The sequence below is a fragment of the Moschus berezovskii genome, chromosome 14 (genome assembly GCF_049115385.1).
Source record: "Moschus berezovskii isolate FMDL1 chromosome 14, NW_MosBer_1.0, whole genome shotgun sequence".
Taxonomy (NCBI): Eukaryota; Metazoa; Chordata; class Mammalia; order Artiodactyla; family Moschidae; genus Moschus; species Moschus berezovskii.
Window position 1 is genome coordinate 32,781,112 of NC_142473.1, and position 71,832 is coordinate 32,852,943.

At 47.2% G+C, this 71,832-nt stretch overlaps 2 protein-coding genes across 4 annotated transcripts in view; one reads left to right on the plus strand and one right to left on the minus strand.

Moving 5' to 3' along the window:
• Positions 1 to 413: 413 nt before the first annotated feature.
• TMPRSS4 (transmembrane serine protease 4) lies at positions 414 to 40,280 on the plus strand. Its single transcript, XM_055423107.2, has 13 exons — positions 414 to 633; positions 19,129 to 19,162; positions 21,727 to 21,840; positions 24,497 to 24,649; positions 26,139 to 26,268; positions 29,308 to 29,409; positions 30,682 to 30,722; positions 33,854 to 34,013; positions 35,278 to 35,444; positions 36,565 to 36,663; positions 36,828 to 36,970; positions 38,439 to 38,588; positions 39,725 to 40,280. The coding sequence occupies exons 1-13, from the start codon at positions 601 to 603 to the stop codon at positions 39,734 to 39,736; spliced, it is 1,338 nt and encodes a 445-aa protein (XP_055279082.2). The 5' UTR covers positions 414 to 600; the 3' UTR covers positions 39,737 to 40,280.
• Positions 40,281 to 68,547: 28,267 nt separating this feature from the next.
• SCN4B (sodium voltage-gated channel beta subunit 4) overlaps positions 68,548 to 71,832 on the minus strand; it is a 21,145-nt gene continuing 17,860 nt past the window's right edge. For all 3 annotated transcript variants that reach the window (XM_055423109.2, XM_055423108.2, XM_055423110.2), the window contains one exon: positions 68,548 to 71,832. This exon is cut by the window's right edge and continues 367 nt beyond it. The gene's annotated coding sequence lies outside the window, so the exon portion shown is untranslated.

Consider the following 71,832-nt stretch of genomic DNA (forward strand, 5'->3'; position numbering starts at 1 on the left):
GAGGAGGGAACCTCTTCTCCATGGACTTTCCAATCCTGTCACTCCACTCATGGCAACAGTCTGGTTCCACTGAGCAGTAAACTCTGTCATCCTAACTCCCCACAACCCCAAACACAGAACCCACACAGGGAGAAGTCACTCATCTAGAAGAGAGAGAGAGAGAGGGCCTTCTAACGTCACCCACAGCCAACACCCAGTTGGGTGGAAGCCATTCAGGCGGGAAGGCCTTTACAACATCTAGGTGTGTCACCTGTTCTGAGGCTGAAGGGCCCAGGAATGACTCCAGGTGTTGTTCCAGCCCCTAAGACAGGTGTCGGGTTACAAAACATAATCATTCCAGTTTGGCAACTTTACCTGTAGGATTGCTTTAATCGACCTGCCCCACACTTCCCAAGTCACTCCTGGAAGACGACAGTGGGAGGCACGCGCCTGCTACTCCAGGGGATAGAGATGCTGGATGCCGGGAACCACGGAGGCCTGCCCTGCACTTAGGGCTCCTCCAGCCAATGTTGCCTGGGGATCGCTGACCTGCTGGCCAGCCAAGGCCCGGTCCCAGGAGGCTGTCATCCTGACTTGGGTTGGCGACCTCAGCTCCAGGCCATGGAGAATTCAGAAGATGGAAGAGCCAGGGTGGTAAGTGTGGGGGCTCCAAGGACTGGGGGAGGGAGGGTCTCCCCTCTTCAGGCAACCTAAGAGGTCATCAGCTCACAACTTTGCAACACCTTCCAGGTGAAAAAAAGAGGTCCCACCTAAGTCACCCCTGTCCCCACCTGCCCTCTCCTCCCTCCAACAGCTAAGCCAGGGCTACCCTTTCAGCTCTACCCTCCTAAATCCTGCCTCTCTCTCACCCAAGGTCTCCTGGCTTGTTGGCTGGAGACTGGCACCACCTTTCCAACGGCGAGGGGCTGCTTTGACACAACGGTGGCCCTCTGCCCCATCTCTGGGGAAACGGACTCATTTCTTTTTAAAGAAAACAATAGAGTGGCTGCCTTAGAACAGTCTAGGTTGCCGTGGAGTTCTACTTGTATCTTTTTTTGGCTCTGCCTGCTCTCCTCTGAATACTGAGAGCTTCTCCACGGTCTTCGGGTGAAGAGAATCAATCCCATTTTTCAGGGAGGATAACTGAGGACAGGGAGGGGAGGAGGTGGAACCCAGGGAACCTTCCTTCTCCGATTGTTGGACAAGATGCTGCAGTTGCCAACAACCAGCGTGAAAACGAAGGGGAGGGGAGGGGGGAGAACTATGTCCAGGGAGAAAGGGGTGACCTGCTGGGGCCCCTCAGGTGCTGCTCTCCTGACTCTCGAGCACTTCCCGTGACACTCCTCTGGACTGTCTGGCAACACTCTGGCCCCAGGGCTGGGGTAGCTGGGGCCAGGAAGGGCTTGAAGCGGCTGGACGCTTTATTCTGTAATTCAGCCAGGATCGAAGCACACCCTCCCGTGTCCCATCCCTAGACACCCAGCCTGTGTGCCGAGAAGCTCCATCCTGCCGGGGCTCTCAGAATGGAGGAGGGAGCAGTACCAGCCTGCCTGAATGTCAGCAGCTTCTTGGTGTCACTTGGAGCCACATAGAAGGAGGCAGTTGTTTTATTTATGGCTTTATTTATTTACTTTGGCTGCACCAGGTCTTCACTGATGCTTGGGCTTTTTTCTACTTATGGTGAGCGGGAACTACTCTTCATTGCCGTGCACAGGTTTCTCAATGCATTGGCTTCTCTTGTGGATTATTGGCTCTAGGGCACATGGGCTCAGAAGTTGCAGTTCCTGGGCTCTAGAGCACAAGTTCAACAGTTGTGGCACACGGGCTTAGCCGCTCCACAGCATGTGGGGTCTTCCCAGACCAGGGATCAAACCTGCATTGGCAGGTGGATTCTTTACCACTGAGCCACCAAGAAAGCCCCAGGAGGCAGTTTTGATGGAAGATTGCTGGGGCACTGCCTGTAGAGTCAAAGGTCACATGGCCAGCTCCTTTGTGAGCTTATCAGTCTCAAGACTTTGAGACTCACTGTCTCCTTCTATAAAACAGAAATATTATCCACACCACCCCCTAGGCATACACACAGGGTTAGCCTAGTGATATATGAGAATGGCCTCTGTAAACCAGGGAACCCTGTGCAGAAGTCAGGGCTTTATGACTAAACAGAACTTGCTCCAGGGAATGACAGATTGGGGGGGATGGCCTACACTGACCCTCCGCTGCCCTGGGCAGGAGCTGGGTGCTCACTGCTATCTGAACAAGTTGTGAGGTGGGGCAGGTTAACACACTGGGGAGGAGGGGCCGAGCCTGGGGCCCCAAAGGCCAGGCAAAAGTGAGGCCATAAATCAGGATGGCACCCAGCAAGCTTCCAGTGCCTGAGCTAACCATTAAACCACTGTGCCTCAGAACCTGTTATTTCCTCTAATGAGGCCTAGACAACTATAGCTCCCAGCCCTGGGAGAGATGAGACAGCCTTCCCTCCTCCTCCCACACCCCAGGGCCACTCCCTGGAGCAGGTCCTGCACCGTGGCTTTGTCTTCATAATGGTTCACCCTCAAACCTATTCAACCAGGTACGCCAGTGGGACAGGAGCTAGGGAGGGAGAGGGCCTTGGGCAGAGGTTTGCGCCTCGGCCCTAAAGGGGAACATGTCCCTTTGTATCTGATACCTACAGCTGAGCCCCGGAGGGAAGCCTGGAATGGGAGGACTAGCCGTCCTGGTCTCAACTGGTTACTGCCCACGAGACCCCAATACACTATGAGCCGCCACAGGAGTAGAGGGCTCAACACTTGAGGTCAGTCCAACCCTCAGGCTACCTGGAGAAAGCAGATCCTCCTTGCCTCTCCTCCTTAACTTGCTACTTATACAGGCCCAGAGGTTGCTGGGCTTGGTGGGACTCAGGAAAGTGGCCGGTCAGCAGGCAGCCTGCTGGCAGCGGGGGTCAGGGAGCACGAGTGGGGTCCACTTCAAAGAGAGGCTGAGTCCAGAAGCCCACACAGTCCTCATGGTGCTTTCCTGGCTGGTGGACAGAAAAGTTGGGCCGTGCAAAGACCCAAGAGAGCAAGACAGGCAAAGAAGGGCTAGGCGTCCTCCTGTTCTCCAGGCCCCCCACCTGCTCTGACCCCCAAAGTAGCTGCACCCTTCCAACTGCCATTTAATCATCCCCTCCCACTGGCCAGCCTCCAAACGGCTGGAAGTGGAACAAGAGGGTACACACCTGGGTTCTGGCCTGGAAGTGCTCGAATCCAGAGGCAGGGCGGCTCCTTAAGCAAAGGATCCTAAGGCAGTGTGAGCAATCCAATTACTAGAGGAGGTGCGAGGTACCGGTAGAGCAGAGAAGGCAGCAGATTCTCTCTAGGGGTGGCCGGGGAGTCGTCCCAGAAGAGACAGTACTTGCACCTGACCTTGAAGCAGGCTCTCTCCCAGGCGGGAGGAAGTGCATGTGAATAGCAGAAAGCATGGCAGTGAGGCAGCAAGGGGGCGGGGGCAGTGGCTAGAGCAAAGGGTGCAGACACAGCGAGCACAGAGGGCGAAGCTGGGGTCTGGGCCCCTCGGGGTGTCATGCAGTCTCTCCATGGAGATCAGGTTCAGGGTGCCCACCCTACCCTGGAGCTCAGGCGGGGCTGGGCCAGGGTGAAGTCCCAGCAACTGCTGGGTGCTCATGCTTCAGGTTGAGCCACCCCCAGAACCTGGCACAGCCCCACCTCGTCCCAAGAAATGGGTGTTGTGCCTTCTCTGTGCCCACACTAGACTCGCTGGTGACAGAGCAGACGTGGGCCCTGCTCTCACAGAGCTCAGCGTCTAGAGCTTGTGGAGGGTAGGAAGGGGTTGATGGTTATCAACAATCTCACCAACTCCTGTTTCACTAACAACTGAGTATCACAGGCTGTGATGAGACACACGGGAGCCCTCAGAGCCAGACCAGGGCGTGGGCCTGGCTAGAGGTCAGCGGAGGCCAAGGGCTGCATAGGAGCTGGGATGCGGGGAGATGGGCCATGCCGGGTGGAAGGAACAGCGGGCCAGAGGTGGACATTCAGCCCCCAGGACCCCTTCTGTCTCCCAGGGCTCTTCCCTCCAGCCCTGGGGGTAGAGCTCTGTGCCTGGGTATGAGGACGTGGAGAAGTGGTTTAGAAGCCAGGCCTGGTCCTACCCCTGGCCTCTCCCTTACCCTCCCTGCCCCTGCTCTGTGCTACTGAGACCCCAGCAAACATCTGCAGCAAACACCCCTCACTTCCAGCCTGTGCCCTTGACAAAGACTGAGAAACTCTGAGGAGCTAAATGTGGGAAGTGAGGAGAGACTGGTTCAGGGCAGAGGGGCGGGGGAACATGGAAGAAACCAAAAACAGGGCTCAAGAACTCTGGACAAACTTTTCTGAAGCCCAGAACTAACCCAGGATAGCCGGAGACAGATGTTCTCAGGCCTGAAAATCTTGGCAGGCCTCTCAGATTTCCTCAGCTCACCTCCCCTCACCCTTCCTTCTTGCTCGGATAAAAACACCTACCTCTATAAAGTACCTCAAATGCCCAAGCAATGATCCATCCCAACAGTTATTCCCCAAAACCTGAAATGCATTCATCTGCCACATTATTTTACAAACATCAGAGTTACTACCAGACTGTGAGCTTTGAGAGGAGGGGCCGTGACTCTATTATGATTTTTACTTATTTGTTTATTTTTGGCTGTGCTGGGTCTTCAGTGCTGCACGGGCTTTCCTTTAGTTGCAGCGAGCAGGGGCTACCCTCTATTGTGGTGCGCAGGCTTCTCGTTGCTTCACTTATGCGGAGCACAGGCTCACAGGCTTCAGTAAGGCTCGTGGGCTTAGTAGTTGCGACTCCCCGGCTCCAGAGCACAGGCTCCATAGTTATCGTGCATGGGCTTAGTTGCTCCATGCATGTGGGGTCTTCCTGGACCAGGGATTAAGCCGGCCTTATCTCCTGCATTGGCAAGTGGATTCTTTACCACTGTGTAAAGAAGCCCGGGTCTGTGTCTTTTCCATCTTTTTAGCCCCAAACCTACCATAGGACCTAGCACAGAATAGGCACCTGATAAATGTTTGCTAACGAAGGACAAACAAATGACCAAAAACTGGAACCTCTGTAACTAGCAGTTTGATTTATCTGACACTGAAAACAAGATTAGCCAAGTCTGAATGGAAAAGATCCCAGATGCCACCAGAGGTGTTCACCAGCTGTTTTCATCCCAGATGGGGCTGGGGTGAGGCCTGAGCCCACCTGGAAACCCCAGTGATAAGAAAGAGAGAGTTTGAGCAGAGCCAATGAGGCAATCCCCCTGCGATGTGATTCACTCCACTTCACAGCCCTCAGCTCTGTCACGATCACAGCAGAGAAATTCGTAAACAAGATTTAAGACTCAAAACCGCAAGACCTCTCCTCTCTCCTCTCCTCCCTCCCAGAGCAGCTTCCAGCTTCCTAGCATAATCCACATGCAACTGGAAACTCTCATAGGGTAGCGGGAGAAAGAAACACTTGAGGAAGAGGGCAGGTGGTGCGTTGGCACCCATTCAGGGGTGGGCACATGTCCAGGGGTGTCAGCAGTGTCTTCCGTCACGAAATGTGCAGCACACCGGTCTGGCAGGGGCTCTGCCTGCTGGTGTGGCTGATGCTTTAGGCATTTCCTCAGTCAATTTCTCCCTGTATAACATGCATGCATGCATTCAGCACGTGCTTCCTTGAGCATACAGTATGTACTATGCACAGGCAAGACACGGTGGGAGATTCTGAGAAGAATACCCAAAATCTAAGCTCATATGCTCCATATGCTCTCTGTGGATGGAATGCTGCTGCCGCTAAGTCACTTCAGTCGTGTCCGACTCCGTGCAATCCCATAGACGGCAGCCCACCAGGCTTCTCTGTCCCTGGGATTCTCCAGGCAAGAATACTGGAGTGGGTTGCCATTTCCTTCTCCTAGAGGCAAGGAAAACTACTTCCCCCCACCTCAGGCAGAGCAGGGCATCTGTTCACCCACGGACATGAAACAGAAAGGGAACAACGTAGCTGAGGTCACCCCACCTCACCTTCATTCCATTCCCACCCTGACACTGGGGACTATATGCATGATCGTGCCTCTGATCCCCAGAGAAAAGGGTCCTGCCAGGGTGTCAGAGGACCTACCCTGGTGAGACAGACTCACTGATGCTCTAAAGAGAATAGTAACAAAAGCAGCTGCATCTTATCTCCACCTGAACACAGCAAGAGCAGCATTCTATGGCTTGATAAGCACATTCATGTCCAGAATCTCCCTGAATCCTTTCTTTAATATGTATTTATTTGGCTGCACCAGGGCTTAGTTGCAACATGTGAACTCTCAGTTGCAGCATGTGGGCTCTGGTTCCCCGACCAGGAATCGAAAAGGCCCCCTGCATTGGGAGCATGAAGTCTCAGCCACTGGATCACCAGGGAAGTCCCAAGAATCTCTCTACCTCTTACCCCAGTTCTCCAAGATGTAGTGATCCTCCTTGTACAGATGAGAAGACCGAGGCTCAAAGAGCTCAAGTGACTTGAGCAGGATCACTTAGCCAAGAGGAGTCAGGGCTGGGACCCTAAGCTCTGGGAGTTTGGGATCCAGTGCCCTGCTTTTCCTTCCTGCCATCCCATCTCCTCGAAGATGTGGACCCGTAAGACCTGAACTTTTGGAGAAGGAAATGGCAACCCACTCCAGTGTTCTTGCCTGGAGAATCCCAGGGACAGGAGAGCCTGTTGGGCTGCCGTCTATGGGGTTGCACAGAGTCAGACACGACTGAAGTGACTTAGCAGCAGCAGCAGCAGCAAGACCTGAACTTAAACTAGAAACTGTAAGACCAGAGAGCCCCACTTTCCTATCTAGAAGCTGATAAATTTTATAATAAAGTATGCATTTAGGGAAGACTGCATCTGCTGGCACAATCAAATGGAATAAAGACAATGTCATTTTTGCAAGGAGACTGCATTTCTTGCTAAGCTACTAAGGGTCACTAAGGAAGAAAGAAAACACACGGACACAAGAAACCAGTGGGCATAATTAACTCAGACTTTCAAGAAGGCCTGGAACAAGTTTCATGCCTGATGCTGCCTAGGAGGAAAGCAAGTTACTATGAGATCACTAAAGACAGAAAATTGATTTAAAGAGAGAATGTTATGAGTAAATCAGGACTAGGACTAGTCTTATCTGGCAAGGAGGTAATAGAAGTTCCTTATTAACAGCAAGCTTTTCAGAATCATAGGCCCCAAGGAAAGGACTTTAGAGGTCTTCCAGATAAGTGGTTTCTCCAAATTTGGTTCAGCCTCAGAGCCCTTGGCCCCTCTGAAATATAATATAGAACCCCACGTGGAAAACAGAAAAAAAAAAACAGAGATGCAGTATTTGAAACAACTGTGACGCCCATCCACTCCTCCCCTGCCTCTCTCCTGCTGTAGCAACTTCTGGGGGCTCCGCCAAACCCCCCCAGGATTCCCCAGAGCGCTTCACTGGCCTTGCCTTTGTCTCGAACGGAAATTTCCTTCATGATTCAGCTTCTACTCATAGTCCTTCTGTGGTTCATAACAATCTTCCCTTTGCCAAGAGAAAGCCATCTTTATGTAACATTCCCCATTTGTCCTCAGCATCATTTTTGCCTCCACCTTGAGAGGGTCCTACCTATTTTTAACCTTGTATTTGTCTTTTATTTTTGGCCGCACTGGGTCTTGATTGTGCAGGTTTTCTCTAGTTGTGGTGGGCAGGGGCTACTCTCTAGTTTGGTAGGTGAACTTCTCATGGCGGTGGCTTCTCTTGTTGCAGAGCATGGGCTCTAGGACGTATGGGCTTCAGTAGTTGCAGCTCTTGGGCTCTAGAGTACAGGTTCAATAGAGAAACACAGGCTTAGTTTCCCTATGGCGTGTGGAATCTTACCAGACCAAGGATCGAATTCGTGTCCCCTACATTGGCAGGAAGATTCTTAGCCACCGGGGAAGTCCAGCCGTACATATCTTAAAGGATCACATCTGCACTACCTGAAATCTTCATTTCTCTAGCTCCTGCATCCTCCAATCTTTGTTCATGGAAAGATCACATACATCCCATGACATCACTTCAGGTCCCCTAACTGCCCTGGTCATTCTCCCCACCCCCCGGGCACCCTCATCCTTCAATTCCTTTCCTGAAGTCAGAACCATTGACCTAATGAAACCATAAAATAGCTACCATTTGCTCTGCTCCTATCACACACATGCTAGACCCTCTACTAGGCTTTCTCATTAATAATTAATGATATTTTAGTATCTATTATGTCAAGCCCTTCCTAGGTTCTATATTAATATTGTGAATTATTAATTTAAGTAATACAATATATACTCCATGGGCACAAGGACTTTGCCTACTTGTTCATTGCTGTATCTCCAGTCCCAGAACAGTGTCTTACTGCATAGACAAGTATTTGTATTGTTGTTGTTGTTATTAATATTTATTGCATTCCTACTATGTAATAGGCAATGTGCTATATGCTATGCATATTTTGGTCTCATCAGGAGGAAGACACCGAATCTCTGTCCATGTCTCTGTCTCTCTCTCTCACACACACCCTTGAGGCCCCCAGGGGTTAAATGACTGAGGCCCGTGCTCCATCCATCCAGTACGAAACACAGTCTCCCCTAGAGAACGGCAGCCCAGAAAGGAGAACCTTCGCCAAGCGCTCCCAGTGTCATCTGAGTGGGCAGGAAAGCAGGGGGCTTCCGTGGTGGCTCAGTGGTAAAGAACCCGCCTGCTAATGCACAAGACTTGGATTCAATCTCTGAGTCAGGAAGGCCCCCTGGAGAAGGAAATGGCAACCCACTCCAGTATTCTTGCCTGGGAATCTCATGGACAGGGGAGCCTGGCAGGCTACAGTCCACGGGGTCACAAAGAGTCAGACACAACTGAGTGACTGAACAGTAACAATGGGAATACAGGAAAGGAGCTTCAGGTTGTACAGCTGCAAAGTAATAGGTGCGGAGCAGCCACGGAAGCCGTGCTGAAGCGCCGTTTTCAGGACCACGAGTTCAGGGTTCACAGGCAGAGATCCCAGAATCACCACAAACTTCAGCCAGGAGATGGCAGCTCTTTGCTGCAGCAGCCAAACCGGCCCACTTGAAACTGGTTCTCTGGCCTCATGCAGAAGAAGGGAGAATGCTCAGTCCTCCCTGTGCGGAGCCACCTCCAGACCCTCCTCCAATGCTGTGGGGAGTCCTGCTCCCCAAGCCTCCGGGGCATGTTGGAGGGGTGAATTTTCACATCAGGAAGATCCCCTGAAAAAGGGAAGGGCTACCTACTCCAGGATTCTTGCCTGAAGAATTCTGTGGACAGAGAAGCCTGGTGGGCTATAGTCCGTGGGGTCGCAAAGAATCAGACATGACTGATTGAACAACAGTTTCTCTGCACATCAAAGCACTGTGCGCATCATCCTCACCAACAACCCTGTGAAACAGATCGTATTCTCCCCATTTTACAGATGAGGAAACAGAAAAACTGAGTAACTTGCTCAGGATCTCATGGTCGATAAGGGGCAGAACTAGATTCAGGCCAGTGCTCCTGACTCAGAGTTCAGAGGGTACAAGAGCAGAGACACCCCTCCTCAGACGACAAGCACCACGTGAGGGGGACCGTGAGCAAGTCTGTTTGACCATGAGAAGAGCAGATGGGGGTCTGTGAGCTCGAAAATGTGCGTCAAAACTAGCAGGTAAAGTACCTGATGGAAACTTTCCCATTGTCAGGTGTTATCACAGTAAGTTTTATCACACCTGAGTTCCAAAGGAAGAAACTCGGTCCAGAAGATGTTAAATGATTTACCTAAGAAAAATAGTAAATAAAAAAGAGCTCCACAGGTAAATAGAAGAGTCCGATTTTGTAACACCCAAGTCCCTCTTCCCTCCCCACCATTTCTCTCCCTGTTAAAGTTTAAAGGACAATTCAGGACAAGCAAAGGGAGTATGATTTTTCAAAGGCAATATAAACTTTGTGGGGTTCTTTTATCAACCTCAGCCTGCATCACGGATGGCCGTTCTTTAGTTCAGGTAAATTACAAGGTTTAGAGAACCCTGCCAAGCTTTGAGATCCATCAGCTGTTTCCAAAGGCAAACCCCTAAGGGTCCCTGTCAGTCTGGGTGGCCTGCCTCCTGACGGCTCTCCTGTCCCTTCAGCCTCTGCGCAGGCATTGCTGTCAGGTGTGCAAAGCTGAGGATACCTTCCTTCCCTTCACACCATGCAGGCAAGGGAAAGTGGGCTGGATGGAGACACTATCAGAAAGCAAACTGAATAAAGTAGAATTGCTAAGAGAACTCAGAGATGCTGCAGAGAAGGGGCTACTCCTGAAGCTGAAGGATGGCCCTCAGGTGGGATTTGTAGGAGCGACAGGTAATAGCAACATCAATTGGAGGCAAGGGCTCCATTGGGGAACCCCAGCTTCCTTCAGTTTGACTCAACCAAACAGATGTACTAATTCCTCACGCCAGCCCTTCACAATGTCCAGCCATGTGACCTGGGGCGAGACAGCACAGTGCCTCTGTACCTCATTTTCCTCACTTGTAAGCCAGGAATTGTCACACCTTTGCCCTCTCCCCTGGCCCTACCCAGAGTTGAGAGCTGTGCCTGAACACAAAGTCTGATTCTTAATTGATGGCAGTGAACAGCAGGCTGGCCACAGGATAATGGCAGGTCACCCGACACCTCCCTTCCTCCCCAGGCCCTGCCCTGGAGCCATTATATGCTGGGATGGGGCCAAGGTGCTCAGCTCAAGTTGCCAACAGGTCGGCATCTATGTGGCTTAGAACAAGGCAAAATGGTTTTGAATGTAGCAACTGAGACTGAGGTTGGTCCAAAGGAAAGCGTACTGCCATAAGGACATCTCTGCCCAAGGCAGAGTGAGCAAGGGCATATCCAGAGGCCCCTCCTTGCCAGAGCAGGGATACCCATCTGTGCGTGGCCAGGGCTGGGGGGCTCTGCCTGGCCATGGGCTCAGTTCAGAAGATACTTGAAAGCCAGCGTGATCTGTCATCTCTGAGAACCTTCCATGTACTCAGGGCTGCTGCTTCCCAGCCAGGCTCGTCTCAGGATACTCACACCCTCCTCTCTTGACTTGTGATCCCTCAGCCCCACTCACGGCCACCTTCCTTACCTTACCTGTCATAGCTGAGGCACCCTAGACAGAGGGTACTTGCTTCAGCTTGCCAAAGGCATCCGACTGCAGATGGACAGTATGTAACTGCTTGCCGTCAGGTTGGGAGAGATGCAGGTTCATGGGTCAGAACTGTGTGAGGCCCCTCAGAGCAGCCCCTGAGCCAGCCGATGGCCAACCCCACTCTGCAGACTGACTGGGAGCAGCCTCTGGGTCCCCTGGCTCACCCAGAGAACTTTCCCCACCCCTTCCCCTGGGTTTCCCCCCTCCCTACTGTATCACCAGCCTTAGCAACCTAGCTGCCACCTGCCGGAGCCCCAGAGGACCTGTATATCCCATCACCTAGCAACAGCAGCATCCCTGCTCTAAGTTTTCCCAGGGAGACTATGGGAAGCCAGGGCTTCAGATCCCGTGGGAGCCTGAAGCTGCCACAGACCAGATCAGGGCCAGAAAGCCCCTTTCTGTAGACCCCTGCTTTTCTCCCTTCTTCTACACCCCAATCAGCCAGCTCTGCACCCCTACCAACTTCTTTCTGGAATATGGAATGGAGAGATAGCATTACAGAAAAGAAGAGAGAAATGAGGTCCAAGGGCAGGCTGCTTGGCAAAGAAAGCACACCAAGGAGCTGACCAGGCTTTCTGGCCTCTGTGAGCAGTTGCTTCTTCTTTGCCTCATTATTCGCCTGGTGGTGCCCATTTCATTATGCGGTTAGTTACCCTCTTCTCTGCTTCATCATCTCTGAAAGAGAGCTCCCCATTACTGAAGGGATCTTGAGGTTCAGAGAGGTTGAGGAGCATGCCCAAGTTCACCCAGCAAAAGTCAGAAGACAGGGCAGGATGAGAACTCATACTCCCCCAATTGGGTCTTTGTCTTTCCTATAGTACACTTAATCCTTGCCCCCATTTAAAAATAAGAGCTGCCTTATGTTTGATTCATCATCTCTATGCTGGAGGGGAAACAGCTGAGATAGTTATCTGGGATTTGGAGCTGAGCTAAATACAACCAGGAGTTTCTTGGGATCTAAAACAGCAGGGATTGAGGGGAAGGGATAGTTAGGGAGTTTGGGATGGACTTGCACACACTGCTGTATTTAAAACAGATAACCAACAAGGACCTACTGTCTGGCACAGGAAACTCTGCTCAATGTTATGTGGCAGCCTGGATGGGAGCAGAGTGTGGGAGAGGATGGATACATGTATATGAACGGCTGAGTCCCTTTGCTGTCCACCTGAAACTATCACAACATTGTTTATCGGCTGTACCCCAGTGGAAAACTAAAAGTTAAAAAAATAATAAAACAGCAGTGGCTGAGGTAAATAAAGGAAAGAAGGTAAATAAAGGAAGGAGAGCAGGTGATAAAGGTGCAAAGCTAAAAGAACAGAGGGAAAAGGGGGTAGTAAATCAACAAAGCTCCTGCCAGGTACCAAGCACTGTAGGAGGCCCTTTCCTTAACTCAGTCTGGGAGAAAGTTTTTCTCACCCCTGTTCATGGACAATTTAGCAGAGTCAAGAACCATGCAGAGGTGGGTTTGCCTCCAGACTGAAGAAGGGCTGGGGAGATGCTGGGAGTAACTTCTACATGTTGATTGCATGCTAATTATATGCAACTAGAAATGGCAAGCCACTCCAGTACTCTCGCCTGGAGAATCCCAGGGACAGGGGAGCCTGGTGGGCTTCCGTCTATGGGGTCACACAGAGTCGGACACGACTGAAGTGACTTAGCAGCAGCAGCAGACCTCATTGCAGGGGAGTAGAGAATCAGAAGGATCCAGTACCGGTTGACAACAACCAAACAGATTCCTGAAACAGTGGGGAAATGAAAACAACAGTCCACCAAGTCCAAGAGGCTGGCCTCAAGGGCTGGATCTGTTACTTGCTCTGGGGCCATAGCAACCACTCAATCTATAGGAGTCTGGGTTTTCTCTTGTATAAAGTGGGGATAATTTCTCAGGTTTGTTGTGAAAGTATTTAATCCTCATGGCATTTATGAAAGATATATTACAATACCCAACTGCAGAATAAGTTGTTCTGCCTCCATATTCAGGTCTTGGGTTAATGTCTTTCTGCCACCAATTGAGAAGCAAGGTAAGAAGATTTTCTGAGAGAATCAGGCAGTAGGCAGTAACATAATGTTTTCCAGTCAAATAACTTCCACCCACCTCCCACCTCCCTCCAGCTCTGGGGTCTCTGGGGCCCTAGGGATTCTCGCCCTTTTGTTTTACTCCAGACAGCAGGAGCCTTATTCCAGGATAAGCCCTGGGTCAGACACCAGTTCGGCTAGCTCTGTGAGTCAGGGCTCTACTGGCAGACTGAATCAATAAGGCAGGTGACTCCACCAGCAGCCCCAACCAAAAGAGGAGGGCCAACGCCTTTGCATGGGCAGGGCTGGGCCTGGGCTGAGGCAGTTGTGGCCAGAGGCTGAGTTCAAGCTGAGGATAAACAGAAACGCCTCCAGCAAAGTGGAAGGAGGCACAGCTGGTCTTTGGTGGCCTCCTAGCCCCCTTCCGTCTATCAACTCCAAGGCAAGACATCCCCCTGCCTGGAGGGTTTTCTCCAGGAAAACAAGGGAGTCACCTGAGATGGTGTCCAGAGACCCTTTCAGCCATGTACTCTGTGATTATGCGGGAATCCACCACAATTTGGAGGCAGGCCAGATCCCAGGATCTAATCTGGTCCCCACATCTCTCAGCTCCCCCCTCCCCGCTTCCCTCTGCTCAGGATTGATTTTGGACCAAAAGGCAACGCAGCTGCTGAGTTCCCATCTCTATCCTGCTGGGGAAAGTCGTTGGCATGGATTTTCCTCAGCTGTCATTCGTAGGCCTAAAACACATCTACCTTCCTACCCACTATCCCCAATGCCCTTGACCTTCAGCAGCTGCCCTTGCCAGAAGTTTAGTAACCCATCATCTCTGATCTCTGTGCTGGAGATGTTTGTCAGAGAGGCTTCAAGAAAAACCAAAGAATGAGCCACAACCTGAAGAACTCGGGCAGCATAAGTATAGCAGGGACTTCCCAGATGGTCCAGTGGTTAAGACTTCACCTTCCAATGCAGAGGGTGCAGGTTCGATCCCTGGTCAGGGAGTTAAGATCCCACATGCTTTGGGGCCAAAAAACCAAAACATAAAATAGATGCAATATTGTAACAAATTCAATAAAGACTTTAAAAACGATCCACATCAAAAACAAAAATCTTTTTTTTTTTTTTAAAAAAAAAAGGGAATCAGAGCAGAACATCAGGAGGATGGGAGTTTAACACCTTGAACCCCTCAGCAGAGCCAGGTGGCTGCATTTTTCTTTTCTCTTTGACCCTTGGCACACGGCCCTGGATAAATCATAATCCTTGATTCATGGCATTTTCCACTGTTGGCCCATGCAGGGCTCACTATACACAGCTCACCCCCTAGTTTCAGTAACATAATAAGTTTCCATAAACCTACCACCCAAAACAAAAGCTAGGATTTGGCAATAACCTACATCTAACCAGACGATCTCCTTGCTGAGGTAGGTGGGCAAGTCTCTTTTGTTTATTAATTCAACAAATCTTAGTTGTACATCTTTGATAGGCCACAAAGTGTGCTAGAATCAACCTGAATCCCATGTTCATAATTTCCTTGCTTTTTTTGGAAAAGATTCTGTGTTCTATGAAATCTCCTGGGAGTTAATTTTTTCTTTAATATGAAATTGCTCTAGCCATTCATATTACTTTGTGGCACTATAGTTTGTGTGTTTTGACTGCAGCATCATATTCTGTTGAGCAAATTAACAGCCAGCTTCTTCAAAGCTAGCTTGGGACTGAGCCCTAAAACTGTAATCTTTTCCTTAATTTTTTCATTCAGCAAAGATTTATTAAAATACCCATAATGTGTCAGGCATTGTAGGAGACACCAGGGGTGCAGTCATGACCAAAACAACCGCAGCCCCTATCGTTCTAGTTTGCAGGCTTTTCTCCCCATTTTTCTTTTGTTTTCTAAAAGGTATGGCTTTTCTGTATAAGGACCACTATTCAGTTGATAGTGACAGAAAGCATATTAGCCAGGGGTACTGAGGTCACTTCAGTTCAGAGATGAGGAATTCAAGGTCCCAGCAAGTACAGACTGAAAGCCTCTTTTGTTCCTTCTCTCTCAGCTTCTAGCACAATTCTGGACCCACCAAAGGAAAACAGTCAATATTTGTTGAAATAATAAACAAAAGAGACTCGACCTACCTACTTCAACCAATGCAGACATTTATGTGCAGGCAGACTCTGTGAAAAAGAAGGAATTGACAGGGGACTGGCCACTAACTGGATGTTCTTGATATCCCTCCAAACTGCCCCTCCCATAGCCTTCCACACCTCAGCATATACGCTCTTGCCTATTCACTAAAAACCCAAAAGCATTCAATCTATTAGTAAGGCCGATTGCCTTTAGGCCCTGGAGGAGGGCATGGCAATCCAGTCCATATTCTTGCCTGGAGAATCCCCATAGACAGAAGAGCCTGGTGGGATACAGGCCATGAGGTCTCAAAAAGTCAGACATGAGTGAGCAACTAAGCACACACCGCCTTCAGGGGCTTCCCAGGTGGCGCACTGGTAAAGAATCTGCCTGCCAACACAGGAGACACAAAAAATTGAGGTCAACTCGGTTTCAGTCCCTGGGTCAGGAAGATCCCCTGGAGGAGGAAATTGCAACCCACTCCAGTATTCTTGCCTGGAAAATTCCATAAACGGTGGAGCCTGACGAGCTACAGTCCAGGAGGTTGCAAAAAGTCAGACTTGACGGAGCGACTGAACACACACACACACATTGCCTTTAACTTCGACTCACAGTTGAATCTTTCACCAACTGTCTATTTATCCCTCCTTGCTGTAGCCACGTTGATATCCATTCTGTTCCTCCAGCACCAAGCTTATTCCTGCTTGCCTGGCAACTTCTGGTCATTCAAGCCTCAGACCAGAGGCCCTCCCTAAGCTGATCCCTTCCCTAGATCGCCCATTCTCAGCACACAGCCAGGCACTGTCTCCCATCACCCACATTACTCTCCACACAGCACCCAACTCTCTCTGGGTTTATCTGTTGATGGTCAGCTCTTCCCTCCCCTCCCCTACTCTCCCCCTGACTCCCCCACCCCCTCCTCACCCCAGGATACAAGCTTCTCAAAAGCAGGGTCCCACATATCTTGTTTGGCACTTCTGCCATCCTTGCTGTAATTATTTCTCATTTGTCCTTAAATCCGCAGCTCCCGAGCAGTGCCTGGTACAACACAGACCCTCAACAATTATTTGTTTAATACTGAGCTATTGAACCACTCTGGTTATCAGACAAGTGTTATTTCTTTTCACCTTTGTATTTGACTGAATTAGACAAAAGAGCTTTGTAGACTGTTACTTGCTGATTGTGTGTAGATTACTGTTGGTAACATCACCTGACTCTGTAGTTACCAAAACGGAGGGAGTCACCAGATTTGTTCTCATCTTGACCCTGGAAGAAGCTGCTGATGCAGGCCCCCCTGGTGATGGTGGAGGAGAGATGGCCCAGAAGGAGCTACAGTATAGAGCCCAGAAATCTAGCAGTCATTTACTGGGCCTCTACTAGGTACAAACCAGATGCAAAGCACTGAAGCCACAAAGGCAATAAGAAATAGAGATCACCTGACTGGAGAGTTCCCGGGGTAGAGTCCTGGGCCAACTGTCTAGGGGCACAGGGAGGAAGGGCCCGGAAGGAAGCTGTTCTGTGAACCAGGCACTTTCCACTAGATATCTTGTGGCAGTACTATGACACAAGTGTCATTTTCCCCACTCTACCGAGGGGACACCTGAAGCTCAGAGAGGTTAAGCATCTTGCCCAAAGGTTCACAGTTAATAAGAGGCAGAGCCCATGTTCCAACTTGGACCCTGCAGAGCCTCGGCCATCTCTGCTGCATCCCCAAGCTACCCGTGGCCTAGTGCCCCCATAGGGCAAAGCCAGGCACGTCCCCACAGCAGACCACAGAGTTGAGAAAGAAAGGAAGAAGCTCCTTCTCCCAATGACTGTGTCTGCCATGAGAGCAGGCAACTCCCAGGGACCCCACAATTTCTAATCTAGATCACCGCCCACCCTAGGCATTAGAAGAGTCCCTCTCAATCCCCAGTGGGACTCAGGAAATTCCAGCTGGAAATGTCCAGGGATCTGCAGATTCCCCACCTGCTCTGGAATGGCTGTGACCTCAGCCAGTGGGCAGGTGAGCCCAGGGTAGAGACCTAGACCTTGCCCTGCCCAGGGGCTCCAGGTCATATGCTGGACAAGGAAAAGGAAGAAGAAAAGAGAGTTCACGGGTGGCAGGAAAGCATGAACTTAGGCAGCACCCTCCCCTCGTCTCTGCATTGCAGGAAAGGGTGCAAGTACTTTGCATGAGAGTCATTGTGTGTGTATTTTTGTATGTGTGTTGACAAGACTATGCTTGAAGAAATGCTTTAGTGTCCTGGTTGCTTTTTGTTTCTGTTTATTCTATTGAGTATAATATATGTTCAGTAAACTACTCAAATCTAAAATGTACAACTCAATGAATTTTTACCCATGGGGGCTCAGTGGTAAAGAATTTGCCTGCTATGCAAGAGACTCAGGTTCAATCTCTGGGTCAGAGAGATGCCCTGGAAAAGGAACTGGCAACCCTCTCCAGTATTCTTGCCTGTGAAATCCCATGGACAGAGAGCCTGGCAGTTTACAGTCCATGGGGTTGCAAAAAAGTTGGACACAACTTAGCAGCTGAACAACAATATACCCCCATGTAACCAACGCTTCGATCAAGATCCAGTTTTCCAACATTCCAAAAGTCTCCATTGTGCTCCTTCCAATAACCCTCATTATAATCACCATGGATTACCTTTACCTTTTAATCATATATATGAAATAATACTCTTTTTGTCTATAGTTTCTTTTTTTATTATTATTATGTCTTTGAGATTACGCCATGTGTCATTGCATTTTGCACTAGTTTATTCTTGTCTATTGCTGAATTATATTCCATTATATGAATATACCACAATTTACATATCTATTCCACCAGTGATTGACTTTTGGGTATAGTATAAAGACTTCTATACAGGTGTTTTACTGAACAGATGTACTCATTTCTCTTGGCCCTAGTTCTTGGTCATAGAATCACAGAAGAGTCATTTGTTTAGCTTTAGTAAACTCAGCTAAACCTTTTCCCAAAATATTTGTACCAATTTATACTCACAGCAGCATTGTGTGAGATTTCCAACTGCTCCACATTCTCATCACCACTTGTTCTTGTCAGGCTTTTTAATTTTAGCCACTCTGGTGTCTGTGTAGACATGGCTCGTTGTGGTTTGAATTTACATTGGCCTGGAATTCCCCAGTGGCCCAGTGGTTAGAACTCTTCACTTTCACTGCTGAGGGCCTAGGTTCAACTCCTGGTCAGAGAACTAAGATCCCACAAGCCGTGGGGCATGCTAAAAATAAAAATAATAATTTACATTAGGCTGATGAGTGATGATATCAAGCATCTTTTGGCACTTAATTGGCCATGGAAGCATCTCCTTTTGTGAAGTGTTTGTTCAAGTTTCTATAGAATTATATCATCTATAAAAGTAGACAAATGATTGACAGAAACATAAAAGAAAGCAAAATCATCTTAGAAACAGTAAAACACACAATAGCCCAGCAGCCAGTTGCTTCTATAATTGATAACTAGTTGCTACAAATAGTAAACCTGCATTTGAATGCATAACTGATTTTTATATTTTGAACCAATCCTTTAGACATCATGGAGACCTCCAGCTTAGACTTAACAGGGAAACGAGAATGTAGATAAAAGCCCTTCCCTCAGTTCAAAGCCCCAGCTTAAGAGGCTCCCTCACTTAGCTGCTGCTGCTGCTAAGTCACTTCAGTCGTGTCCGACTCTGTGTGACCCCATAGACGGAAGCCCACCAGGCTCCCCCGTCCCTGGGATTCTCCAGGCAAGAACACTGGAGTGGGTTGCCATTTCCTTCTCCAATGTGTGAAAGTAAAAAGTGAAAGTGAAGTCACTGACTATTTTTCCTTCAATTACAGGATCCTGAGATCAATCAACCCCTGAATAGCCTCGGTAAGCTCAGGTCTGGCTTTCCTTTGTCTATCTCGGCCTCAATCAGTTACCAAGTAGATACTAAACCCCTCTTGCAGGACCCTCACCACCACCTCCAAGTGCTAAATGCTACGGGAGACACCCATCCATCATTCAACAAACATTTATTGAGCAAGTGTAATCTCCAGGATTCACTCTATTAATATAAGCAGGAGGCACAGTCTCCGGGGAAATAGGACCAACAAGCCTAAAACCCCAGTGGCAGTGATTCTCTCATTCATCCACTCATTCAGCTCCTCGGCCTCTCATTCCTTCAACAATACCGTGAGAGCCTGCATGGGCCAGGCCCTGGACTGGATGTTGAGCTGCAGCGTAAATACAACAGCTAATGTCCCTGCCCTCATGAAGTTTACAGTTTGACCATGCTGCCGAGGAGCAACCTGAACAAAAGTGCTTTCACTAGTAAAATAGAAAATGGGAGGGACTTCCCTGGCGGTCCAGTGGTTAAATCACCACACTTCCACTGCAGGGGATGCCGGCTTAGTTCCCTGGTCCAGGAACTAAGATCCCACATGCCAAAAAAATTTTTAATTAAATTTTAGTGCAGCCAAAAATTTGTTTAATTAAATTTTAAAAAATAAAAGCAAAAAATAGCATATAAAATGAAAATAGTAGTATTTGCCTGACTTACAGCAGAAAAAAGGAGTTAATAGATAAAGTCTTCCCAAATATAGAGGGATTTTTTTTCCTCTTGTTCCATTTCCTTAAATTATTGATACCTATGCTTGATAGCCTGGATTAGCAAAAAAAAGTGAGCAGAGAACAAATATTAATATGCCAGGTTAATAAGGAAATGACCAAACCCACTTACTTTGACAGCTTATTATTTCAGGGTCATGGGTTAATAAAGATCACAAACAATACAACCTTCAGCAGGTAAAATGATGCCTAGTTTCTACGTTGCAATTTAACCTATCAATATTCCCTGATATCCTCAAAGAATACCAGACATACAAGTGCTCCATCACCTGGGTAAGCCTGGGAACTGCCAAACCAGAAAACAATTAAGGGAGCCTGGGAGGGAGAAATCAGTGCCAAGTGACAATTCTGGGGTTGAGAATGATTACAGGTTTCACAAGGACCAGGGAGTGAACCTGCTCATGTGGATCGGGGGCTGGCGAGGACTCACAGTGGGAATCCATCTGACTGGGAGAGGAAGGCTAAATTACACTGGATTTGAAAGCCCAGAGAAGAGTGTGGTCCAGTTATGGAAGTCGTGGGGAGCCCTTGTGGGTTCCGGAGCAGGGACATGGTAGGATGAAAGCAAAGTATTAGGAAGCTCTATCTAGCAGCAGATGGCTGGACAGGCTGAAGGAAGGAACTGACCTGTGACGCTGTTCATAGGTCAATGGGTTGGTTAACTTTATAAACAGTAAACTTCATAGAAAATAAACCAAGAAAACCCTTCCCTTAATGATGATGTTCTCCATGAGAACATCAGGGAGGCAGAGACACTGGGCCCTGAACAAGGGAACTCATCAAAGAATTCCCAGTAAGTCATTCACTTCTGGGAAAATCAGCCAACCTTGTATCCCCAGAGGTAAGTGCTCAATGAAGAAATTGCACGTGAATGAAGGAACAAAATGTCTCCATGGCCATGGCCACAGGAAAGAGGACAGTTTTGAACACTCACTGCTGGAATTTGAAAAAAAACACCCACTAACATTATTAATAGCCTACTGTGCTGCCAGGTGGCATTAGTGGTTAAGAATCCACCTGCCAATGCAGGAGACATTAAGAGACACAGGTTCAATCCCTGGGTCAAGAAGATCCCCTGGAAGAGGGCATGGCAACCTACTCCAGTGTTCTTGCCTGGAGAATCCCACGGACAGAGGAGCCTGGAGGGCTACAGTCCGTAGGATCACAAAGACTCGGACACGACTGAGCTACTAAGCACACCAGACTGGACAAGCACGTACTGTGCTGGCAGCCCCTGCACACCTGGAGCTTAAAGTCTAGTCAAAAGTTAACCCGGGAAAGAGGATGCGTGCACACGTGCTCAGTCGTGTCCAACTCTTTACAACCCTGTGGACTGTAGCTTGCCAGGCTCCTCTGTCCAGGCAAGAATACTGGAGTGGGTTGCCATGCCCTTCTCCAGGGGATCTTCCCCACTCAGGGATTGAATCCCGTCTCTTAACGTCTTCTGCATTGACAGGCAGGTTCTTAACCACTGGCGCCGCTTGGGAAGCCCAGGAAAGAGGTCACATGATAGTAAAGGGAGAGGGGACGGGCCTCTCCTGGGCAGACGCAGATCAGACTGGACAGGGTAAAACATCCCTGGACAGGCTGTCATGACAGAAGAAAGGTGCCACGGCGGGAGGAGCACTGGGAAAGGTGGACAAGCCTGGGTAAGTGAAAGGAGGTGGGCGTCCACGAGCTGAGGAAGCTGAGCCTAGTCTGCAGGAATAACCCCAGCGCCAAACAAAACTGTCCCCAAAGTTTTCCCGCGGCCAGAGGGTGGGGAGGCTGTAGCCCTTGGCAGGGGCAGCCTCTGAGGGCTGACTGCTCTTTCCTGCCCCCTACAGATGTCACCCCCCTGCGCAAATCCCGCACCCCGCTGGAGACCTTCAAAAAAGTGGGGATCCCAATCATCGCAGCAGTGCTGAGCCTGGCAACCATCGTCGTGGTGGCCATTCTCAGTAAGTCCCAGCCCCCACCCAGCCTCCAACCTCACCCCAGCAAGGGGTGGCTTCCACCCATCCGTCCCCTGCCCTCACCTCCCAGCGCTGCCCACCCTCCCCCCTCCCACCCCAGCAGAGTCGAGGGAAGGTGATGTGCATATAGCTTTGAATCCACCCCTGCTTTGAACGAAGCCTTCCTCTCGGAGTGGAGGGGAGATGAACTCCGCCCCCGTCTATCCCAGATGGATTCTGTCCCAGATGATTCCTTCTGCCGGGAAAGCACAGTTTGCACCAGTTACAAACCTACTCAGGCAATTTGCGCAGCAGCCGCGCCCCCAGGTCTGCAGACTGAGAGCTGAGTGAATTCTGGCAGCTCTGGGCCTGGAGAAGTGGAGCACGTCTGCTCGTGAGGAGGGGGAGAAGGAAGAAGCATTAGGAAAGATGCCCAGGAGGGCAGCGCCTCGCCCCATCTTGAGCTCTGGCTTCACCATGGCTGGAGTCTAAGACCCAGTGTGATCCAAGCAGGCCACTCTGGGGCAAAAGATGAGTGAATCAAGCAAGCCCTGATTCCCAGAGCCTGTCCCTCTCAGCCTCCCCCACACCCCATCCTACGACTGAGCCCTCACCTCCACCCCCCACCATAGCCAAGCAGAGTACTGACCACAGATTTCACCCAGGAAGTAGGGACAAGAGGACCTGACTAAGACTCAAGACACCTGGGATGGGGATCCTGGTGCTGCCCCTTCTTGGTGCTGTGTGACCTTGAGTAAGTCTCCCAACCTCTCTTAACCTCAGTTGCCTTGCCTGTAAAATCTCCTATCTTCATCAGAGGGATATCAGAGAACCAATGAGGTAATGTGTGTAAAGTACTTGGATTAAAAACTAGGCTGTGCAAAAGTGGAGGTCATCACACAGTGTGTAGGGCTGAGGCCAAGGCCATGTGTTTGCTCACCAGGCCAGGATGGCTTTCCAGGAGCCTGAGGCAGCCTCCACCTCATCAGAGGACACTCAGAGCTCATCTGGTCCAACCCCTCAGTCTCAACTTGTGCACTGAGGCAGAGAAGGGGGATGTGGCAGTTGAGGGGCCGGGACAGACAATCAGGCCCCCAACTGAGTAGGTCCATTTCTACCTCGTGGCAGTGGAAATGGAGATCCAAAACATAAACATCACTCATCCTGAGTGCCCCACAGGGACATAAGATGCAGATAAACCCAAACCCTTTAGACCTTGGCTGGCCCGAGAGTGGTGGTGGGCATCAGCAGATTGGTTGTCCTAAGCCTGTTTGGCTCAAACTAATAGTAAGATAAGCTTACCTTCTCCGACCACGTGCCCCACCACAGTGGAGAGAGCAGACAGGGCCAGGACAGGTACTAATACATGATTTAGAGTCAGGCTTTCCTTGTCCCAGAAGGTCCTGAGTGACTTCCAGCCCAGGACCCCCAGGTTCTGCAACTAGAAGCAGTAACCTGAACTTCCCTCCTGGACTGGGCTCCAACAACATTTGGTTCCTGGGGGCTCAACTGGTGACACTGTATCCTGGCTTCCCCCAGGAGGCAGGACTGACCCTTTCCCACCCTGGCTCCTGACCATGAACCAAACCCTGAAAGTCGAGGAAATATCTGACCTGCTCCTTCTCCCTTACTTCTCAAAGCAGGAGCATCAGGACCAAGATGTCACATTTTAAGCTCCTATTTGGAAGGCTGGGAGAAGAAGCAAAGAGCTTTGGAGCTGGATGGACTAATTGAAATCCTGGCTCCACCTAAGTGCATGTGGCTTGGGAAATAAACCCTAACTCTCTAAACTTCCATATCATTGTTTGTAACATCAGTTAATGATAGCACCACCTCCTAAAGTTATTGTCAGGACTCCAGGTGACAATGCCCGGAAAGCTGTTAGCAGCGATTAGCAGGCCCATCATGACACTTGTTTCCATCACTCTGAGGGCCACTCAAGGGTGATGCTAGGCTGCCCAGGGGAGCTTCAGGCCAAAGGAGAGTTCAGTTAGACAGGAAGAGCTGGGAGAGTTTGGAAAAGTATGGAAATACCTGTTTCCTGAGGACTTAAAAACACTAGACTCCTTCCCATCATCCAAGACAGAGAAGGAGCGATAGGCTCTGAAGGCAGGAGGCAGAAGACAAAGCAAGCAAACGCCAACCTCGTAATGGTCTTTCAACCCCAGGTAAAAACACCTCGTCCTAGAACTGCGCTTGATAGCGATGAGACACTTCACAACCACCAGCCCACTAAGCGTTCATTCTCCACAACCCCGTGAAGCCCAGAAAGGGCAAGGGATTGGTCTAAAGTCACCCAGGAGGTGGCAGAGCCAGTGCTCAGGTCTTCAGACTCTGGGCCCAGTGCTGTCTCCTCCGTCCCCAGAGGCCCTGTGCCAATACTTGGGGTTGAGAAGCGAGTGGGGGCTATTTCTGAGTTGCTCCTCACACGTGATCTTGATAGACTCCTCAGCCATCTTTAGGGATGGGGACTGGTGTTATTATCTCTACTTTACAGATGAAAAGACTGAGGACACCAGTAATTAAGTGGCAGAAGTGGGCCTGGAACCCATATCTGCCTGTCTCCAGGCCCAGCAGGTTTTCAGGGAAACAGCCTCTCCTGCCCCTGGGCTGCCTGCCTGACCATTGGCCCTCTCTGCCCTTCCCTGCCCTTGCCTTCCAGTCAAGGTGATTCTGGACAATTACTTCTTCCTCTGTGGGCAGCCCCTCATCTTCATCCCAAGGGAGCAGGTGTGTGATGGCCACCAGGACTGTGCCTCAGGGGAGGATGAGCAGTACTGCGTCAAGAAACTCCCCGACGGACCTCCAGTGGCAGGTGAGTCCAGGGGCCAAGGGGCCAGAGGAGTGGGCAGAGCAGGAAGTTGGCTCAGGTCCTCTTGGTCCACTGCATAGCATCTGCCACCTGACTAGTCAGCTTCCTTCCCTATTGTCAGAGTCTTAAAAACAGGATCAGGTCTTATCCACTGGATCCCTGATACTTAACATATAGCAAACACTCAGTACATTTTGATGAACAAATGTAGACCATAGGGGACAGGAAGTTGTAACTGAGCCTGCCCCATTCCTGCTGCACCTGGATGCTGAATTGAATTACCTTGGGGAGTTCCCTTTTTTCTCTGACACCTGTTATTTCAAGGGGACTACAAAGAGACCATACGGCCACTAGCCAGCTATTGATTCTTCTATTTATTTTGCCTGTGTGTTTAGTTGTTCAATCATGTCTGACTCTTTGCAACCCTATGGACTGTGGTCCACCAGGCTCCTCTGTCCATGGGATTCTCCAGGCAAGAATACTGGAGTGGGTTGCCATTTCCTTCTCCAGGGGATCTTCCCGACCCAGGGATCGAATCCAGTGTCTTGAATTACTGACAGTTTATTTACCGTCTGGGCCACCAGGGGTGGCTATTCATGATAGAAGTGTTTATTGTAACACATTATGGAACAAGACTGAGCTAGGCCCTTCAAAGGATGGTTTTTACATAAAAACCCATGTTCTTCTTTGGATTGGGTTAATCCAGCTTGATCCACCTAGTACTTGGGCTCTGCAAAGAAAAGACAGCCCAGGACACAGGTGATGGGAGCTTTTATAGGGCAAGACTGAGTGACATCCTGTGGATTTTCTCCGTTTTTTTAATCAGAAATCAAATGCCTGTGAGCCTTGCCACCCTACTGCCAATAGCAATTCTCACTCGCCTCCCCATCTCTGACCTTACATGGAAAAAAGAGCAAGCTTCCTCTTTGAGAAGTTTTCCCAGACTAGAGAACTTGTGTGAACCATGGGAAGGAAGGCCTTGTAATACAACCATCAAATACGTATATGCAAATACATCTAAAAAGTGAAAGTCACTCAGTTGTGTCCGATTCTTTGCGACCCCATGGACTATACAGTCCAGTAAATTCTCCAGGCCAGAATACTGGGAAGCCTTTTCCCTTCTCCAGGGGACCTTCCCAACCCAAGGATTGAACACAGGTCTCCCACATTGCAGGCAGATTCTTTACCAGCTGAGCCACAGGGGAAGTCCAAAAGTGAAAGGGGAGCTATTAATAATTATGCCAAGGCAAAAGTCAAAACCAAGATTATTCCCAGGACATCTGGTCACCCTAGCTCCTGTCAGAACGAGACTCAATCAGGCAACGCCAAAAGGAGGAACTCCCCTTGAGGTGGAAAGGTTTGGTGATCTGTGAGGCTCCCCAGTTCCCGGTAGGGTTTGGACCCCGGTTTGGGCTGGACACATGATGAATTCTGTGGGAGATGAGCCAGATGAGCCCCTGCCCTGAGCTAACCTGGGTTCCTTCTTTCCCAGTCCGCCTCTCCAGGGACCGATCCACCCTGCAGGTGCTGAACCCCACCACAAAGAACTGGGCCTCTGCCTGTTTTGACAACTTCACAGAAGCTCTGGCCAAGACCGCCTGTCGGCAGATGGGCTATGACAGGTACCCAGCCCAAGGTCTGGTGGCTGTCACCTCACCCCGTGACCTCTCTCCCTCTCTTTCTTTCTTCCTCTTTTCCCCTTTCCCTCTTTTCTTCCTCCTTCCTCTCTCTTTCCTAAAAATCGTAGGTATCGGAGTCAGACAACTGCTTTTGAAACACTTTCCCTTACAAGCAGCATGAAGTCAAATCTTGTAAGCCTCAGTTTGTTCAAGAGTTAATGGAGAGGTGTGTGGGGGTGGGAGGGTCTTCCCTGGTGGTCCAGTGGCTCAGACTCTGTGCTCCCAATGCAGAGACCCAGGTTTGGTCTCTCGTGGGTGAACTAGATCCTGCATGCCATAATGAAGATTGAAGATCCTGTGTGCCACAGCTAAGACCTGGTGGTTGTTGTTTAGTCACTCAGTCATGTCCGACCCTTTAGTGACCCCCATGGATAGCCCACCAGTCTCTTTTGTCCATGGGATTTCCTAGGCAAGAATACTGGAGTGGGTTGCCATTTCCTCCTCCAGGGGATATTCCCAACTCGGGGATCAAACCCATGTCTCCTGCATTGGCAGGCAGGTTCTTTTACCACTGAGCCACCTTGGAAGCCTACAGTCTAATTAAATTTAAAAAAAGAATTAATGGGATAATTAACGTCATAGGATGGTTATGAGAGAGAGAATATCTGCCCCACCCCTCCCCCCACCCCCATCCCCTCCCCCACACACAGTTCAGGCTCCTTTATAATCCCCTCCTTTCCTTTACTCCTCAACCCTCACTTCTTGGTTTGGCAAGATGCCGTTCCTGCCCCAGAATGCAAAAAAATCTTATTTATTTATTCAAAGTCCTAGTGGTTAAAATTTAGTTTAAATAAACCTGATCTCACTGGGCTTTCATTGGCAATCTCAGCTCTCTCAGCAAATTTCAAAAGCAGTTTTAAATCTTCAGTGGATGAAAAAGTATACAGTTATAAGAAAGGTAATTAACATTGGGTGTTTATATTCATTTGATCTTGGCGAAAACTAAAATGGTAGTTATTATTCTATCTGTTTTACAAGTAGGTTCAAAGAAGGTGAATAACTTGGTCGGATAGTAGCTGGAAGCAAGAGGGCTGGAATGTGTGCCCAAGACCCCCTAATTCCTGGGTGTCAGAAATATATCTGTTTCTAGGCTGGGTAATTCTCTCTTTCGTGGAGATTTCATCTGTAAAGGGAGGAGAGGGGAGACAGTTGATCACTCAGAGCCTAACTGGAAAGGATAGAAAAAGACCCATGCATTCAGCTGCACAGGGGATAATCTCTTCCTGGCAGCCCCAAATTTTAGGATTCTAAGAAACTGGACCCAGAGACTAGATGGAAACGATACATCCTAGGCAGACATCATCCATCAGTCAATCACAGAATCCTCTTCCATCAGACCCTAGAGAAGCCTCAAGCTCATTTTTCAGTAAGTACTCTAGACAGACATCACCGATCCATCAGAACTATATGCGCCTTCTGCTCTGGGATTGTCAGGTTTCCCCTGCTCTCTGCCCTCCACAGTGTGCAACTTGCAGTACAATCCGGAAAGGACACCCTGCCCCCTTCATTTCCAAGGAGAGCTAGGAAGGCAAGCCCTGCCCCTGCATCACCCCTCCCCCAACAGCAACCCCAGCCTGGCCTGCTGGCTGCAGCCCCTCCCCCTCCCTACTGCAGTCCAGCCAACTGCAGTGTCAGCTGTACTAGCATAAGGCTGCAGCTTGATTATGAAACCAGGGTGTCTCCAGGGGTTCTTAAGGTAAAAGGCTCCTAGATTTTCTGTCCTTCTAAGCTCTTTAAGGCAACAAGCCATCTCCCTCTTGGGCGCTGCAAGACCAAAGCTGATCAGAATTATTCACCATGATGTAACTGGTGAATAGAGACTCTAACTCTCCTGGGAATGTCCACTTCCACCATGATCCTTCTTTCTGGATCTCAGATTTCCCTGGTGAAGAGGGCCCTCTTGTCCCAGGACCACAAAACTCTAGTTGGCTCAAGATGGGAAAGACTCTGGGGATCATCTGGTCCACCCATTATTTATAGAGGGGAAAAACTAAGGCTTCAAGAGACCCAGAGAGAAAATGTGATCTGCCAAGGGTCACACATCAAGCTAGTGTCAGAGCCAGGACAAGAACCTCAGGCTTGAGGGGTCTCAGCACAAAACCCAGCACTGCTAGACTCCAGCCTTTCAGGCGCCATGGCTGGGTCATCCAGGTCATGCCAGATTCCTGCGTGGGCATGTGAGAATGTGCCAGTCAGCCAATGTCTTAGGTTGACCCCAACCTGCATATAGAGCTTATGCTAGCATGACTGGTATAAAGGACGGGGAAGGATAGGAGAGATGGAAAAGAGGCACATTCAGTACAGCAACAATCAGAAAGATGAGATTAATCAGGGAAGACTTGCTAGAGGAGGGAAGACTTATACTCAAGGTTTGAAAGAAGACAAACATGGATTAATGGAGAGAAAGAGGGATAATGATCCAAATGAAAGAGATGTTTGTTTGAATGCATTTGAAGCCTGATCTTGGCCTGTCCCACCTCCAAAGGGACCATAAATGTACCCCACTACCAAGTTCAGACCAGATACCTCATTTGGAGAACCAAATGTCTACATCTAGTTCCCTCCAAGATAGGGGTGGGTGCTAACTTGTTTCCTCTGCCTCCTTGTTTCCCTCACTGTTAACCATTAGAAACAGCTGGGACATTTAGAATAAGGACAGAGCTGGGAGTTACAAAAGGGCATCCATAACATTTCTTCAGAGCTCTGGGCTCAGGACCAGTCTTCCCTGCCCAAGAAAGCAAGTCCATGTCAGCACTGTGCTCAGGGCTGAATACTGGATGTCAAGAAAAGTCCCTTGTCATCTAGCAAAGCAGTCACTACCCTCCCTGACCAAGGCTACCTCCACTCCCCTGCCATGCCCCCCCCCCAGCACCCTCTGCTGCCTCCTCTCCTGGGAGTGGGGACTACTCCCACCATCTTGGTCTGAGCTCCTGCCACAGCTCACATCTCTCACTCTCTCCCTTTCCCTCCCAACACGAGCAGCAAACCCACCTTCAGAGCTGTGGACGTCGGCCCAGCCCAAGACCTGGACATTGTCAGAATCACAGAGAACCTGCAGGAGCTTCAGGTGCAAAACTCAAGTGGGTAAGTGAGAGGACCCACAAAGCTCACCCATTCTCGCTGCTGTCGTGGCTACAGCCAGCCCGCCCTGAACAGATGCAGCAAGGGGAACATAAGCCAGACAACAAGAACTCCTGGCCAGGCAGACTGTCCGATATCAAAAGCTAGAGCATCACATTTCTGAACAGTTTTCTGTGTTGACTCTTTGGCTTAATACAAGGGGCAGCCAGACAAAGTGTGCTGTCGACACGCTAGCAGCCTTTCATCAGTCAAATAAGAAAACCAGATTGGTTTCCTGTGGCCTTATGCTCTCTTTGAGCCCCAGAGGCAAGATTCCAAAGGCCACTTTGTCCTTCCTGCCACTCACCCAGGCCAGAGTAGGCCCTCCCCTGCATTTCTAACTCTCCAGAGGAGCAGCTGTATGGCCACTGTCCTGTTCTCATGCCCACCACCCGTTCCAGAGCCCAGCATCTACAGGAACACTGTCACCCCACGGAGAGAATGATGTCTCCTTAGCATGCAGGGAGGTTGCTGAGAGCTGCTTATTCATCAAAGAGTAAATCTTGAAAAGGAGAGGACTAGGAGCAGAATGATTGTTTGTCTGGAGTTTCACTAAAATCCTCTTCTGTTTGAAGAGCCTGCAGTGCCGCAGACACTGGTCCAGCCTCTGCTCTCTTCCATCTCAGGCTGCCAAGAGCCCCAGGGTGGGCTGTGACTCAGGCAGGGCCCAGCACATAGCAGATGTTTATCAGCAGGGGTGTGGAATCCAATTGCATTCAGTCGCACTGAATTGGGTGGAAGTACGGTGTCTATATGGGGCTTCCCTGGTGGCTCAGCTGGTAAAGAATCCACCTGCAATGCAGGAGACCCTGGTTAGATTCCTGGGTCAGGAAAATCCCCTGGAGAAGGGATAGGCTACCCACTCCAGTATTCTTGGGCTTCTCTGGTGGCTCAGACAGTAAAGAATCCACCTGCAATTCAGGAGACTTGTGTTAGATCCCTGGGTTGGGAAGATCCCCTGAAGGAGGGCATGGCAACCCACCTCACTGTTCTTGCCTATAGAATCCCATGGACAGAGGAGGCTGGAGGGCTATAGACCATGGGGTCACAGAGTCAGACACGATTGAACAACTAAGTACAGCACAGCACGGTGTCTATACAGCCCCCACCAGGCAAGGCTTCATATTTCCTGGGTACTGGGAGGGGACTGGAATCAATAGTGCCAGGAGACCCAAGTCCCTGCCTCCCAGCCAAAAGACAAGCAAAATTCACAGGATGCCTGTATCTCCTTTCCAGCCCCTGTCTCTCAGGTTCCCTGGTTTCCCTGCAGTGCCTTGGTGAGTACGCCCCATCTCTGAGGGTTTAGGTTCTGGGCCAGCAATAAGCAGGAAAGAAGACCTTCATCCTCATTCTTAAATCACTCAGACTCCAAGTGCCACTCTATTCTGTCCAGACATTACTCCTTGGACCTTGGGCTTGTGGGTGAACACTGCTTCAAGTAGCTAATGTTAAGAACTCCCTCCCACTGTCCTCCCATATCTCCACAATTGTTGTGGGAAGAGATCTGAAAGAGAGTAGGAAAACCAGAAAGGGCAGGACCAAGCCTCTCCCTGCTCTCACCCCTGGCCAGGGCCCACGTAATCTCATCTGCTCGTTCCGTTGAGCAAAGATTCATGGAACAGTTAGGATGCAGCATCGCTGTCGGATGCTAGCTGGAAGTAGAAGATACCAGACGAGCAAGAGAATTGTCCTCTGTCCTCAGGAGCTAATGGCTGAGCAAAGAGAGAGGGGTGAGGCCACATAGAGGAAGTGCCAAACTTAGCAGTAGTCCTGACTAACATGCTCCAGAGTGAGCTGCATGGGACCGGGAGGGCGGGGGGGACATCAGGAGATCTGGACAGCACCCGTCCCACTGGCTTCCAGTGTGATCTTGGGTAATTCACTTGATCTCTCTGAAGTCCATCTTCCCAAGAAGCCCTTTAGTCCAACAGCCCAACAGAATCCTGGGAAAGCCCCTAGTTCTGAGAGAAGATCAGAAGGAAAAACAAGCTCTGAGGTCCCACTCATCCCACCAGCCTCATGGGAGAACCAAGCTGAGCCTGGCAGATGGCCAGAAAGTGCATCACCCGAGAGGAGGGAGATCATCCTCGCTGCCTTTGCAGTTTAGCAGTGTGTATGCATCCCTGCAGTTTAGCAGTGTGTATGCATCCCTGCAGTTTAGCAGTGTGAATGCATCCCTGCAGTTTAGTAGTGTGTATGCATGGAACAACAGACTGGTTCCAAATCGGGAAAGGAGTAACTCAAGGCTGTATATTGTCACCCTGCTTATTTAACTTATATGCAGAGTACATCATGAAAAACGCTGGGCTGGATGAAGCACAAGCTGGAATCAAGATTGCTAGGAGAAATATCAATAACCTCAGACATGCAGATGACACTACCTTCATGGCAGAAAGCAAAGAGGAACTGAAGAGCCTCTTGATGAAAGTGAAAGAGGGGAGTGAAAAAGCTGGCTTAAAGCTCAACCTTCAAAAAACCAAAATCACGGCATCCAGTCCTATCACTTTGTGGCAAATAGATCGGGAAACAATGGAAACAGTGACAGACTTTATTTTCTTGGGCTCCAAAATCACTGCAGATGGTAACTGCAGCCTTGAAATTGGACGCTTGCTCCTTAGAAGAAAAGCTATGACCAACCTAGACAGCATATTAAAAAGCAGAGACATTACTTTGCCAACAAAGGTCCGTCTAGTCAAGGCTATGGTTTTTCCAGTGGTCATGTATGGATGTGAGAGTTGGACTGTGAAGAAAGCTGAGCACCAAAGAATTGATGCTTTTGAACTGTGTTGTTGGAGAAGACTCTCGAGAGTCCCTTGGACTGCAAGAAGAGCAAACCAGTCCATCCAAAATGAAATCAGTCCTGAATATTCGTTGGAAGGACTGATGCTGAAGGTGAAACTCAACACTCTGGCCACCTGATGTAAAGAACTGACTCATTGGAAAAGACCCTGATGCTGGGAAAGATTGAAGGCAGGAAGAGAAGGGGACAACAGAAGATGAGATGGTGGGATGGCATCACCGACTCGAAGGACATGAGGTTGAGCAAGCTCCGGGAGTTGGTGACGGACAGGGAAGCCTGGCGTGCTGCAGTCCACGGGGTCGCAGAGAGTCGGACATAACTGAGCAAATGAACTGACTGATGCATCCCTGTTAGATGTTAAGACTTTTTACCCATTACCAGGTGATCCCAAGTTACTGATGGGGTCTGAGCACCTGATGTGCTGAGCTAAGCAGCACTGGAGTCAGAAAGATGCTTAAGCCACAGATCCTCCCTAGAGGAGGCTGCAGTCTCGTTGAGAGGACAAGACTGAACTACGACAAGGAAAGCTGGCCAACATCCAGGCAGGCTGTGAAAATGCCAGGAGAGGAAAATCCCCAGGGATCAGGCAACCTGGAGAAAATGCTCAGGCTAAACATCACAGAATGAACCGTAGGCTCTAGGAGGGCAGGGGCCAGGTCTGTCTCTCTGTCTTGGCCAGTGCTCTCTTCCCAGCCGAATGAACAGTGATTTAGATAAACGAGAGGAGACGGCATCTCAGGGACAGGGACTTCCTGGAGCAAAAACAGAAAGACTTTTCAGGGAGCTACCAGCAGATCGATTTGGCTAGACAGCAATTTTATATCAGGAGGCTGCCAGGAGCAGGAGTTTAAACTCTTCCCCAACAGACAGAGAGGGGTGCTAAGGAGCTTTGAGTGAGAGAGTGAGGGATGTGTAGAAAGCAGTGTTTGGAATTAGAAAGTGTTTCACAAGCCCCTTCCAGGGACAAACCCAGAGAGGGTGGTGGCCTTTCCCCCTTAGAACCATCACTGTGGCAGTGACTGCCAGAAGGATTGGAGAAGCTGGGAACAGGGCAGAGAGGTGGAACCGTAGATTTTTTACAAGAGTTCGCAAGTCAGGCATGAGAGCCAGGAGAGTGGGATGTGAAAGAGGGAACAGGATGTCAGATCGGGAAACTCTTTGAGCAGGGGGAAGGGACTTGGAGAAAGGTGAGTTTAGGATGAGAAGATCTATTTCTGGAACTTTCTTCCCACTCTCCAATCCCAAAGCAGCCTGTGGGCGTCTGTTCACTGTTACTCAGTGGGAGCAGCTGGGGACACCCCCCGGGCAGGACTTTCATAATTCTGGGTCCACGTTTAGTTTCAAGGTCATGAATTCCAGCACAATGGACACACCTATATTCACAGCATAAACTCCATCCAAAGCTAAAATAAGGAGCCGGAGATTGGGGGAAAGTCTGGGACACTCGGGTCTCCTGGTGACTAATTCAAAATTGGCCTGGTCCTCTACCCCCACCCCTGTTCCCAGTACTAAGGACCCTGCTCAGGATAGGCTGGGCGCTCTAAGAGGGACAACCCCAGTTCCCAAGAGCCTGACTCCTTCTTTCTTCCTCCTTCCCTCTGAGTCCAGCCTGCGGACAGAGCGTGAAGGCCCCTCGGGTGGTGGGTGGGAAGGAGGCCTCTGTGGAATCTTGGCCTTGGCAGGTCAGCATCCAGTACAACAAACAACACATCTGTGGAGGGAGCATCCTAGACCCACACTGGATCCTCACGGCCGCCCACTGCTTCTGGTAAGGCGCATGCGGGGAGGCCCTGGGGTCAGAGCCGCGGAGGCTAGGTCCTCTGTCTCCAATCTGTTGTCTGATGCCCTCCAGCCCTTCCTTTCCCCCTAAAGACCATGTACCAGGGTGTGGCTGCCTAATGAGACACTGGACATGACATCATTTGTTAGGCCTTGGGGGTCTTAGCAGAGGGTACCAGTCACCAGGCCTGACTTCTTCCCTTTCAGGGGGAAACCAGCAAATACCCAGTGTCCTCATTCTCCCCTACATCACTCACTGCACAAAAGCACTTCCTATCTGCCTCCGAGGACTCCATAGGAGTCTTGAGAAGTCTCTCCCTTTCTGCCAGTCTTTCAAGAAGTGGTTCCAAATCCCAGGTCCATGACATTCATTCATTATATCCAGAAGTTATTTTTTAAAAAAAAGTATTCTGTTACCAGCCAGCAGAGAGAGGCCTGCCCACACCTCTGGAGAAGGACCATTCCGGGTCCTCTTCACCTTCACGCATCCCTCTGTTCATTCATTCGCCATCTATGAGTACCTAGTAGGCACCATGTGCCTTCCTGCAGTAGACGCCATAACTGCCTCCAAGGAGCACACAGTATAGGCCAGTGGTTTTTAACCTTTTTGGAGAATCTGATAAAAGCTATAAACTTTTCCCCTGTGCACTCAGCTGTGTCTGGTGTCAGGAAGAAGATAAGTACAGTAAATTCCCTACATATGAATGTGTTCCATTCCAAGAATATGTTTGTAAGTCCAATTTGTTCATTAACTTCAACAAAGTGAGCCTAGGTACCCAACTTTTACAAATAACGCCAGACACATTAACTAACTTACATGATTGGACATGCAAACACACATTCACATCTTTGAGAGTCTTCAACTTGAAGGTTCATATATAGGAAACTTACTGTATACAATAGAACTGACCACAATGCAAGTACCACACGAGTAACAAGACCAGTAAAATGCACTAGAGGATAGAGTGAATCCCAGAGCTCAGGCACTGGGCATAGCCCATTCCCCAGCCCTCAAGTTATAAGTTTCTTCCAGCAGGTTTCACCAGAGAAAAGAATCAAATCCCTTTTTAGAATCTGACCTGCAGTAGGTGATTCCTCAGATGGCCCCTTCTCCAGCACCCCTGCCTTCACCATCATTACCCTCCAAGGCAGGGACATGCAGCACCCCACTCCCCAGGGCCCCGGAAACCCAGCCTTTGGCAAAACCTCCTCATGCTTGGCTCGGACCTGAACTACACTGTCTCTGCCCCCAGGAAACATCACGATGTGCCCAACTGGAAGGTGAGGGCTGGCTCAGACAGACTGGACAGCTTCCCATCCCTGCCTGTGGCCAAGATCTTCATCCTTGAGCCGAACGCCACACACCCCAGAGAGCACGACATTGCCCTCGTGAAGCTGCAGCTCCCGCTCACATTCTCCGGTGAGAGCTGGCGCCTGGGGACAGAACTCCTGTTCTGCCACTAGCTCTTTCACTAAGTGGCCTTGGGTACATCACTACTCCTCTCAAGATCTCAGTTGGCCCATTGTTTCCGGCAAGTATATCAGCCTATCATCATGAAAGCCATGAGGCCTCCTCGAGCTCTCAGCTGACACCCTACCCCTGCCAGATTCTTCTGACGTCTATTTTCTCTACATAGAGCACACCAAGTGAGAACCACAGATTCATCCAATCTTGGAGTTGTGAGGGACCTAAAAGATCTCCTGGCCCATCCTCCACCCCAACCAATGCCAAAGCCTGCATAATCTCCTTGCCAAAGGGTCATTGGGCCCATTTGCTCTCCTCCAGGGACAGCGACTCATTACTGTTAAGGCAGCCCGTGGCATCTTTGACCAGCTCTGTTTGATGACTCAAGCTTACACTGGGTAGTATTTAGATCAGCATCTCCAACGGTTTGTTCCATAGAACGTGGGTCCCTTGGGTACAAGAGGGTTCCCTTCTTAAATAAGTTTTGGAAAACATTTTTATACCATAGCTCTCTTCCTGGAACACATTAGTATATTAATGACATGAGAGGGTTTTTTTTTAACAATTTGTTTTGTTGTGTTCAATTCACATTTTCTTTATTTAAAATTATTTATTTATTTTTGGCTGTGCTGGGTCTTCATTGCTGCATAGGCTTTTCTCCAGTTGTGGCAAGCAGGGGCTACTCTTCCTTGCGGTGCTCGGGCTTCTCAATACTATGGCTTCTCCTGTTGCAGAGCAAGGGCTCTAGGCACACGGGCTTCAGTAGTTGCAGCACATGGGCTCAGTAGTTTTGTCTCATGGACTTAGTCGCTCTGTGGCATGTGGAATCTTCCCGGATCAGGGACCAAACTCATATCTCCTGCATTAGCAGGTGGACTTTCATTCACTACACCACCAGGGAAGTCCAACACATTTTCTAAACTTATTTGACCACGGAATCTTTTTTTTCCATGCCACTTCTATTAACATCCCATGGAACGTGTGCCATGGAAATGCTGGTGTTAACCCTTACAGAGTGTTTAGCCGCCAGGCTCTCCTGAACTTTGGGTCCCCTCTTCCTCTCTGCTCCTGGTAGGCACAATCAGGCCCATCTGCCTGCCCTTCTCTGATGAGGAGCTCACTCCAGGCACCCCACTCTGGGTCATCGGATGGGGCTTTACAGAAGAGAACGGAGGTAAGTGCCAGGCTCAGCTCCCAAAAGTGATGGGAAGGAGGCCCATCCTTTAGAAAAACCCATCCTGAAGGTCCAAGAACCAAGGTACCAGGAAACCCAGAGAACTGTCCCGGGCTGGGATTTGAAGGCAAGAATGGGAATGCGAGTGTGTTTTCAACCTCCAGGGAAGATGTCTGACATACTGCAGCAGGGATCCGTCCAGGTCATCAATAGCACTCGGTGCAATGCAGAAGATGCGTACCAGGGGGAGGTCACCGAGACAATGATGTGTGCAGGTCTCCCGGAGGGCGGCGTGGACACCTGCCAGGTGCGGCCTCCAAGGATCATGAGGGAATTACAGAGATAGGGGAAGTCCGCTCTGAAGAGATGAAAAAGTTCGGAGGATGAATGCCCCCACATGAAGCCTTGCATATGCTGGGCACTCAGTGTGTGATGAAGGGAGGAAGGGGGAGAGGGAGAAAGATATAAGGATGGATGGATGGACAGACAGATAGATAGAAGCAGAGAGATTTCAAATGTATATTTTACAGTAGATGATGTTTCCCTCTCCACCTGCTCTTACTTCCCACCATTTAAAACAGTATGAGCCCTTAGCAGGCAGGAACCCCAGGTCTGTTTTCTCTACAACTGTCCTCAAGCTGTTGAACTACACTAGAGAAAACCCATCTCGTGCTGGATAAGCCCCAGTGCACTGTCCCCTCACCCCATCCCACTGGCCAGTCCGTGAATATATTCTCACACCCCCACCCAGAGGATCTTCTGAACTATATTCGCTAAAACCCAAACCCTTCTCCCACCCCCATTCTCAGTCATTGAATTCCTTCATTCAAGAGGCATCTCTTAGTCATCTCTTGATGACTTGATATCAGGTAGATGCAGAACTTTGAGGACAGTGTCTTCCCTCAGGGAAGACACAGTAATGGGGGCAGGGTTGAATAACTCCACAGGCAGTTCAGCTATAGAGTTATTGGGTTCTGAGGGGTGAAGCCCCAGAGGCTATAAGAACTAGTAAGAAGAACACTCAAACAAGTGCACTTTTCACTATCTCTCATTTTTTATACAAGAAAATGTCATTTTGTAATTTGCTTGTTCTCTCTCTCTCTCCATCTAATTCTAAGCTCCCTTAGGGCAAGGATCTTTTCTCTTTTCAGTAATTGATCCCAGTTATCTAGAACACTGGCATGAAATAAGCCTTCCTGTAATGGTTCAATAAATCTGGAAACTACTAGGTTAGATGGGCTTCCCAGGTGGCTCAGTTGGAAAAGAATCTGCCAGAAATGCAGGAAGTGAGGGTTCTCTCCCTGGATGGGGAAGATCCCCTGGAGAAGGGAATGACGACCGACTCCAGTATTCTTGCTTGGAGAATCCCACGGACAGAGAAGCCTGGCGCGCTACAGTCCGTATGGTCACATAGAGCCGGACATGACTGAAGCGACTTAGCACGCACTAGGTTAGACAAAGATAACCAGGCTTCCTTACTACAGGACCCCTTAGAGCCCTCACTGTGCTAGTGTGAGTTGTAGATCTCCAAGAAAGGGCTAACAGCACATGCACAACTTGCTTGACCGCAGACAGAACACTTTCGCCCCAAAAGGGAAGGGCATTCCAGGCTGCAGGAACAGCATGAGCGGGGGAAGTGAAGGTGGAACAGCAGAGGGTGCTGGAGAGCAGGGCCCAGATGGGCCAATGCGGTGAGGGGAGGGCGGAGAAGCCCACCTCTCCACCCCAGCCCTGCCCACCCTCCCCAGCAGCCTCTGCTCTGGCCTCTCTCACAGGGTGACAGTGGAGGCCCTCTGATGTATCACTCTGACTGGTGGCAGGTGGTGGGCATCGTGAGCTGGGGCCATGGCTGTGGGGGGCCTACTACCCCGGGAGTATACACTAAGGTCACAGCCTATCTCAACTGGATCTACAATGTCCGCAAGGTAAGCGTGTTTGCCCTCCCTGTTGTACCTTCCCTCCCTTCCTCTCCCTTGTGGGTTCCAAGCCACCCTTAGTGACGTAAAGGCTCTGAGATGCCCCTTTAAATCTCCAACAGTCTTCATTCCCAGCGAGTGACAACCTGGAATTCCACCATTAAGAGCTGAAATTCCTTAGATCAGAGACTCCCACTAAATGCAAATACCTTACTGTATGGAACACACCCAGCTTTACAATTCTCTTGTTCTCTGATCAAATGCAGCTATCAGACACTTTCCAGAGACCAGATTCTGATAAGAAGGAGGATGGAAATATTACTCAGTCATAAAAAGGAATGAATTTGAGTCAGTTGTAGTGAGGTGGATGAACCTAGAGCCTTTTATACAGAGTGAAGTCAATCAGAAAGAGAAAAACAAATATTAGATATTAATGCATATATATGGAATCTAGAAAAAAGTAGTACTGATGAACCTGTTTACAGAAAAGAAATGGAGATATGGAAATAGAGGACAGACTTGTGGACACATTTGGAGAAGGAGAGGGTGGGACAAATTGAGAAAGCAGCATTGACATATATACACTATCGTGTGTAAAACAGATAACTAGCAGGAAGCTGCTATATAACACAGGGAGCTCAGCCGGGGCTCTGTGATGACCTAGGGGGTGGAATGGATGGGGGGAGGGAGGCTCAACAGGGAGGGGATATATATAATTATGACTGATTCCATTAATGTACAGCAGAGACCACCACAATGCTAAAAGCAATTATCCTCCAATTACAAAAAAAAAGGAGGATGGAAAGGCTTATGAGATTTCCTGACCTCTAGAGAGTAGACTCTGATGCTGGGAAAGGTTGGGGGCGGGAGGAGAGGGGGACGACCGAGAATGAGATGGCTAGATGGCATCACCGACTCTGTGGACATGAGTTTGAGTGAACTCCGGGAGTTGGTGATGGACAGGGAGGCCTGGCGTGCTGTGATTCATGGGGTCGCGGAGAGTCGGACACGACTGAGCGACTGAACTGAACTGAGAGAGTAGAGAGAGGAGCAAAGAGCTTCAGAAAAGGGAGATTAATTTTGCATGCCACCATTTTGTCCAGTTTCTAATTACCTAGTTTATTTGTTGGTCTATTTTATTCTAGTCTGACCCATGATGCTCCTGCCCCCTGCAGTGCTGGAAACTGCTTCCCCCTGCCCTGCCCACATGGGAATCCCCCAGAAGTCAGACACAGACCAAGAGCCCCCTTGGGCACACCACTCTGCCTACACTCTCAGCATTTCGAGGTGCAGTAAAGGACCTGCAATCCTGTAAGTCACCCCACAGCTCACAGGCACCCAGGAAGTCAGCAGCTCCAGTTCAGCTGCCCATGATGCTCTCAGCATCCCAAGGAGGGAGCAGCACAGCCCACCGAACAAGCCAGCCTCCAAGGCTAAGGTCTCAGAAGGCATTGCTAAGCCAAGAACTTTCTACTCTATTGAATGGAAACAGATGCTCTTCTAAGAACCCAGATCACCAAGGGCTGGAGTGGAGGGAGGAGAGGGTCTGAGCCAGCCCTCTGCCTCCCCACCCATCCCCAAGCCCACTTGAACAAAAAATTGTTTATAATGGAAAATGTGCTGTCCTGCTCTTGGCTCAAGTACTGTTTCACTGTTGTTTTTATTGTGGCCACTGTTTATTAAACTGCTGCGTGAAGCCTTTGACACAGGCTGACGGGGCTGCTTGAAAAGGGCTGAGCTAAAGACTACCAAACTATGATGTTTATTCCTTGTCCTGGGTAGGAAAAGGTCTATGGGAAATGATTGATTCTCAAAGTAGAAGAAAAGAAGACATGGGTATCAGAGCTGATGGGTGGGGGCACCCCACTCAGGGGGCAACAGTAAACAACCGACTGGGGAGGCCAGGGGTCATTAAGTGTGCTTTCTGCACAGGGGACTTGTCCCACTGCCTTCCTCCCCTTCCTCTCTGCCCTGATATCAGCCACAAGCAGGGAGAGGATCTGGGCTTTCAAGGCTGACTTTGAATCATGGCTCCCCAAGAGGCTGGGAAAAGGTGTTGAAACTCTAGGTCCTAACATCTACCTTAAGAACTCTAGGTGTGATTTTTAACCATTCTTTTTTTTTTTTTAGCCACATGGCATGGGGGATCTTAGTTCCCCACCAGGATCAAACCCACACCCCTGCACAGAAGTGAAGAGTCTTAACCACTGGACCACCAGGAAGTCCCTATCATTCAGTTTTAAACAGTCATTTATCACCTGCTTCCCTGGTGGCACTAGTGGTAAAGAATCTGCCTGCCAGTGCAGGAAATGTGGGTTCAATCCCTGGGTCTGGAAGATCCCCTGGAATGGGAAATGGCACCCCACTCCAGTATTCTTGTCTGGAAAATCCCATGGGCAGAGGAGCCTGGTGGGCTACAGTTCATGGGGCCGCAAAGAGTCAGACATGACTGGGCAGTTGAGCACAAACCTGCACAGGAATGAGATGGTCTCCAAGTTGGGATCTGAGGATATTAGCATGAACAAGTTCCTGCACTCAAAATGGTCAGAGAAGTAAGCCCCGTGAACTTTTCTGGCAGCTGTAGGGAGCCCCAGGTGTTTTGAGGACCCTCTTGCTGTAGTTGTGTCAAATCCTTGATAAAATATACTTGTTAATGTCTTCTTGCTGCTGCTGCTAAGTCGCTTCAGTCATGTCCGACTCTGTGCGACCCCATAGACGGCAGCCCACCAGGCTCCCCCATCCCTGGGATTCTCAAGGCAAGAACACTGGAGTGGGTTGCCATTTCTTTCTCTAATACATGAAAGTGAAAAGTGAAAGTGAAGTCGCTCAGTCGTGTCTGACTCTTAGAGACCCCAAGGACTGCAGCCCACCAGGCTCCTCCATCCATGGGATTTTCCAGGCAAGAGTACTGGAGTGGGGTGCCATTGCCTTCTCCAATGTCTTCTTAGGGCCTTAATAAATAGTAGAAATCCTCAAAGGCCAAAAATATCAAAATAAAGCAAAGCCCACAGAAACTACATGAGCTGAAACTACAGGTGAGATCTGGGAACAACAGCTTACTAAAGTCTTGGGTTGCCCTCAGACAAAGGCTTACATGAAAGCTGAGATCTGAACTAACCCCAGACCCACTGCAGGCAGGGAAGCTGAAACTGGGATTCCCACATAAAACAGAGACAACTGAATGGGGTAGATCCCATGTGGCAGATCTAATGGAGGAGGAAAGACTCCATTAGATTTAGGGCCTCAGGATTTCCAGAGAGAGATCCTCCAAATATGAGTTCACAATCAAAGATTGGCCAAGAGTTTAAAAATAAAACCTCAAGAACTTTAGATGTTAGAATTATAGATAATTATAATAATAATTATATTTTATTATACATATAGACATAGAATATATATATATATATATGATAGAGTATGTCTGTGTGATGGACACTACTTTCTAATGGCTTCATCATGTAGGTAGTCACTTAATACTCACACAAACCTATGAAATTGGTTCTATTCTTATCCCCATTTTATGGATAAGAAAACTAAGCATAATCAGAGTAAGTATCTTGCCTGAGGTTGCATACTGGCAAGTTGAACATAAGCATCCTCACTCCAGAGTTCATGCTACAAACTACCACAATATAGGGCCATACATATTCTAAGTGGTCAAAAGAGTAACCACCAAAAGAATGGAAATAAAGTTTTTAACTTCAAAACAATAAAAACAAGAAATAGATTAAGGAAAAACAAACTAAATATCAAGCAACCTTAAAAGAAGGATGAGAGCTAAGACTAAAAAAAGTATAGAAAATGGAGTAAATAAAATATACAAAGATAGGATAAAATATCAATAATTACAATAAATGTTAAATTCATCAACTATTACATAGAGATAGGCAAAAAGGATGAAAATGTAAAATTAAGCTACATGTTATTTATTAGAGACACACCAGAATGTTAGGTTGCTGCTGCTGCTAAGTCGCTTCAGTCGTGTCCGACTCTGTGCGACCCCATAGACGGCAGCCCGCCAGGCTCCCCCGTCCCTGAGATTCTCCAGGCAAGAACACTGGAGTGGGTTGCCATTTCCTTCTCTGTTAAAACCAAGAAGATGAAAAAAAGTACAGAAAGCAAGCACATAACAAAATTTAAGCTGGAGAAGCTACATTTTTTAAATAGGGGTTTAGGACAAAAAAGGAAAAAATACTTAAGGATAAAGAGAGCCACTCAGTTCAGTCAGTTCAGTCGCTCAGTCGTGTCCGACTCTCCGCGACCCCATGAATCACAGCACGCCAGGCCTCCCTGTCCATCACCAACTCCCGGAGTACACCCAAACTCATGTCCACAGAGTCGGTGATGCCATCCAGCCATCTCATTCTCCGTCGTCCCCTTCTCCTCCCGCCCCCAACCTTTCCCAGCATCAGAGTCTTTTCCAGTGAGTCAACTCGTCTCCTGAGGTGGCCAAAGTATTGGAGTTTCAGCTTTAGCATCAGTCCCTCCAATGAACATCCAGGATTGATCTCCTTTAGAATGGACTGGTTGGATCTCCTTGCAGTATAAGGGACTCTCAAGAGTCTTCTCCAACACCACAGTTCAAAAGCATCGATTCTTCGGCGATCAGCTTTCTTCACAGTCCAACTCTCACATCCATACATGACCACGGGAAAAACCATTGCCTTGACTAGACGGACCTTGGTCGGCAAAGTAATGTCTCTGCTTTTTAATATACTATCAAGGTTGGTCATAACTTTCCTTCCAAGGAGCAAGCGTCTTTTAATTTCATGGCTGCAATCAGCATCTGCAGTGATTTTGGAGCCCAAAAAAACAAAGTCTGACACTGTTTCCACTGTTTTTCCATCTATTTCCCATGAAGTGATGGGACCAGATGCCATGATCTTTGTTTTCTGAATGTTGAGCTTCAAGCCAACCTTTTCACTCTCCTCTTTCACTTTCATCAAGAGGCTTTTGAGTTCCTCTTCACTTTCTGCCATAAGGGTAGTGTCATCTGCATATCTGAGGTTATTGATATTTCTCCCAGCAATCTTGATTCCAGCTTGTGCTTCTTCCAGCCCAGCGTTCCTCATGATGTACTCTGCATATAAGTTAAATAAGCAAGGTGACAATATACAACCTTGACGCACTCCTTTTCCTATTTGGAACCAGTCTGTTGTTCCATGTCCAGTTCTAACTGTTGCTTCTTGACCTGCATACAGGTTTCTCAAGAGGCAGGTCAGGTGGTCTGGGATTCCCATCTCTTTCAGAATGTTCCACAGTTTATTGTGATCCACACAGTCAAAGGCTTTGGCATAGTCAATGAAGCAGAAATAGATGTTTTTCTGAAACTCTCTTGCTTTCTCCATGATCCAGCGGATGTTGGCAATTTGATCTCTGGTGCCTCTGCCTTTTCTAAAACCTGCTTGAACATCTGGGAGTTCACGGTTTACATACTGCTGAAGCCTGGCTTGGAGAATTTTGAGCATGACTTTACTAGCGTGTGAGATGAGTGCAATTGTGCGGTAGTTTGAGCATTCTTTGGCATTGCCTTTCTTTGGGATTGGAATGAAGACTGACCTCTTCCACTACACAGTCATAAAAGCTTCAATTCACCAGGAAGACACAGTAAGTTAAAACTTGTAAAAGCAGCTGCTGCTGTTTTCCTTCCAGTCCCGGAACCAAATGGCTGCCCCACAGAGAGCTTCCAGGAACGTCTAAGTCACTTCAGGTTTTCCTCATCTTCCATCAGAAAACAGCTTCTAACCCACTTCAGCCTTCCCTTGTCTTCTCTTAGATGCAGAGAGATCAAGCCCTGAGCCTTTGGAGTGGGAGTACTGACTCCAAGACCCTAGACTACCAGAGAACTAACCCTAGGGAGTATCAGATAGTCAGAACCCACACAAAGGAAACCACTTGAAAACAAGACCTGCATCCTCCTACCACCAGTAGCACCCTGTGCAGGACACCTCATCTAAACAACTGCACAAAACAAAAATACAAACCAAATCATCAGCAGACAGGATTACCACCTTACTCAGCCTTGCCCATCAGAGGAAAACCAAACAAACAAAAACTCAGGACAAATCACACCCTAATCAAAGCTTACACAAATCACTAGACCAACCATAGGAGGGCAGAAACCAAAAGGAAGAAGGAATTCAACCTTGAAGACTGGGAAAAGGAGACCTCAAACACAATAAGTTAAAAAAAAAAATGAAAAGGCAGAGAAACACTACACAAATGAAGGAACAAACTAGAAACACAGAAATCCAAATAAATGAAAAGGAAATAGGCAAACTACCTGAAAAAGAATTCAGAATAATGATAGTAAAGTTGATTAAAAACCTTGAAAACAAAATGGAGAAAATGCAAGACTCAATTAACAAAGACCTAGAAGAATTAAAGAATAAACATACAGAGACAAACAACACAATTACTGAAATTAAAAATACTCTAGAAGGAAGCAATAGCAGAATATCTGAAGCAAAAGAATGAATCAGTGAGCTGGAAGATAAAATGGTGGAAATAACTTCTGAAGAGCAGGATAAAGTAAAAAGAATGAAAAGAACTGAAGGCAGTCTCAGAGACCTCTGGGACAATATCAAACGTACCAACATTCGAGTTATAGGGGTCCCAGAAGAAGAAGAGGAAAAGAAAGGTTATGAGAAAATTTTTGAAGAGATTATAGTTGAAAATTTCCCCAACACAGGAAAGAAAATAGTCAATCAAGTGCAAGAGGCCCAAAGAGTCCCATACAGGATAAACCCAAAGAGAAACACACCAAGACACATATTAACCTCTGAGCCACCAGGGAAGTCCCACTAATCAAACTAACAAAGACTAAACACAAAGAAAGGATATTAAAAGCAACAAGGGAGAAGCAACAAGTAACATACAAGGGAAACCCCATATGCTTGACAGCTGATCTTTCAGTAGAAACTCTGCAGACCCGAAGGGAATGGCAGAATATATTTAAAGTACTGAAAGGGAAAAATATACAACCAAGATTACTGTACCTGGCAAGGATCTCATTCAAAATTGATGGAGAAATATAAAGCTTTTCAAACAAGCAAAAGTTAAGAGAATTCAGTGCCACCAAACCAGCTTTACAACAAATGTTAAAGGGACTTATATAGTCAAGAAATACACAAGAAGAAAAAATATCTACAAAATCAACCCAAAACAATTTAAAAAATGGCAATAGGAAAATCTATATATCAATACTTTCTTTAAATGTAAATAATTAAATGCTCCAACCAAAGGACACAGACTAGCTGCTGCTGCTGCTAAGTCACTTCAGTCGTATCCGACTCTGTGTGACCCCATAGACGGCAGCCCACCAGGCTCCCCCGTCCCTGGGTTTCTCCAGGCAAGAACACTGGAGTGGGTTGCCATTTCCTTCTCCAATGTGTGAAAGTGAAAAGTGAGAGTGAAGTCGCTCAGTCATGTCTGACTCGTAGCCACCCCATGGACTTCAGCCTACCAGGCTCCTCCGTCCATGGGATTTTCTAGGCAAGAGTACTGGAGTGGCTTGCCATTACCATGGATACAAAAACAAGACCCATATAGATGCTGTCTACAAGAAACCCACTCAGACCTCAAGACACAGGAGACTGAAATTGAGAGGATGAAAAAATATATTCCATGCAAATGGGAAGCAAAAGAAAGCTGGAGTAGCAATCCTCATATCAGACAAAAGACACCTTAAAATAAAGAAGATTCCAAGAGATAAGAAAGGACACTACATAAACATCAAAGGGTCAATCCAAGAGGAAGACATAACAATTGTAAATATCTATGCAACCAACACAGGAGCACCTCAATACACAAGACAAACACTAACAGATGTAAAAGGAGAAATTGACAGTAACACAATAATAGTGGCAGACTTTAACACCCCACTCACACCAATGGACAGATCATCAAAACAGAAAATTAATAAGGAAACACAGTCTTAAATAATACATTAGATGAGATGGATCTCATTGATATCTTCAGGACATACCATCCAAAAGCAGAAGAATACACCTTCTTCTCAAGTGCACATGGAACATTCTCCAGGATAGACCACATCCTGGGTTACAAATCAAGTCTCAGTAAATTTAAGAAAATTGAAATCATATCAAGCATCTTCTCTGACCACAACACTATGAGACTAGATTTCAATTATAAGAAAAAAACTGTAAGAACCACAAACACATTTTTAAATAACCAACAGGTTACTGAAGAAATCAAAAGGGAAATTAGAAATTTTCTAGAAACAAATGACAATTAAAACACGACAACTCAAAACCTATGGGATGCAGCAAAAGCAGTTCTAAGAAGGAAGTTTATAGCAACACAATCTTACCTCAACAAATAAGAAAAACACCAAATAGACAACCTAACTTTACACCTAAAACAACTGAAAAAAGAAGAACAAAAAAAACCCCAAAATTAGTAGAAAAAATCATAAAGAACCAAGCAGAAATAAATGAAAAAGAAATGAAAGAAACAATAATAAAGATCAATAAAACTAAATGTTGGTTCTTTAAGAAGATAAACAAAATTGACAAGCCTTTAGTCAGACTCATCAAGAAAAAGAGAGAAGAATCAAATCAACAAAATTAGAAATGAAAAAGGAGAGGTTACAACAGACAAAGCAGAAATACAAAGGATTATAAGAGACTATTATGAACAACTATATGGCAATAAATGGATAACCTGGAAGAAATGGACAGATTCTTAGAAAAGTTCAATCTTCTAAGACTGAACCAGGAAGAAATAGAAACTATGAACAACCCAATTACAAGCACTGAAATTGAAGCTGTGATCAAAAATCTCCCCAAAATATAAAAGCCCAGGACCAGATGACTTCACAGAATTCTGTCAAATATTTAGAGAAGAGCTAATGCCTATCCTTCTAAAACTCTTTCAAAAAACTGCAGAGGAAGGAACACTTCCAAACTCATTCTACGAGGCCACCATCACCCTAATACCAAAACCAGATAATGACAACACTAAAAAGAAAACTAGAGGCTAATATCACTGATGAACATAGATGCAAAAATCCTCAACAAAATTTTAGCATACAGAATTCAGCAACACATCAAAAAGCTCATACACCATGATCAAGCTGGGTCTATTCCAGGAATGCAAGGATTCTTCAATATACACAAATCAATCAATGTGATACACCATATTAACAAATTGAAAGATAAAAACCATATGATAATCTCAATAGATGCAGAAAAAGCCTTTCACAAAATTCAGCACCCATTTATGATTAAAACTTTTCAAAAAATGGGCATAGAAGGGACCTACCTCAACTAGTAAAGGCCATATATAATAAGCCTATAGCAAACATTATTCTCAATGGTAAAAATCTGAAATCTGATCTTAAGATCAGGAACAAGACAAGGATGACCACTTTTCCCACTATTATTCAACATAGTTCTGGAAGTCCTAACTACAGCAATCAGAGAAGAAAAAGAAATAAAAGGAATCCAGATTGGAGAAAAAGAAATAAAGCTCTCACTGTTTGCAGATGGCATGATACTGTACACAGAAAACCCTAAAGATAATATCAGAAAATTACTAGAGCTAATCAGTGAATTTAGCAAAGTTGCAGGTTACAAAATCAATACACAGAAATCACTAGCAATTCTGTATGCTAACAATGAAAAATAAGAAAGAGAAATTAAGGAGTTAATTCCATTCATCATTGCAACAAAAAGAGTTAAATAACTAGGAATAAACTTACCTGAGGAGACAAAATGACACAGAAAATTATAAGACACTAATGAAAGAAATCAAAGATGACATAAACAGATGGAGAGATATTCCATGTTCCTCGGTAGAAAGAATCAATCAATATTATGAAAATGACTGTGCTACAAAGTGCAATCTACAGATTCAATGCAATCGCTATCAAATTACCAATGGCATTTTTCACAGAACTAGAACAAAAAATTTCACAGTTCATATGGAAACACAAAAGACCCCGAATAGCCGAAGTAGTCTTGCAAAAGAAGAATGGAGCTGGAGGAATCAACCTTCCTGACTTCAGATTATACTACAAAGCTACAGTCATCAAGACAGTATGGTAGTGGCACAAAAACAGAAATATAGACCAATGGAACAAGATAGAAAGCCCAGAAATAAACCCATGCACCTATGGGGACCTTATTTTTGACAAAGGAGGGAAGAATCTACAATGGGGCAAAGACAGCTTCTTCAATAAATGGTGCTGGGAAAACTGGACAGCTACATGTTAAAGAATGAAATTAGAACACTTCCTAACACTATAAACAAAGATGAACTCAAGATGGATTTAAGACCTAAACATAAGACCAGAAACTATAAAGCTCTTAGAGGAAAGCATAGGCAGAACACTCAATGAGATAAATCAAAACAAGACACACCTCCTAGAGTAACAGAAATAAAATCAAAAGTAAACAAGGAGGAACTGATTAAACTTAATAGCTTTTGCACAGTGACGGAAACTATAAGCGAGGTGAAAAGACAACTGTCAGAATAGGAGAAAATAATAGCAAATGAAACAACTGACAAAGGATTCATTTCCAAAATATACAAGCAGCTCATACAACTCAATGCCAGAAAAAAAAACAAAGTCAAGTGGGCCTTAGAAAGCATCACTACTAGCAAAGCTAGTGGAGGTGATGGAATTCCAGTTGAGCTATTTCAAGTCTTGAAAGATGATGCTGTGAAAGTGCTGCACTCAATATGCCAGCAGATTTGGAAAACTCAGCGCTGGCCACAGGACTGGAAGAGGTCAGTCTTCATTCCAATCCCAAAGAAAGGCAATGCCAAAGAATGCTCAAACTACCGCACAATTGCACTCATCTCACACGCTAGTAAAGTCATGCTCAAAATTCTCCAAGGCAGGCTTCAGCAGTATGTAAACCGTGAACTCCAAGATGTTCAAGCAGGTTTTAGAAAAGGCAGAGGCACCAGAGATCAAATTGCCAACATCCGCTGGATCATGGAGAAAGCAAGAGAGTTCCAGAAAAACATCTATTTCTGCTTCATTGACTATGCCAAAGCCTTTGACTGTGTGGATCACAATAAACTGTGGAACATTCTGAAAGAGATGGGAATCCCAGACCACCTGACCTGCCTCTTGAGAAACCTGTATGCAGGTCAGGAAGCAACAGTTAGAACTGGACATGGAACAACAGACTGGTTCTAAGTAGGAAAAGGTGTACGTCAAGGTTGTATATTGTCACCTTGCTTATTTAACTTATATGCAGAGTACATCATGAGGAACGCTGGGCTGGAAGAAGCACAAGCTGGAATCAAGATTGCTGGGAGAAATATCAATAACCTCAGATATGCAGATGACACTACCCTTATGGCAGAAAGTGAAGAGGAACTCAAAAGCCTCTTGATGAAAGTGAAAGAGGAGAGTGAAAAGGTTGGCTTGAAGCTCAACATTCAGAAAACAAAGATCATGGCATCTGGTCCCATCACTTCATGGGAAATAGATGGAAAAACAGTGGAAACAGTGTCAGACTTTATTTTTTTGGGCTCTAAAATCACTGCAGATGCTGATTGCAGCCATGAAATTAAAAGACGCTTGCTCCTTGGAAGGAAAGTTATGACCAACCTTGATAGTATATTAAAAAGCAGAGACATTACTTTGCCAACCAAGGTCCGTCTAGTCAAGGCAATGGTTTTTCCCGTGGTCATGTATGGATGTGAGAGTTGGACTGTGAAGAAAGCTGATCGCCGAAGAATTGATGCTTTTGAACTGTGGTGTTGGAGAAGACTCTTGAGAGTCCCTTATACTGCAAGGAGATCCAACCAGTCCATTCTAAAGGAGATCAATCCTGGGTGTTCATTGGAGGGACTGATGCTAAAGCTGAAACTGCAATACTTTGGCCACCTCATGCGACGAGTTGACTCACTGGAAAAGACTCTGATGCTGGGAAAGGTTGGGGGCGGGAGGAGAAGGGGACGACGGAGAATGAGATGGCTGGATGCCATCACCGACTCTGTGGACATGAGTTTGAGTGTACTCCGGGAGTTGGTGATGGACAGGGAGGCCTGGCGTGCTGTGATTCATGGGGTCGCGGAGAGTCGGACACGACTGAGCGACTGAACTGAACTGAACTGAATCAAAAAGTGGGAGAAAGACCTAAACAGACATTTCTCCAAAGAAGACACACACATGGCTAACAAACACGTGAAAAAATGCTCAATGTCGCTCATTATTAGAGAAATGCAAATCGAAACTACAATGAGATATCACCTCACACTGGTCAGAATGGCCATCATCAAAAATGCTACAAACAATAAATGCTGGAAAGGGTGTGGAGAAAAGGGAACATTCTTGCACTATTGGTGGGAATGTAAACTGATACAGCCACTATGGAAGACAGTATGGAGATTCTTTAAAAATTAGGAATAAAACCACCATATGACCCAGCAATCCCACTCCTAGGCATATACCCTGAGAAAACCAAAATTGAAAAAGATACATGTATCCCATTTTTCATTGTAGTACTATTTACAATAGCTAAAACATGGAAGCAATCTAGATGTCCATTGACAGATGAATGGATAAAGAAGTTGTGGTGCATATACACAATGGAATATTACTCAGCTATAAAAAGGAATTCATTTGAGTCAGTTCTAATGAGGTGGATGAAGCTAGAACCTATTATACAGAGTGAAGTGAGTCAGAAAGAGAAAGAGAAATATCGTATTCTGACACACGTATACAGAATCTAGAAAAACGGTGCTGAAGAATTTACTAACAGGGCAGCAATGGAGAAACAGACATACAGAATAGACTCATGGACACGGGGAGAGGTGAGGAGAGAGTGAGATGTATGGGAAGAGTAACACGGAAACTTACATTACCATATGGAAAATAGACAACAGGAATTTGCTGTATGGCTCAGGAAACTCAAACAGGGGATCTATATCAGTCTAGAGGGGTGGGATGGGGTAGGAGATGGTTCAGTTCAGTTCAGTTCAGTTCAGTCGTGTCCGACTCTCTGTGACCCCATGAATCACAGCACGCCAGGCCTCCCTTTCCATCACCAACTCCCGGAGTTCACTGAAACTCACCTTCATCGAGTTGGTGATGCCATCCAGCCATCTCATTCTCTGTCATCCCCTTCTCCTCCTGCCCCCAATCCCTCCCAGCATCAGAGTCTTTTCCAGTGAGTCGACCACCTGACCTGCCTCTTGAGAAACCTGTATGCAGGTCAGGAAGCAACAGTTTGAACTGGACATGGAGCAACGGACTGCTTCCAAATAGGAAAAGGAGTACATCAAGTTTGTATATTGTCACCATACTTATTTAACTTATATGCAGAGTACATCATGAGGAACGCTAGGCTAGAAGAAGTACAGACTGAAATCAAGATTGCCGGGAGAAATATCAATAACCTCAGATATGCAGATGATACCACCCTTATGGCAGAAAGTGAAGAGGAACTAAAAAGCCTCTTGATGAAAGTGAAAGAGGAGAGTGAAAAAGTTGGCTAGGGGGGTTCAAAAGGAAGGGGATATATGTATACCTATGGCTGGTTCATGCTGAGGTTTGACAGAAAACAACAAAATTCTGTAAAGCAATTATCCTTCAATAAAAAATAAATTAAAAATAAAAACTTGTAAACAAAGAGAAGAAAAAAGAAATGAAAAAATGCCATCTCTTTGTCACCACAGGAGTTAGCTATCAGACCAAGTCTTTATTTGGAAATTGTATTTAGAGAGAAAAAAATGAGCATTGTTCTGTTTTACCATAAAAATCTACTTGCATTTAACAAGATGACTCAAGGTGCTGAGGGGAACCTCTTCTTTAAAGAAAAAATATAGCAAATTGATATAGATGAATGATGCTGCTGCTAAGTCACTTCAGTCGTGTCCGACTCTGTGTGACCCCATAGACGGAAGCCCACCAGGCTCCCCTGTCCCTGGGATTCTCCAGGCAAGAACACTAGAGTGGGTTGCCATTTCCTTCTCCAATGTGTGAAAGTGAAAAGTGAAAGTGAAGTCACTCAGCCGTGTCCGACCCCCAGGGACCCCACGGACTGCAGCCTACCAGGCTCCTCCATCCATGGGATTTTCTAGGCAATAGTACTGGAGTGGCTTGCCATTGCCTTCTCCGAGATGAATGATAGAAAATCATTTTTTGCACCGTCAATGAAATAATTGATTTAGGCAAGTATCATCGACAGATGCTAAAACCAGTAAATGAAAGGTTGAAAGAGAACAGAATGTTTGCATAAAGCCCAAGTATAACCCTCACAGATTCCTTGCTAATCTCAAGAGCAAAACCTAGTTTTAAAATCAAGAGGGGACTTCCCTGGTGGTCCAGTAATTAAGACTCCATGCTCCCAATGCAAGGGACACAGGTTCAATCCCTGGTCAGGTAACAAATATCCCACAAGCCACATGGTACAGCCAAAAATTAATAAATAAAATATAAATTAACAAAAAATAAAAATGAGAAAATTCTGAACAGAAAAACATTTCAAATTTAAAAGCTAAAATATAATCAAAGGATCAGACTGTCATCATCTACTAACAGTGAAACAACCAGATATTATATGCCTCCCAACATGAAGATAGCATATACCTCATGTTTTGTCACCTAAAGGTAACTTATCAAACATGCTTAAGTCAAACCTTTACATCTAATTTCCAGTTTATAGGAAATATAAGAATTAGAGGAACACGTTAAATGACACCCCTGGGACCTAACAGACAAATCCAGAAGGTGGGACATTCTAAAGACCAAGAGATCTGGTCAGGGAACTAAGATTCCACATACTACAACTAAGCCCATGGGCTGCAACTACTGATCCCACGCACCACAGTGAAGACCCAGCACAGCCAATATAAACAGTAAAAATTAATAATAATAATTTAAAAAATAAAAAAGACTTAAGAGAGTAACAACCAAATATAAGGTGTGGACATTGATTGGATCCTTCCTGCATGTATGCTCAGTCTCTCAGTTGTGTCCAACTCTTTGTGACCCTGTGGACTGTAGTCCGCCAGACTCCTCTGTCCATGGGATTCTTCAGGCAAGAATACTGGAGTGGGTTTCCATGCCCTCCTCCAGGGGATCTTCCCCACAGGATAAACCCGGATCTCCTGAGTCTCGTCTCCTGCATCGGCAGGTGGATTCTTCACCATTGAGCCACCTGGGAATCCCAAAAGACATTTGAGCTAAGGGCTAACTGGGGAAATATGAATACCATTCGGATATTGGATGATAACAAGGAATTGTCAATTTCATTATAATATTCTACTTTAAAATATCTTTAATTTTTAGAGATTCATACAGAAGTGTCTGGGATAAAATGACACAATGTTGTAATTCATTTTAAAAAAAGTTGAAACAAGATAGAAAAGTGTCAACAAGTGTGCAATCTAGGTGATGGATATTTATTATTCTTCCTACTTTTCTGTATATCTAAATTTTTTCTCAGTAAATAGATTTTTTTAAAAAAACATATAAGCACAGTTTTAAATCCATCTCAAAACTGAAAGAACTTCAAGGAGATATTGATAAATCCACCATCATAAAGCAAACTTGAAGCATACTTCTCTCAATGATTATTAGGTCAAACAGGTAAAATATTAGTGAAGTATATAGATGCTTAAGACTTCCCAGGTGGGCAGACGCGAGAGACGCCCGGCTCCGGCGGCGCAGACGCGAGAGACGCCCGGCTCCGGCGGCGCAGACGCGAGAGACGCCCGGCTCCGGCGGCGCAGACGCGAGAGATGCCTGGCTCCGGCGCAACCGACCACGTGCAGAATCGTGCCTGAGAGGAGCTACCCCGCGCCCAAGGTTAGGGTGGTGGCCGAGAGGAGCTGTACCACGTCCAGGAGGTGGTGGCTGCTTGGGCACCGGAGGGCCGAGAGGAGCTGATCCACATTCAAAGCAGGAGGGGCGACCTTGAGGAGATACCCCTCGTCCAAGGTAAGGTACAGTGGCTGCACCTTGCTGGAGCAGCTGGGAAGAGATACTCCACGACCAAGTGGAATATAAGAATCCAGTGTTCTGGGGAGGAAGGAACAAGATGGCGGAGGGATAAGACGGCGAGATCACTTTCTCCCCAACAAATTCATCAAAAGAACATTTGAACGCGGAGTAAAGTCCACAAAACAACTTCTGAATACTGGCAGAGGACATCAGGCTCCCAGAAAAGCAGCCCATTGTCTTCTAAAGGAGAGAGAAGAAATCCAGCTCCACCCACCAGAACACGGACACATGCTTCCCTAACCAGGGAACCCGGACAAGTCACCCGTCCAACCCCACACACAGCGAAGAAACTACATAATAAAGAGAACTCCACAAACTGCAAGAAGAGGGAAAGGCCACCCCAAGCAAAGCAATATAAGCAAGATGAAGAGGCAGAGAAATACCCAGCAAGTAAAAGAACAAGATAATTGCCCACCAACACAAACAAAAGAAGAAGATATAGGGAATTTACCTGATAAAGAATTTCAAATTTTGATAGTGAAAATGATTCAAAATCTTGAAAGCAAAATGGAGTTACAGATAAATAACCTGGAGAAAAGGATTGAGAAGATGGAAGAAAGATTTAATAAGGACTTAGAAGAAATAAAAAAGTCAATATACAATGAATAATGCAATAGATGAGATCAGAAACACTCTGGAGGGAACAAACAGTAGAATAACAGAGGCAGAAGACAGGATAAGTGAACTAGAAGATAGAATTGTAGAAATAAATGAAACAGAGAGGAAAAAAGAAAAATGAATTAAAAGAAATGAGGACAATATTAGAGACCTCTGGGACAATGTTAAACGCTCCAACATTCGAATCATAGGAGTCCCAGAAGAAGAAGACAAAAAGAAAGACCATGAGAGAATACTTGAGGAGATAATAGTTGAAAACTTCCCTAAAATAGGGAAAGAAATAATCACCCAAGTCCAAGAAACCCAGAGAGTCCCCAACAGGATAAACCCAAGGCGAAATACTCCAAGACGCATATTAATCAAATTAACAAAGATCAAACACAAAGAACAAACATTAAAAGCAGCAAGGGAAAAGCAGCAAATAACACATAAGGGGATTCCCATAAGGATAACAGCTGATCTTTCAACAGAAACTCTTCAGGTCAGAAGGAAGTGGCAAGACATACTTAAAGTGATGAAAGAAAATACCCTACAGCCCAGATTACTATACCCAGCAAGGATCTCATTCAAATATGAAGGAGAAATCAAAAGCTTTACAGACAAGCAAAAGCTGAGGGAATTCAGCATCACCAAACCAGCTCTCCAACAAATGCTAAAGGATCTTCTATAGTCAGGAAACACAGAAAGAGTGTATAAACTTGAACCCAAAGCAATAAAGAAAATGGCTACGGGATCGTACTTATCAATAATTACCTTAAACGTAAATGGGTTGAAATTTTCAAAAAGGCTAGGAAACAATTCTCATAGCCATCAATAGTTCAGTGTTGAGTTCATGAATAGTTTTTAAAGTTTGGGACAAACTGTAGTATTTGCTATTTGAAGTACTATTTGTAATTGGCATATTACGATGTAACATTGGTCTTCATTTCCAACTTAAAATGCCTAAAAATGCCTAACAGGTTTTTAGATTTGTGAATTTTAGTTGAAATGTATTTTACGATGTTACTAAACCTGCAGAAATATTGAAATATTTCAGAGAACTTATTCACTGTACATTTAATTTATTTTATTTATAAAAGTTATGAACTGTAAAAAAAATAAAATAAAATAAAATTATAAAAAAAAAAAAAGACTTCCCAGGTGGCGCAGAATTAAAGAATCTGCCTGCCAGTGAGGGAGATGCGAGAAACATGGGTTCAATCCCTGGATCGGGAAGATCCCTAGAGTAGGAAATGGCAACGCGCTCCAGCAGTCTTGCCTGGGAAGTCCCATGAACAGAGGAACCTGACAGGCTACAGTCCATGGGGTTGCAAAAAGTCAGACACCACTGAGTGTGTGCACACACACACAGGTGTGTAAACAATATACTTAGCATACTTGATTAATACACATGTGTAGGACCTTGCACTCAATGCTTAGAAAGTAAACATCCTTCTCAAGCACATTTGTTTAAAAAAAAAAAATTAACTCCACACTGGTTCACAAAGTGTTTCAACCTGTTTCACAGGCAGTATGGGCACCCCCCACATCCATCAATTTCTACTCAGCCTTGTCTGCATCCCCCATCCGCTCACCACTTGGATGAAGTCACTGGCCTGACTTCCTGCCCCAGCTCTGGTTCTTTTCATTCCCTTGGTTCTAAAGCCCTTTCAACTGTCACCACCTCTTCTAACACCACGTTGGTCTCCACCTCCCCTGGAGTCAGGGATGGTCTGTGGCTTGAAGGGTCTTCATCGTACCCACCAGCACTCAGCACCAGCAGACTATACCTACAAAGCTCTGCTTCCCCAGGGCTGTCTGGAAAGACTGGGTAAAATATGGAAGGTATTGTCTATGGGATAAATGTTTAATAATGGAAAACAGGAGACAGGAAGGAGCCAAAAGATAAATTATTCTACCTTCTTCCCCGGAATGAAACTATTCAGAGAAGCCCTAATTCTCCAGAGACAGTCCTGTGACTCAGCAACCAGCGGCGTGTTGCCGATAGAGCTGTGTCAGCTCAGGATTGCATCACCTTGTGTTTCCTTTCTCTCTTTACCTGCCACTCTGTCCTTTCCCCCCAAATCCTGCTTCCCTGAGATTGAACCCCATAAAAAAGTGTTAAGATTAACTTTAATTTATACAACTTAAGTTTTCTAAGAAACCTGGTCTGACTATCAAGCCAATTAAACTCTCTAATTGCAACCCCATTAAGTTATAAGACAACAGCAAGCAGTAATTTTTAAATATAAAATGTATGTGATGTTTAACAGCACTTCTAAATAATTCATAGGTAGAAGCAGAAATTATAAGAAAAAAAATTTACTTAGAATGATAATGAAAGATATAGAACATATGTGAAGATGTATACAGACACAAGCACATATACATAGATTGTTTTAGAGTGACATTCAGCAGCTAACCTGAAAGTCCTTGTGCTCAAACTGATCTGGATTTGTTTGGAAATGGACCAGTCTTTGCACTTGACACTCGGAGTATAAGTGGTTCCACTAGAAGAGGGGAGAGGAATCAAGAGAGAAACAACAGGAAGTTATAAAGTGACTAACACTGAGACTCACAAAGGTGACCCTCACCATCTCTGGAAGAGAGGATGTGGTGAGGGGGTTGGTGGAGAGAAGACCCGTCCCCTTCCCACTAGAAGGATGGGAACTGAACCCCAGAAAGATGAGCCTGACTCCGTGGTACTCTCAGCTTCTGTTCAGGGCCACCTACTCTAGAAAGTCCCCACCTAAAAGCAAGTCGTTACAGAGACCACAATGGAGCCCTGAGTGTGAATGTGGGTCAGGAACTAGAAAAGGCAGAGGGAGAGGGTGAGGAGGCAGCCCAGGCCCTTAGGGGAACTCAGGAGAGAATTTAAGAATGGAGTGGGAAACAACGTAATACAAGTGTGTACAAATGCCATGAGACAGTGATATCTGAAATAGAGCTGGAGCCCATAGGCTGTAGCCACACCAGGAGGAGAGCGTGGCGAGAGGGAATAGCAAGCACAAAGGAAGGGGCAGGAAGAAGCCCTGTGTTTCGAGAACAGTGTGAGAGGGGACAGAATGGGAAGAAGAAAGGAGAGACATGGGATGGCACCACAGTGAAGAGAAAAGGGTTTTAGAGGCAAGCACACCTGACTCAAAACTCTGTGTGTACATGTGTGTTTATTATGAATGGATTACATAATTATAAAAATTCCAACACCAAAGGTTTAAAGCAAAGAGTTAAACACAGTCATAGAGAATAGAACTGCGGTTGCCAAGGTGGGGGGTGGGTGGAGCAGGGATGGAGTGGGAGGTTGGGGTCAGCAGATGCAAACTATTATATATAGAATAGATAAACAACAAAGTCCTTCTGTACAGCACAGGCAACTATGCAACCTCCTGTGATAAACCATCACAGGAAAGAATATTAAAAACAGTGCATATATAATCAAAACTGCAATGAGATACCATCTCACACCAGTCAGAATGGCCATCATCAAAAAGCCTACAAACAATAAATGCTGGAGAGGGTGTGGAGAAAAGGGAACCCTCTTGCATTGCTGGTGAGAATGTAAACTGATACAGCCACTGTGGAAGAAGGTATGGAGATTCCTTAAAATACTAGGAATAAAACCACCATCAGTTCAGTTCAGTTCAGTCGCTCAGTCGTGTCCGACTCTCCGCGACCCCATGAATCACAGCACGCCAGGCCTCCCTGTCCATCACCAACTCCCGGAATTCACTCAAACTCATGTCCATCGAGTTGGTGATGCCATCCAGCCATGACCCAGCAATCCCACTCCTAGGCATATACCCTGAGGAAACCAAAATTGAAAAAGACACATGTACCCCAGTGTTCATTGCAGCACTGTTTACAATAGTTAGACATGGAACCAACCTAGATGTCCATCGGCAGGTGAATGGATAAAGAAGCTGTGGTACATATACACAATGGAATATTATTCAGCCATAAAAAGGAATGCATCTGAGTCAATTCTAGTGAGGTGGATGAACCTAGAGCCTATTATACAGAGTGAAGTCAGAAAGAGAAATATAAATATCGTATACTAACACAGGCCTCCCTGTCCATCACCAACTCCCGGAGTTCACTCAAACTCATGTCCATCGAGTCAGTGATGCCATCCAGCCATCTCATTCTCTGTCGTCCCCTTCACCTTCTGCCCCCAATTCTTCCCAGCATCAGACTCTTTTCCAGTGAGTCAACTCTTCACATGAGGTGGCCAAAGTATTGGAGTTTCAGCTTTAGCATCAGTCCTTCCAATGAACACCCTGGATTGATCTCCTTTAAAATGGACTGGTTGGATCTCCTTGCAGTCCAAGGGACTCTCAAGATGGACAGGGAGGCCTGGCGTGCTGTGATTCATGGGGTCGCAAAGAGTCGGACACAACTGAGCGACTGAACTGAACTGAACACATATATATATGGAATCTAGAAAAATGGTACTGATTAATTTATTTTCAGGGCAGCAGTGGAGAAATAGATATAGAGAACAGGCCTATGGACATGGTGGGAGGGAGAGGGTGGGATGCATGGGGAGAGTGACATGGAAACTTACACTGCCACATGTAAAATAGACAGCCAGTGGGAATTTGCTGTATGACTCAGGGAACTCAAACAGGGGCTCTGCATCAACCTAGAGGGGTGGGATAGGAAGGGAGATGGGAGGGAGGTTCAGGAGGGAGGGGACATATGTATCCCTATGGCTGACTCATGTTAAGCTTTGACAGAAAACAACAAAATTATGTAAAGCAATTACCATTCAACTAAAATATAATTTTTTTAAAAAACTGCATATATACATAACTGAATCCCTTCACTGTACCACAATATTTCAAATCAACTATACTTCAATAAAAACATAATTTTATAGCATATTTTTGAATTTTTATTGGGGTATAGTTGCTTTACTTTAAAAAAGAATAAAGTTTTGTCTTCAATTCCCAGCTGAATCCCTAATCCCCCTCATCAGAGACAACCACTGACCTCAGCTGAACGTATATCTTTTCAGACTCTTTTCTATACAATTATCAATAATCATACCTGTGTCTCCATTTCCTTCTCTGTAAAATGGGACTAGTAATAATGGCTCTTCCCTCATAGGGCTGGGGCTTCCCCAGTGGCTCAGCCATGAAGAATCCACCTGCAATGCAGGAAATGCAGGAGACTCAGGTTCAATCCCTGGGTCGGGAAGATCCCCTGGAGAAGGGAATAGCAACCCACCCCACTATTCTTACATGGAGAATCCCATGGACAGAGAAGCCTGGAGGGCCACAGTCCATGGGGTCACAAAGAGTCAGACACGATTGAGTGACTGAACAGGCACACAGCTAATAGTTACATGTCTTTGGAAAATTATTTTTCCTCCTCAGTGCTTTGGTTTTATCATGGGTAAAAGGGAATTAATTCTACCTACCTTTCAGGATTGTAATGAGATGTGAATATGTTGCGGGAAGGGGACTAGAATCTCAGGAACCAGATCAGTACTTGTCTTACTCATGACTACACAGAGCCTGGGTCTCCCTTGCTTGCTCCCACAGGTCTTCACACTCACTGATTAAGGCCATCTTACACCCAAAAGAAAAGGAGATCAAGGGCAAGACAAACCCTGGCTTTTCTCACCCTCCTGCAGACCGTGCCCAAGAACAGGATGGAGTCTGGGCCAGGGACTAGAACTTGCACAGAAATCTCCTGGGAAACTTGTTACAGTGCAAATTCTGATTCTCTGCTTTGGGGATGAGGCTGGCCTCTGAGAATCCTATTCCTTCAAATAAAGCAGGGAAAGTCTAGATTCTCCTCAGAGAATAGACACAGCCTCTGCTCCCATGGGGTTTATGTCCTAATTAGACAAGATATACAATAAACAAGTAAACAAACATACATCTGCTAGAGAGAAGTGCTTTGAAAAAAATAAAGCAGGATAGGTAGACAGCGTCTCAGTGTGGAAGATGTGATTGTAGATAAGATAGCCAGGGGAATCTTCTCTGAGAGATGGGTTTTGAGCAGAGATCTGACTGAAATAGGAGAATAGGGAATTCCCTAGCAGTCCAGTGGTTAGGACTTGGCAGTCTTACTGTGGAGGACCCAGGTTTAATTCCTGAGGGAACTAAGAATCCACAAACCACACAGCCAAAAAAAAAAAAAAAAAGTAAAACGAAATAGGAGGGGCTACGCTGGTGGCTCAGTGGTAAACAATCTGCCTGTCAATGCAGGAGACATGAGTCCAATCCCTGATCCAGGAAGATTCCATGTGCCACGGAGCAATGAAGCCCTGTGCCACAACTATTGAGCCTGTGCTCCAGAGCCCAGGAACCACAACTATGGAAGCCCACACACCTGGAGCCCAAACTCTGTGGCAAAAGAAGCCACCGCAGTGAGGAAACCACACACCACAGCTCGAGAGCAGTCCCTGCTCCCTGCAACTAGAGAAAAGACCCAGCAGCACTGAAGACCCAGAACAGTCAAAATTAAAAAGGAGAAGAAGAAATAGGAGAATGACTCCTGTGGATATCTTGGGAAGAAAATTCTAGTAGAGGAACAGCATGTGCAAAGGTCCTGAGACAGAAGGAGACTGATATTTGGAGGACCAGCAAGGAGAACAGTGAGACTAGCATGGGATGAGTCAGCACTAGAGTGTCAGGAAGAGAAGATATTGAAGAGGCAGCACCAATGAGAACAACAGAGCCTTCTGGGCAACTGTGAGGAGTGAGTAAGACAAACTAACTGGAAAGTTCTGAACAAAAGAGTAACATCATCTCCCTTTTTGTAATTTTTTAAGATGTCATTTGCATAAAGTAAACTTTACCATTTTTGGTATAGAGTTCAGCCAGTTCTGACAAATGTGTGCAAGCAAGCAATCAGGGCTCTATCACCCCCCAGAAGTCTCCCTTGCCTTTTGTAGCCTTTCCCATCCCCACCTATTGCCATTGGCAACCACGGATCTATTTCCTGTCCCAATAGCTTTGCTTCTTCCAGGGTGTCATTTAGAGGAAACTTTATAGTAGATGTCCTCTTAAGTCTGAATACTTTCCCTTAGCATAAAGCACTTGAGATTCATCCATATTGGCATATAGAACTTATTTTTATTTTCCAAATTCAAAGATTAAAATTGAGCAAGATTTCTGGCTTTTGTTGATGTCACATGGTCAGTATCCTGTCATTTCCATAATGACTAGAAAAACACCAGGTTGTTTATAATACATACTGTTACTTAGTCGTTACTCTAGATATTATACCATATATGGAGTTTTTTTACTGAGGAATATTCCACTGTATGGATGTGATAGTTTGTTCATCCATTCACCAGGTGAAAGACATTTGGACTGTTTCTTGTTGATGATAATGACAAAATAAAATCACTACAAACATCTATATACAGGTTTTTGTGTGATCAGAAGTTTTCATGAATTTCTTCTAACAAAGATGGAGTAACAGGAAATGGATTTACTCTCCTATCTGAAACAACTAAAAACCTGGGGGGAAATAATATACAAAATGGTTTTCAGACATAAGACATCAGACATCACATGACAGCGATATCTGAGAGAGAAGAAAGCAGTGAAAGGAACCCTACAAATGCTGAGCTCAGGGAGGGGGACTCAGGCAGATCCTGGCAACCCCCTGGAATCAAGGAGATGAAGATGGGAGTCAGGGAGGCCAAAGCGGGTGGGGCCCACCTTGCAAAGTCCTGGAGACAAGAACTTCCCAGAGAGAAAGTTCCAGAGAGCTGCAAAGGGCTCCCTCAGTTCTTTGACTTCTGAACAACCCATGTGTGTGAGGAAGCCACCTAACGCTGAGGAAGAACCACCAGAAAGGATTGGTGAGAACAACCCCTGGAGTTTTCACAGGCCCGGGAGGAGGATCATCAGCACCAACCAGAATGGAAAATGTCATGATTCCCGGGAGATGAGGAAGAGAGTTCAAAGGGTACTGCCTCAGTAGTTAGTGAGATGGTGCGTGTAGTTGCTCAGTCATATCCAACTCTTGGTTACCCTTTGGACTATAGCCTGCCGGGCTCCTCTGTCCATGGGGCTTCCCAGGCAAGAATACTGGCGTAGGTTGCCATTTCCTTCTCCAGGCGATCTTCTTGATCCTGGGATCAAACCTGTGTCTCCTGGGTCTCCACCATTGGTAGGCAGATTCTTTACCACTGAGCCACCAGGAAGCCCAGTGGGTGAGATCAACCCTAGACGAAAGGCTGCCTTGTGTCAGCTCCAGCAAGCATTCCCCCTAATCCTTTCTGCTGGCTCTCTTTCTTAGCCTCACATAGTTTCCTCACCCACCCAACCAGCAATACTCAGCTGAAGACTCAGGAAGACCCAGGAATTCTAACTGACTTTGTCCTCCCAGAGTCTCAACTCCTGTCATCAACTCAGGGACAGCACTGGGCTTAGCCTGGGTACCCCTCCCTGCACTGTGGTCTGGAAATTCTCATCAGGCAGTAAGCTGGGCCAGTGAAGGTTTCGTTTGCTTTTCACTCTCAGAAACCATCTGTCCCCCACTCCCCTTTGTCTTATGATTTATGATGAAAACCACCATATTTCCCCCAGTTTTTCAGTTGTTTGAAGTACAAGGGTAAATGGTCTCTAAGACTCCATCTTGGCTGGGAAGAGGAGATGACATCATCTAATTTTGTCTTAAAAGGATCACTCTGGAGACCAGACTAAGGATGGGCAAGGGCAACAGTAGAAAGACCAGTGGACAATTGCAGTAATCCAGGGGACAGCCAGTGGTCCCCTGGCCCATGACTTCAGGGATGGTGGTGTGAGGTCACTGAGTTCAGGATGTACTTTGAAGGCAGAACCAATGAGATTTGCTGATTCATGTGTGACAGATCATAAGGAGTCATGGTAGACTCTACTATTTGGGGCCTGAATGACTGGGTGAATGGAAAGACTGGGAGCAGCAAGATTGGAATGAAACAAGATCAGGAATTTGGTTTTGAAGAGTTGACATAACCCTGTCTGCCAGGAAGTCATTTCTCAACACATACCCCTCCCTCCCGGGTCTGCCCCACTCCACTGACAGCCTCTCCTAACCTGGATCATGAGGATGTGCTCAGCTCTGGGCACACCCAGGCTTGCCTTCCAGTCCACTGGAGATGCCGTGATGGAGCCCTGCCTCGGGCAGCACTTTCCAAGTATGGAAACGCTCGTGGAAGCCTTTACCTGGCTTAGAAACTACTGACATTTATGGCCAGCACTTGATAGTTTTTAAAGTATTTCACACTATTGTCTCCTTTAATCCTCTCAAGAGCAACAGCGGTGGGTGTAATCATCTCTATTTGCAGCTTATGGAACCGGAACTAAGACTGAGAGAGGTGAGGTGGTGCCCAAGGCCATTACTGGCCAATCATAGAGTGAAAACTTGAACCTGAACTCTGGATTCTGAATCCAGGATTGTTCTTTTCCATACTTGGACTCAGGCGGTGGAAGGGGACCCTTCGTCTTACCTGCTAGCGCGTCGGAGGCTTTAGCTAAGTCTTGACCTGTGAGCTCATCTCCTTCCCACCATTACTGTGTTCCTGTTACAGTGCGTGAGCGTGCCAGTGGATGCCAGGAAAGGACCAGCCGTATGCCTGGGGTCCTGAATTGAGAGGGGTACTGAGCTGTCTCCAGATTCAGTCTTAAGTCTGCTCCGCAAATGACCTGGTGTCTTAGTAGGAACCAAGATCATGAGGCAAAGTCTCTCAATCTCCTGCCCCACACTCCCTGCAAATCTAGCTGCTTTGATTTCCACTTGACCTCCTTCCCCTATTGCAGTAGCAAAGGGTTGATTCCCCTCTTGTCTAAAGCCAATTCAGTTCAGTTCAGTTCAGTCGCTCAGTCATGTCCGACTCTTTGTGACCCCATGAATCACAGCACGCCAGGCCTCCCTGTCCATCACCAACTCCCGGAGTTCACTCAAACTCACGTCCATCAAGTCGGTGATGCCATCCAGCCATCTCATTCTCCGTCGTCCCCTTCTCCTCCCGCCCCCAATCCTTCCCAGCATCGGAGTCTTTTCCAGTGAGTCAACTCGTCGCATGAGGTGGCCAAAGTATTGGAGTTTCAGCTTCAACATCAGTCCTTCCAATGAACACCCAGGACTGATCTCCTTTAGAATGGACTGGTTGGATTTCCTTGCAGTCCACGGGACTCTCAAGAGTCTTCTCCAGCACCACAGTTCAAAAGCATCAATTCTTTAGTGATCAGCTTTCTTCACAGTCCAACTCTCACATCCATACATAACCAGGGGAAAAACCATAGCCTTGACTAGACGGACCTTTGTTGGCAAAGTAATGTCTCTGCTTTTTAATATGCTATCTAGGTTGGTCATAACTTTCCTTCCAAGGAGTAAGCGTCTTTTAATTTCATGGCTGCAATCAGCATCCACAGTGATTTTGGAGCCCAAAAAAATAAAGTCTGACACTGTTTCCACTGTTTTTCCATCTGTTTCCCATGAAGTGATGGGACCAGATGCCATGATCTTTGTTTTCTGAATGTTGAGCTTCAAGCCAACCTTTTCACTCTCCTCTTTCACTTTCATCAAGAGGCTTTTGAGTTCCTCTTCACTTCTGCCATAAGGGTGGTGTCATCTGCATATCTGAGGTTATTGATATTTCTCCCGGCAATCTTGATTCCAGCTTGTGCTTCTTCCAGCCCAGCGTTCCTCATGATGTACTCTGCATATAAGTTAAATAAGCAAGGTGACAATATACAGCCTTGATGGACTCCTTTTCCTATTTGGAACCAGTCTGTTGTTCCATGTCCAGTTCTAACTGTTGCTTCCTGACCTGCATACAGGTTTCTCAAGAGGCAGGTCAGGTGGTCTGGGATTCCCATCTCTTTCAGAATGTTCCACAGTTTATTGTGATCCACACAGTCAAAGGCTTTAGCATAGTCAATGAAGCAGAAATAGATGTTTTTCTGGAACTCTCTTGCTTTCTCCATGATCTAGCGGATGTTGGCAATTTGACCTCTGGTGCCTCTGCCTTTTCTAAAACCTGCTTGAAAATCTGGGAGTTCACAGTTCACATATTGCTGAAGCCTGGCTTGGAGAATTTTGAGCATGAGCTCAAAGCCAATTAGACAAGAGAAAACCCTCCCAGCCTCAGGACCCAACCCCTCAGATCTGCTCAAAGGACTCTTGCCTGCCTATCAGCCAAGACAGCCTTCCCTTCTCCACTACCCCTTCCCCTCTCCACTACCTCTTCTCCACCTGCATTTAACCCTGATTTTATTTTATTTCTCCCATCTTAAGAAGAAAACCATCCATTCTCCTTCCTACCTGGGCCAGTGCCTTTTCTTTCCTTCAAACCCAAGCTCCCTGAATCCGTAACCTTGTGTGCCGGTGCGTACCTCCCTCCCGCTGACTCATCCACACCCTGGAATCAGGCTCCTTCCGCCTCTCCCACCTGGCCCTCCCTTCTCCTGTGCTGGGCTCATGGGGATCACCAATGTCCTTTGTAAGGACTGAACCTTAACTTAGTGATGGCCACTCAACTCTTAGCAATCCTTGCCACCTTGACCTCAAATACACCACTTGACCTTGCCCTTGGGCCCACCCTCATGACACCCTTTATGGCCTCCCCTTCCTCCAAACAGCCCCTGAGTGGCAGAGCCCAGGATTCTCTAAATGAGCCCATCTTCACCGTGGTTTGAACACACTACTTGAACTACTCCTAAGTTCTAGACTCTTCTTTACAACTACCTGCTATTACCCTGGAGGCACATTGAACATTTTCATCAATGCATTTATATTCTCCCCACACCCAGAGTACCCCTCTGCTCCTTTTCAGGGCAAAATTATCTCTAAATACCTGATCACCTGCAGAGGGATCTTAGAAGCCATCCTCAGCACCATCTTCTCCTACCCACTCCCCCCACCCTCCCGCCACAAATCAAGCTCTGTATTTTCTCTCCCCTTGATGATCTCAACCCTTGCTCTCCATTCCCTTCCTGCCTTCATCTGTTGCCTGCGCAACCACATCAGCCCTGCCATACTCCCTGTCTCCTGTCTTGCCTTCCCCGATTCAGCCCTCTCTCTCCCTGTCTCTCCCAAGTCTTCCAATGGGTCCTCGATTGAGGAAGCAGAGTCTTTTAATCAGATCTCTCGAGGACTTAGTGTTTGAAACCTTTGAGATGCAGTCTTAGGTGAACCCATTTAAGAGAGGGATATGGGGAAAAAATGTGGAATGATAGAATCCACAAATATAAGCACCCATACACATTCCCAATTCCTTCCCAGCCTGCCTTATGCCCAGCAGCTGGAAAGGAGGCTTGAGTGCTTGGTTAAACTATATTCAAATAACTTGAGACGGACAATATGAAATGCACATGGGTAGTCATTCCTGGGATGTAAGCCTAAACTTCCTCCCTCCCCCATCCCCACCCACGCCCGTCCTCCCATCCCTCCAGCCAGCATGACCCCCTATATACACCAGTCAGTAAGTCGTCTTGTGCTTTCTCTCATTTTTAATTTTTTTAGATTTTATTTTTAATATGGACTATTTTTAAATTTTTATTTATTTATTTACTTTTGGCTGTGCTTCATCTTCGTCGCTTCACTGGCTTTTCTCTAGCCGTGGTGAGCAGGGGCTACTCTCTAGTGGTGGGCAGGCTTCTTGCTGCAGAGCACAGGTTCTAGGGCACGTGAGCCTCACGAGTTTCAGCACATGGGCTTAGCAGTTGTGCTCCCGGACTCTAGGGCCCAGGCTCAGGAGTCGTAATGCACGGACTTCACTGCTTCACGGCCCGTGGGATCTTCCCAGATCAGGGATTGAAGCCATGTCGCCTGCCTTGGCAGGGGGAGTCTTTAACCACTGAGCTACCAGGGAAGCCCTGTGCTTTTCCTCTTTAAAGTTGGCCTTGTAATTTGAAACAGATTTCACCTGGATATACATGTCAACCTGGGGTGGAGGGAGCTGGGTAAAGGAATGGGATGACATTGACTGGTACCAGAATCATCGCCAAGGTCATCAGTACAGGGAAAGCCCTGGTAACGATTCCAGTATTAGAGGGCCATCTCTGCGCCTTCTTCGGGGAAGGAGAAGTGCTGCTGCTGCTGCTGCTGCTGCTGCTGCTAAGTCACTTCAGTCGTGTCCGACTCTGTGCGACCCCATAGACAGCAGCCCTCCAGGCTCCTCTGTCCATGCGATTTTCTAGGCAAGAGTACTGGAGTGGCTTGCCATTGCCTGGAGAAGTACTATCAGCACTAATACAACCTGAACGCCTATGAATACAGCAGACATTCTTGGACTTTTTACATCTGGTACCTCACCAAGGCTGAGGACGTTTCAGACACAAGGAGACTGAGGCTCAGCTGGCAAGTAATAACACTGGACCCCAACCTCCAATTGGCCAAAAATAGAAACCCCAAACTGTTTCTATTAAACATAATTTTTATTTCATCCAAGGCAAAACTAAATAAAATTCTACAAAGCAAAACATGTTGTCAAGGCAAGACAGTCAGCTCACATTCATTCTGTGCTTGAACACAAGTAAGTGCTTGGTGTGTGCACATCTGCGCCTCCCAGAGGCACCCGCAGATCTGAGGCCCCCCGCCTCGAGGCCCTTTTGTGCTGCATTGCTTTGATCTATAGTTATACAGGAAATTGACTATGAGTATTGTTGTTATCCAAGCCAGAGGGATAAACCATGCATAAGATAGTGGAAAGCACTGCATATCAGGTGGGAGGTGGGAGGGTAGGGACTCCCTGGGACACAGTAGTCAAGTAAGCTGTAGGATTTCCCCCAGAGAAGTCCCCTCTCCTAGCACCCCGTCCCCGCAACACTCTGATGGCAGCTGTGACAGTGAGATGGCATCATGGTGTTATGGGGCCCAGGAGCACAGCTGGTCTCTCCCTCTGTCTCTTATTCTTTCTCAGACTCCAGGTGCCCCAACAGGTAGAGTTCAGGCCAGGAAAGATGGCTCTGAAATGTATAGAATCTCCCCCATCTCAGGCACAAGCAGCCTTTATACACACCTCCACACATCCCCAGCCCATGCACGGCCTACCCACCCCAGAGCCGTGCATTTCCACACGCTCAGTCCACACAGGCACACCCTCAGCTGCCCCCATCTCAGGAGCTCACTCTTACACCCCTCCCTTTGCATCCAGCTGTGGGCAGCCAGCCAGATGTGAAAGTCTGAGCTCCACCAACTGTCCTCCCAGACCTCTCCAGGCTCATTCTGGCTGCCTTCTGCACAATTCCTATACCAGGAGAATCCCAAGGCCTGGAAAACTCAGGTCCTACTCGGGGGTCAAGGAAGGGGAAGTGGGAAAGACTTTGTTCGTGGTCTCCTGACTTTAGTGTCAGCGAAACTGCATGTGTCCTGGGCTCCCAAGTTCAACAGTGTGAACGCTCTCTCTAGCCCACACACCCTGAAAACACCCTCACCAGCCCCTGAAGATCACTCTCAGAGACATGCATGCACTGAGGGTCTGCTTGGGAAGATGGCTTTGCCCACACTCCTTCCACTGCAAATTCATGCCAGAGCTTCTCCACGGGTATAATCCCAGCCTTGGGTCAGGACAGTCTTTGTTGTGAGGACTGAGTTGAACATCCTTAGCCCTCACGCTCATTAAAAGGGAGTAGCCATGAGTCCTCAGGCCTTGGAGCCACCAGAAGTGTCCCCCTCTACAGTTCCAATCACCTCTATGGAAAACTACCAAACAAAAGCCATGGGCAAGAAGCTTTAAGCATCAGCGCCAAGGTTTCTAACATTACAAAGGCTAAAATAATTCTAAGGGGCAGGGGACGGGGCTGGGGGGCGGGAGGGGAGGTGGGAAGAGAGAGACAGGAAAGAGAGTGAGAATGTGTGTTAATGTGTGTGTGAGTGTGTGTGCTATAGGGATAGGACAGAGGACAGGACAGACTTGGAACACTCCCTCCAACTCTGATACCTGAACTCCCAGTTCCCTCTCCAAGCCAAAAAGACTTTTTTAAACGAAAACTTTCCAAGTCTTACAGTCCTGTGAAGTAGGTATTATTACCCCATTTTATAGATAGGAAAAGTTGAGCCCAGAGAAGTTACATGATCTATGAGTCAGCGGCAGACCCGGGAATAGAGAGGATGATGCTCTCCCTCTCCCACACTCTATCCGCCTTGGTTTCCTCTCAGGGAAGTCAGAGGAGCCCAAGACACTGCCTGTCCAAATGCTGAAGCTGGGGGAAAAGAAAGCAGTTCTGCATGAAGGAAACCTAAGAAGTTTCCCGAAGAACTGGTGGGTCTGGTCGTCTGCTCCTAAAGACGGGAAAGCCTGAACCTGAGCCCAGGATGGGAGAAGGAAGACACAAGGGACAGAGGCAGATCTGAGTGGGCCCTTGCTGGGACATTCACTGCTGATTTTTGGCAGGGAGAGCCCTTAGGCAGTCCCCATACACTTTGGAAAAGGGGCTACTCCCCTCTCATTCCTCCCAGGGCCCCAAAGGACAGAGTGTCAGAAATTTAAAGAGAGATGGAGGTGGGTGGGAGCAGATGGTGGATTCCTCCATGATCACAGCCCCGTCCATCCTCTACTTCATCAACGCACAGGGACAACACCACGACATGGCAGGGCCCCAGGGAGCACTTGGCAGATGCCTCGAGGACTCAGCTGCTGGCCCAGTGGGCATTAGCTCCCCGGTCCCTTGCCTGACCCTGAGTGTGGGCGGCTGGGGACCCCTCACCAGGGCCCCACCAGAGCTGGCTGTTCCACGTGGGCTGAAGGAGGGAGGGGTAGAGGACGTTATGAGCCAGGACTCAGGAGCTAAGGCACAGTCTAGCCCCACACACAAGGGGTGTGCAAACCAGTGCGTGGCAAAGCAGAGGGAAACTGTGGGCACGCTCCACCTGCCCCTCCCCCGCCCCAGGCTGCGGAGGGAGGGGACAGCTGAGCAGGAAGCAGCCAGAAAACCCAAGAGCCCTCTCATCCAGAGCAAGAGGGTCCCTGAGGTGAAGGCAAGCCTTGACCCGGGGATGGAGGTGAACAACCCTGGGCGGGGAGAAGCGAGAGGAACACAGGAGGGAGCAGCTCCTCAAGCAAGATGGCGCCACCTGCTGCTTCGGAGGAAGAGCAGCAGGGAGGAGCGGGTTGGGAGTTCCCGCCAGTGGCCACGGTCCTGCCAGGCCAAGGAGAAGGGGCAGCCAGCGTTGGTGGGCGTTCTGCCGCCAAGAGGCCCACCTCTGCGGCCCTGACGCCCCAAACAGAAATTCTCGGAAAGAATGCTCTGGGACAGCCTGAGGGACCCCTTCGTGAGCCCTTCAGAACACAGAGATTAGAAAAGCAGACTAAGTGGGCTAGGACCCCCTAACACAAAGTGGCAGCCCTAGTTGGGAGTCTTCAGAGACTCCGAGCAGCATGGGGCGGGGGAGGGGAGAACCAAGGCAGGCAGGCACCCAGGGGTCGGGGTCGGGGGAGGGAAGTTCCTCACTGGAGGGACATGGGGAACCAGGTATCCATCGAAGCCTCTCCCTGCAGGATCCTTCCAGCAGCCCCCAACCCCCAAAGCCTGTAGAGAGTCCTCCGGCCACTCCCACCATAAAAGGTTTAGTCCCCCATACTCAGGGTCCAACTACTGGGGCAGCCCTCGGCGACCCCCCCAAGTCTCTCACAAAGAGACATCAGGAGGAAAACCAAGGTGCTCCTCATCTAGGGTGGGGGGCACTGAAGACCATCTACCCCGGTGTCGGGGA

Excerpts from the sequence above, each read along its gene's own strand:
- TMPRSS4 (XM_055423107.2), top strand. The coding sequence starts at position 601 with ATGGAGAATTCAGAAGATGGAAGAGCCAGGGTG. Across the intron at positions 24,650-26,138 it reads CGACGGACCTCCAGTGGCAG|TCCGCCTCTCCAGGGACCGA; the intron begins GTGAGTCCAGGG and ends CTTCTTTCCCAG. Across the intron at positions 34,014-35,277 it reads ACGGCCGCCCACTGCTTCTG|GAAACATCACGATGTGCCCA; the intron begins GTAAGGCGCATG and ends CTCTGCCCCCAG.